General features: G+C 53.7%; 3 protein-coding genes across 3 annotated transcripts; 1 reads left to right on the top strand and 2 right to left on the bottom strand.

Moving 5' to 3' along the window:
- Positions 1 to 1,143: 1,143 nt before the first annotated feature.
- CFAP184 (cilia and flagella associated protein 184) lies at positions 1,144 to 3,695 on the bottom strand. Its single transcript, XM_019927980.3, has one exon. It carries the CDS (start codon positions 3,559 to 3,561, stop codon positions 1,927 to 1,929), a length of 1,635 nt encoding a protein of 544 aa, XP_019783539.1. The 5' UTR covers positions 3,562 to 3,695; the 3' UTR covers positions 1,144 to 1,926.
- A 27-nt stretch (positions 3,696 to 3,722) lies between these two features.
- On the top strand, positions 3,723 to 19,297 carry TADA2B (transcriptional adaptor 2B). The gene is made up of 2 exons (XM_033856665.2): positions 3,723 to 4,449; positions 15,967 to 19,297. Exons 1-2 carry the CDS (start codon positions 4,180 to 4,182, stop codon positions 16,957 to 16,959), a joined length of 1,263 nt encoding a protein of 420 aa, XP_033712556.1. The 5' UTR covers positions 3,723 to 4,179; the 3' UTR covers positions 16,960 to 19,297.
- Positions 19,298 to 19,848: 551 nt separating this feature from the next.
- Positions 19,849 to 32,437, bottom strand: GRPEL1 (GrpE like 1, mitochondrial). Its single transcript, XM_004322507.4, has 4 exons — positions 32,297 to 32,437; positions 30,144 to 30,306; positions 28,677 to 28,758; positions 19,849 to 21,926 (listed from the first exon to the last, which is right to left on the bottom strand). The coding sequence occupies exons 1-4, from the start codon at positions 32,389 to 32,391 to the stop codon at positions 21,580 to 21,582; spliced, it is 687 nt and encodes a 228-aa protein (XP_004322555.3). The 5' UTR covers positions 32,392 to 32,437; the 3' UTR covers positions 19,849 to 21,579.
- Between the last annotated feature and the right edge of the window lie 29,152 nt (positions 32,438 to 61,589).

Below are 61,589 nucleotides of genomic sequence, written 5' to 3'. Positions count from 1 at the left end.
GGTGGGTCAAAGGCTGGCATGGGGCTAAACGCAGGCTGCTGTGGGGTGCAGAGGGCTGTAAGACGGGGGAGAGGATGCTTTAGGGTCCTGGCTTCTATAATCAACAGATTATTTATCTAGTCAGTTGGAACATCTCCAGCACAGGTCATGTAATTTGAGAGACCATCGGCAGCTTTGCTGCTTAAAGCAAGGCCAGCCTCATCAGTCTGTTTTGTGTCTTTGTGCTCGCAGAGACCTGCTAGTCACTGGGTTGAAGGCTTATGAGGAAAGGTTTGGATCCACCTGGGTAACTGCCAGTGGTTCAGAGTCAGCTGAAAATACCTGTTCTCTCTAGTGAACCAAGGGGCTGGATACTGATAATGAAAGCTGCTCGCTTGGTGAAGGCACCGAGCCTGTTGCCAGTTTGACTTTCAAGCCTCCTCAGCCACAACAGAACCTAGTGCGCCTGTGTCGCTTTCAGTTTGAGACACCGGGAAAACCAAGTTCTATTTGTCAGTGATTCACTACTTCACTTTGGTCTTGATGAATAGGGTGGAGAGAAGACAGAAATTAGAGGTAGTAGAGGTTGAGGAGAAGGGAAGTAGGAAGGCAAAGCTTTTTACTCCCCTCCTTGTTACATTTGTGTGCTCTGATAAGTACAGTGTTGTAAAAAAGTGTGTAAGTGTGCTGAAGGAATTTTAATCAACCTTTATTGGCTTTAAAGGGAACACACTTCAGAAAACAAAATCATGTCATCAAAAGATGAAAGTTATTGTGATTTTCTCACGACCAACTGAGTCATCTGCCTAGAGAAGGGTTTCTAAAGGTGTTTAGCACCAAAAAAGAGGTCACCCTCCTTACGAGCTTTCTTATTCTTAAGTTTAGCGGTGGGAGAATACTGTTAATCCCAAATCCGCACATCTCAAAATCCAAGCTAAGGTTAAGAAGAAATAAAACCAAGCCCCTAGCTCCCCAAAGTGTCAAAGAAACCGGAAAATATTCATCACTGATTCCAGGTTAAGGAGATAGACCTATCAGGTGTTTCTTACATGAACTCAAGGAGTGAGAGACATTTTAATATTTGATACAGAGTGAAATCATGTGCACAGTGAGGGTCCAAGATCTGAAAATATCTCGCTGAAAACAAAAGGCTTACAGACAGTCGGCAGTCACCAGTCTATATATTTTGCACCTGGCAAAATACACAATACAGTCACCACTCTGTCTTCACTGGAAGACAAAATTTCATTTTTTGGTACAGATCAATGCATTTCTTTCGTGGATCCAAGAAAACGTTTCATTAGAATTGAAGACTCGTTGAGCCAGAAACAAACATTCACAGTTAAGCAGACAGACTGAGCCTCCTTTCATTGGAAAAGGAGAGACGAAGGAACGTCAGCTCCTTTCCCTGGTTCTCATTCCTCCTGTTCCTGGGTATTTTTTTATTACCCCAGAAGCTAGTGCTACTTACATGCAAAACAATTTTAGACTAAGGGAATTAGTGAGGTTCGAACCGAGCCGGGAGACTCAGGACCACACAGTTCAATGCATTCAAGGGGCATTTCACACAGCTTAATGCACAGGAATGTTGTTGGCACCCTGCCCCTTTGTCGAACCCTGTCACACATGGAGGAAGGAGTTCTCCTCAGTGTCAGGACACTGAAATTATGGAATTGCTCAGATAGAAAAGGGCTTTTGACAGCTTTTTATGAGGAGTAAGTCATCCCTGTTCGTTCCTCTGTACCTGTTTTACTTAACCCTGTATGAACTGAGTGCTAACTCAATTTTGTGTGCAGCACTAATTGGGAAGCTGAAAAATTAAGAAGACAAAACACAGTTCCATCCCAGACATCATAGGCTGCCTTAAGAATGGCAAGAAATGGAGCATAAGCGTTAACGAAGGATGAAGTTTGGTGAGATCGAAGACGCTCTGCCGACTCTTTCCCGTCAAGGAGGCAGAAAGGCTTTGGCTTCCCTTATCTTCTGCTTCACGCCTCTGCAGGACAGAATAAGCCCAGCGTGATGGTGCTTCAGGGCTTCCAAGTGCTGGCTGAGTTCTGCAGTCCTATCCACCTTCTCTTCCATGTCCCGAAGGAGTGCTTCCTTGCCCAGAAGCCCGCACTTCTGATTCAGCTTGATGTTGTCAGTCCGCAGGCTGTCCCGGGCTTGCTTAGTCTTGGTCAGGATGTCCCTCTTTAGGGCCACCTGAGCCTCAGTCTGCATAAGCTCTGACTTTTTACACGCATTTTCTATGTCCACAAAGTGTAACTTTTCCTTCACATGGGTTATGATTTGCACATGGTTGGTCACCTTGCTGCGCAGTTTCAAAAGCTCCTCATTTCTCTCCTCGACTTTCTCATGCAAGGTCTGGTTCTCAGTCTTAAGCTGTTCAAAATCTATCAGGAGCAGGCCCTCTGTCTGGTCCTCCTGGGCCCTCAGCTTGTTTTCAAAGTGCACCAAACTCTGCTTCAGCTGCACGTTCTCTAGCCTCACAGCGCTTATCGCCTTCTCCTTCTTATCCTCCAACGCCTGGATCCGCTCCACCTCTCGCAGAGCGGCCTGGCGACCACCCCTCATCCAGCAGCTGCCCATGGCCTGCATCACCACCTGCTTCTTGAGTGCCTGCAAGCGTCGCCATTCCTCCTCCACCCGGGAGAGCTTCTCTTCGCACTGCCGCTTCAGCTGGTCCAGCTCGCGGTGGTACCAGCGCAGGTCATCTGACTCCTGCTTCTTCAGATCCTCCAGCATGGCCAGATGGCGTAGGTACGCTTGCTGTTTCTCGGGGGCCTCAGGCTCCGCGCCCTTTTCGGGCACCTCGGCTGCATCCAGGCCCTTCTTGCGCAGCGCCTCGAGGATCCTTTGCTGCAGGTAGATGCTGTAACGCTGTTGGCGCTCTCGCTCCGCCGTCAGGGAGCGGAACTGTGCCAGGAGCTCGGCGCGCAGCTGCTGCTCCTGCTGCTTCTGCACCTCCTCAGTCCAGTCGCAGCTCTCAAGCTCGGGTCCCTCGTCCAAATCCCCCAGCTCGTCCTCGGTTTTGCCCAGGCCTCCTTGCACAAGCTTCTTCTGGCTCTCCTCGCTCTCTTCTCCTTCCTCCGCCAGCTGTCCTTCCCGCTCAGCCTCTCGGTCTGGCGCAGCCTCTTCCTTGCCGGCCGTGGCCTGCTGCAGACAGACCTGCGACGGGATTTCCTTCCTCCTCGGCTCCGCCGCCACCTCCGCCTCGTCCTCCTCCTTCCACTCCTCCTCTGGTTCCTCGGGGCCGCCTTCGGGCTCCGGCTTCGCTGGTTCCTCAGGCCCCGCCTCCGCCAGGTCCCGTGGCTCGGCCTCCGCCTCGGCCTCGGCCGGCCACTCCGGCTCTCCGGGCCCCTTCTCGCCAGCAACCTCGGTGGCCGCCGGCTGTTCCTGGGACTCGGCCGGCTCGGCGCCTTCCTCTGAAGCCTCTACTGCCTCCGCCTCCGGCTCCGCGGGTTCGGCCGCGGACTGGGGGCCAGAGCTGGTTTTGATCCCGGACAGCCGTGAGGCCAGGCTCTCCACAGCTCCAGCTTCCTTCTCGGGGTCCCCATTGTGGTCGGAGCGGTCGTCCATCTCCCTCCCGCCGGGCCGGCGCCGCGGTCCCCGGCTGCAGGCTGTTAAGTTTCCAGGGGCAACCAGGGGCGCGCGCGGTGGGCCCGGCGATTGGCTGGACGTCCTCCTGACGCCCTGCCCCTTTCCCCCGCCTCCTGGCAAGAGCAGGCCAATGGGAGGTCGCGAGCGGACGACGGGTAGCGTTGATTGGGGGAGGCCGTAGGCTCGCTCCACGAGGGGCGTGGCGCGTGTGCCGCGCTTCCTTTCCGCCCTTTTCCCCGCGCCCGGCCTGGGGCGGGGCGTCGGGGAGACTCTGGGAGCGGCGGGCGGCCGGCGCTAAGGACGCGCAGGCGCAGCGCGGCGGGCCGGGCCCCAGCGCGGTGGCGCGCGCGGGGCGCCTGCGCGGTGCAGCGGGGCGACGGCGGCGGCGGCGGCGGCGGCCGGGCCGGCCCGAGGGCGCCTGCGTGTTGAGGCGGGACGCGGCCCGGCAGGCCGGCTCCGGCGGCGCCTGGGCGGGGCGGCGCGGTGGCGGCGGCCGCGGCGGCGGGCGACGGTTGCTGGAGCGCGGCGGCGGGCCCGGGCGGCGGCGCGCTGACGGCGGGCGCGGCGGCGGCGGGCGCGGGCGGCGGGCGGGGGAAGATGGCGGAGCTCGGTAAGAAGTACTGCGTGTACTGCCTGGCCGAGGTGAGCCCGCTGCGCTTCCGCTGCACCGAGTGCCAGGACATCGAGCTGTGCCCCGAGTGCTTCTCAGCCGGCGCTGAGATCGGCCACCACCGCCGCTACCACGGCTACCAGCTGGTGGACGGCGGGCGCTTCACGCTGTGGGGGCCCGAGGCCGAGGGCGGCTGGACCAGCCGCGAGGAGCAGCTTTTGCTGGATGCCATCGAGCAGTTCGGCTTCGGAAACTGGGTGAGCAGCGGGCCGGGAGGCCGGCGCACCTGCGGGTTCGGCGCGGCCGCGGAGGGCCGGGGGGACAGGGCCAGTTCACGCCCCAGACCCGGCGCAGAGAGGTTAAGCCACCCGCCCAAGGTCACACAGCAGGAAGTAGCGGAGCGGGGATTCGGACCGTGGCTGTCTTGACACCAGGGCCGTTTTCCCCGCCTTTGGGATTCCTTCCGTAGGTGTCTGCCGAATGCACCCCTTGGGCGAGACACCGGACGGAGTGGGAGTCGGGGGACACAGGCAGGTCCGCAGACTTGACAGCAGTAGGCGCCCGAGGAAGGAGTTGGTTTTGCCTGGAGGACAGTGGTGGTGAAGGCCAGACGAGCTCCTCACGGGCCCGCGGCCTCTCCCACCGCCTCGCAGGCGCTCACCTTGCCTTCATGGCCCCGCTCGCTTTGTGGCCTGTGTCCCCTGCCAGGCACTTGTTCATCCTGGCGTCTCTTCGACACCAGGACCTCGTGTGAGGACTCAGTGGGTTCCGCCACAGGAACGTCCCGTCCTGGGTTTTGGTCTCTTCCTCTGTCAGGAGGTTTCTATAGGGACACTTACCTGAGAGGAAAAGGCGAGAGCTGGACTGGATTCGTTTACAGCGGGCTCCTTGAGAGAGAGAGACGTGGCGGTGCTTCTCTAGGTGGTCCCTGAGGAGCGCTCTTTTCACTCTGCAAGAGGAAGCTCTCATCCCTATTAGAAGGGAAAAAGCCTGGCTGTACTCTGGGCCGCAACCGCCAAGGATGTGCGGCCACCTCCAGGCATTGTGAGAAGTAGGGAGGAGAGACCCGACCCCAGCTCCCCATCTTTCCAGACCCTTCCACTTGATGGTCCCCTCGCTTCCCCGAACCAGTATTTCATCTTGCTGCCACTTCTCCAGCAGTACAGCCGGCCCTCAGTATCCATGGGGAATGCGTTTCAGAACCCTCCCAGGCCACCAGAGTCCTCCAGTACTCAGTCCCTTGTATAAAATGGCGAAGCGGGGTTGAACCCACGGGTACCAAGAGCCGACCGTACACCCCTCCTCCTGGGCTTACTGGAAGACATTCCACACTTCTCCCCACATTCCCAAACACACCGTGCCTTTATTTATGTTTGCTTTTCTTTCTGTAAAGTGAGCCAGTCTTCAGGGACCAGTACCCGTTCCACAGCCCTGGAATCTTTACTCTTCTCCCCAACTCCTTAGAGACACTGCTGTACAAAGTCTCACCTAGGCACCAGCGTCATGATTGCCACCCGCCAAAACCTTCCTTCTCACTTTGTCCTGAAATGCCGTTTATTGATGTGTGTGGAGCATCTGCTCTGAGCGTGTTACAGAAGGGCTTCACGCGGGTCTTCAGGGGCTTACAGTGCTGTGAGCAGCTGGCCCCGAGCCTGGAGTTCTGCCGGGAGCTCCGGCCTTCGATCGCGAACCCGTCCCAGACATCCTCGTGCTTGTCTCCCGGACACCTCGACGTTCCCTGACCCAGATCTCACACCTCGAGCAGTTGCTCGGGCTGCACATGAAGAGCCATCCTCAGGGCCTTCTGGGTCCAGTTCAGCAGCAGGCCTGTCTTCAGAATATTTCCAGAATCTAACCTCTTGTCACAGCCTTAGTCCGGGCTGATGTTTACCTCTCGCCCGAGCACTTCGGGAGCCTCCTTACTGGCCTCTCTGCTTCATGCTTGTGCCCTGCAGCCCATTCCAGGCAACAGGATCAGAGTGATCTTTGAGGACACGTCACGTCACACCAGCTTTCAGTGGCGTCCAGTTCTCTGCAGATGAAACTTCAGGGCCTGCAGGCCTTATATTTCCTGCCTACTCCTGGGATCCCCGCTGCTATCCTCCTTGATCATTTTTTAGTTCTTCTGCTTTAGAGAGTTCTTCCCCCAGATCATGGCTCGTGACTAGTCTTTCTTCCTGTATATCAGTGCCTTAGAGAGCCTTCCCTTCCCCACTTCATTCTTGCAGCTCTTATCTCTACAGTAGCAGCTCAGAATAGCTAGCGTGGACCGAGAGCCTAGCTGGGTGCCAGGCACCGTGCTGAGCTCTCCTGTGTTGCTTGTGAGATCTTCCCGGCAGCCCAGTGCAGCAGGTTTTAAACTGAATAGTTTGACTTCAGAGGCTGTGCTCTTAGCTGCACTGTCTACACTGCCTGCCCTGCAGCACTGTGGAAAATGCTCGAAAAACGAGCCGGGGACTAAAACGTTTGTAGTGTATCGGAGGAAGCTGGGAGGGCGTTCTGGAAAGCAGGACTTTTCAAACTTTAACTTGCACATGAATCACCTGGGGAGCTTGTTAAAAATGCAGATTCCGGCTCCCGGCCGGCAGCAGGCTCGGCTGTTACGAGAGACAAAGCCGGGTGCTTCTCCCTGCCGAACCGGGGGTGGGTTTCTGGGGTAGGCTGGCCAGGCCTGGAGGGCCACAGGCCACGCCGAGGCGCCGGCTCCAGTGTCTGTAGCTGTGCTCTCTGGGGCTGCTTTACCCTGAGCTTCACTGTGCGTCATCAGAAGCTCCTCTGCTGCTCTGAGATGTGTGTCGTTTCCAGGTGTGCGCTCGGTGTGCGCTCGTAAGCGGTGTGTCCCACGCTTGCCGTCGTTGGCAAGCACCGGTTCTGGGTGACGCTCCTCCCAGCGGCCCTGTGGGGTTGCTCTTAGTTTACAGCTGAAGAGCAGCGACTCTGAGAACTTAAAGTGCTCGTGCAGGATGCCCCAGCCTTCCACGCGGTGGAGCCAGGGTTTAGACACAGGCCTGACCCCGGAGCCTGGGCCTTAGCCTCCCCGGGGTAACGAGCGACGTGAGGAGCCAGGTCTGGACCCGGCTCGGTGGGAGGTGAGTGGGTGGGACGGGGCGGGGTGCAGGAACCGGCTTTCACGGGCTGAGTGCGAAGTGTGGAGAAAGGCAGTGGGGACGGTGGCGCGGAGGCAGGTGACAGCCTTCATTCCGATTTCTCCGATGGTTCGTGTGAGCGCGGGGTCGTGGGGACTTTGTGGGGACAGGCTGCCGTGAAGCCCGGGCCATCTGCTCACGCCGTGTCCCAGCGCTGCGGGCCCGGCCGAGGGGTACTGGCAGTAAGGCCGGGAGGGTTTGGGGACGAGCCTCGGGGGCCGGGGGGGACACACAGCTGTGATGGCGAGACCGGGGAAGGGCTGGCGGGTGGGCCCACAGGGTCTCATCACCGTGGGTATTGAGACCTCCTCCCCCAAGGGCAGCCGGTTGTGTTGTGGACGCTGTGCAGATTCAGAATGAGACACGGATCCTGCAGGAATGCAGATACAGATGTAAACACAAGGGTGAAATATTCTACGTTTGTTGATTGGTTGCTGGAGCATTGAACAGTTTGAGGGAGGCCCGGGCTCCTGCAGACGGTGGTCAGGAGGACTCTAGGGGGAGGTGGGGTTCAAGCTGGCCTTGAAGCTAGATTTCAAATTGAAAAAGGAGGCGAAGCTCTCTGTGGACTCTGCGGGGGCTTGTGCTTGTGCACATACATTCGGCCTGATTATTGGAGGCAGGCGGAATGTCCTGAACAAGGAGTTTTACGCTTGTAGATGACAGTAGGCGTCCGGCAGCCTGGGTGATGCCGGATATGTAGGTGATCGCTGTGCTGTGCAGTCGTTGGTTCATTTGTTCATCTGGCACTTACTTGGGGCCCGTTTTTTTTTTTTTTTTTTTGCGGTACGCGGGCCTCTCACTGTTGTGGCCCCTCCCGTTGCGGAGCACAGGCTCCGGACGCGCAGGCTCAGCAGCCATGGCTCATGGCCCAGCCGCTCCGCGGCATGTGGGATCTTCCCGGACCGGGGCACGAACCCGCGTCCCCTGCATCGGCAGGCGGACTCTCACCCACTGCGCCAGCAGGGAAGCCCTGGGGCCCGTTTTATGCCAGCCCCTGTGCTAGGTGCACAGAGTAGCCCCTGGCTGAGGTCTGGAAATAGGTGTTTACAGACGTTCTCTGGGAGTCCTAATGCAGTGGGTCAGCAGAGCCTCGTTTGGGGACCATGAGAACTGTCACCTTCTCAACCAGGCGCAAGTCCCTTCTGTGTTGGTGGGAGCGGGCAAGTCCATCCTGTGAGCCTCCCGACGGCGGGGTTCTCAGTCGCCATTGCAGATGGCGAGGAGGCGGCGGGGGGAAGAGCCTGGATGGAGAAACCAGCCAGGATGGGCACGGTTATGCAGAGCAGTGTGACTGAGAGCGCCTGGTCGGCTTGTTAAACGCGGGTCCTGCCCCCCTCCCCCTCCGGGTTCTGAAGTCACAGGTCTGAGTCTTGGTGTGAGAATCTGCATTTCTCACCACTTCACCGGTGAAGCTGCCGCTGGCCCAGGGGCCCTCCTTAAACACCACTGATGTGGAGCACGGCCTGTGACTTCTAAAACTTCTATTATTTTAAAAAAAGTATATATTTTTATTGTGGTGAAACATACATAATGTAAACGTTGCCATTTTAACCTGTTGTAAGTGTCCAGTTCGGAGGCATTAGTACGTCCACGTTGGGCAGCCATCACCACCATCGTCCCCAGAACATCTTCACAGACAGAAACTCCGTCCCCCGTCTCCACCTCCCCCAGCCCCTCGTAGTTGCTATTCTACTTTGTGTCCCTGTGGGTTTGCCTGTTCTGGGGACCTCACGTAAGTGGGTTCACGTAATAATGTTTGTGCTTTTGTGACTGGCTTGTTTCACTTAGGATAATGTTCCCCAGGTTCGTCAGGGTTGCAGCAGGTGTCAGGACGTCCTTCCTCCTTAAGGCAGAATAATACTCCATTATGTGGACCGACCACCTTTTGCTTATCCAGTCTTCCTCGATGGGCACTTGGGTTGCTTCCACTTTTGGCTGTTGGGAATGATGCTGCAGTGAATGTAGGTGTGCAGTTATCTTTTGGAGTCCTTATTTTGGGTAGATACCAGGAGATGGAATTGCTCGATCTGTGTAGTCTTTTTGAGGACCTGCCGTGCTCTGTTTTTGCAGTGGGGCACACAGCTTTATCAGGCTATTTCACAGGTGGCCTGATTTGACCCGAGAGGCTTTAGTCCCCTTGAGGGCCAGTCCCCTGTGTGAGCTGGTGAATCCTGAGTGAGTTTAGGGAGGCAGACAGGGAACCTGGAACTGGGGGGAGGCTTACAGAACTTTCCAGCTAAAAAACCTAGCAGACAGGATTAGTGGCCCCGGGAAACAGGGCCCGTGGAATGGCTGATGACCTGGAAGCACAGACGAGAGACCCGTGTTAGTCACCGACCTCTGCGGTCGGAGGCGGCCCTGACCTGGACAGCAGCGCATCCCGGAGGAGGGGTCGGGCTGGAAGGCAGGGGAAGGTCTGGGGCCTACGATGCGGGATGGGTGGCCCAGGGCGTCCTTCCAGCCCCCAGAGGCAGGCGGGCTGTTCTCTTCAGTGTGAAAGGTGACCGGCCGGGGCTGGAGGAGGCAATGGCCGCGTCCAGGGCCCTGTGTGAGCGCGCAGGGGGCTGGCCTGGCCCGGGGTCCTCGCAGCCGGTCCGAGGAGAAGGGCACACATGCACGCGGGGGCGCGGAGGTCCAGGCGGGGCTGCAGGTCCGGGTCCGGGTCCGAAGCCAGCCCCCGGGACTGCCGGGTTGCTTCTGTCCCCTTGAGGCTTCTTCCCTTAAAGAGAAAGGAAGCTGGAGCGGGGCCTCTCTGGGGAGATGCAGCGCACGTCCGCCCCGGGCCTGGCCCCTGAGCCTCCGGAGCAAAGGCAGACGCTGCCGCCGAGAAAGGATGTGCGCTCTCTAGGACGCTCTAGAGCAGAACCGCCAGCCTGCACAGGAAGGATGCTCTGTGACGCTAAAGATAGTCGTTCTGTTAAAGGCACTGGTTTGTGCACAGAGATTGGACTGAATTCTCTGCCCGGGAAGAAGTAGGTCATGCAGTGCCCTCACACATCCCGGAGGGGAGAGAGGGAGCCGCGGCCGCACTTCTGTGATGTGGTCCGTCTGGAAGGGAGAGCTGGAGCCCGGCGGCGGGGCCTTGCGCTGCCTTTTGAACGTCTCAGAAAGCAGTTGACTGCATGGCCTGCTCTTGCTGTGCCCTGCGCCACCGGGTGGGCGAGTGCTGGCCGGTGCCCTGGGGGTAGCTTCACCTAGGGTTATTCTCCCAGTCCGTAAAAGTCATGGTACCTCGTGGGAACTGCTAGGAGGATGAAACGAGGTGACAGATGTAAAGGGTCGTACGCTATTCATGATGATTTTTGTTTTATCCTGACCAAACCCTTTAAGAGGAGGAATTACAGATCAAGCAGCAGAAGTTGAGAGGATAAGGACCCCACGCTAGTGAGTAATTGAGCCAGAATCTGACCCTAGTTCTGGGGATCGTCAAAGCCTCCCTGGAGGAGATGATCTGGGTCTTGAGAATAAACACAGGTTGTGGAAGTGACGCTGACAGCTTCGCAGTAGTAACAATAGCCAACATCCCTGGGGGCACGCTGTGCCCGGCACTGGGCCAAGCACTGTGCGTGCATCACCTCATTAACTCCCTCTTCTGTGCTGTGAAGGGGGTGGTAGCATTACCTCCGTAATTCAGACAGGGAGACTGAGGCACAGAGAAGTGACTCGTCTGAGTTGCTGAGCAGTGAAGGGGTGGAGCCAGGAGTGGGTCGCGAGGCCTGGCCCCAGCCTGCGCACGTGGAGGATGGTCTGCACTTGTCTGGAGGATGTCGGCACGGCAGCCCGGCGAGCAGACCTTCAGGTCAGGAGGGGCCGAGGCTGCCTCTGGTGAGAGCGGCCAGCACGGAGGGCAGAGACCCCGAGGCGGCGCCACTGGCGGGAGCGGGCTGGCCCGCAGTGCTGGCGGCTCTCTGGACGGTTCTTTCTCCCTTTCCCTGCTCAGGTGCTGGAGGCTGGCATGCGTGCGCCTGGAAAGGCCGGAGGGCGTGCAGAGCAGCCAGAGAGCCCGGTGGAGCTGTTGCCCACTGGGGCCTCCTTCCTCTCCTGGAGAGGCCGCATCCTGGCCTGGGTCTAGTGACCTTGGAAAGTAGACTTCACGGGCCCAGTTCAGTGTCTGAGAGACACGTTTTCCTTTATTTTTCGGAGGACTTAAGGAAGCAGCATCCCTAACTCTCCTTACCTTTTTGCAAAGATGGGAGTCTCTTTTTTTCTAAGCGTTTAGCGTTAGACTTCGGGCTACTTGCGGTGTGTTACTGCGTGCTGCAGTGGGAGCGGAACCAACCGCAGGATACAGTTGTGTTCCTTGTTTAGTTCTAGTTGTACTTGAAGTGAACTTTCTCTTCAAATCTCTTTCCCCCAAACTCACTTTTGTTGCTCCTGCCTGCCCAGCCGTCTGTCTGTCCATCCATGCTTCTGTTCATCTGTCCTTCCATCCATCCATCTTCTGTCCATCTATCCGTCTATCCATCCATCCGGATTAAGCAACAACTTTGACCTTGAACGTGTGAGGGAAAGAACTTCCCTCCCATTCACCCCCCTGCTGTCACATGGGACGCTGTCACTTGGTGATGGGACACTTCTCTCACGTGTGTGGGCTGGCCTTGTGTGACCACTGACACGTGAAGCTTGAAGGGGGTGACGAGCAGGGTGCTGGGCCTGTGGCAGGAGTGCCGTTGCTGTTTTTAACCATCATCTTTCTATGGTTTCGCTTCCCTGAACCTGTCTGCCTTCTGTGGACTCCTTTTAGAATCAGAGCTGGGTCATCGCTGTCACTTAGACTGTTCCGTTATGACCCTCCCTGCTTGAGGGTCCTTGGAAACAAGGGTCTTGCGCGCTTTCCCGGGCCTTTCTCAGTGCTCGTTAAGCCCACGTGGTGGCCCCTGGGGGGGCGATTCTCTTCAGCAGCAGCTGGCGGCCAGTGTCTCCTGGCAGTGGCTGGCCTGATTGCTGGTGGGGGTTCCTGGGCTCCTAGTGACAGGGCGCTAGCCCCACAGCGCCCCACTGATCTGTGGCTTCATAAATAACCCCTCACCCGGGTCCGTCTGGAGCCAGAGACCCCCTTTGTTACCTGAAGAGGAGCTGGATAACTGAGGTGTCAGCGCAGGGCCCGCAGCTGTGTGGCCCTCTTGCCTGGCGAGGCCGGAAACTGCCTGGCCTCCACGCAGCGCGGGAGTGTCTGCAGATTTGCAGAGCGAGGCGTGCAGCCACGGAAGCGTTGGGGTGTCGCCCCCTGGAACACAAGAGCCGTGTCTTTTTTTTTTTTTTTTTGGCGGTACGCGGGCCTCTCACTGCTGCGGCCCCTCCCGTTGCGGAGCACAGGCTCTGGACGCGCAGGCGCAGCGGCCACGGCTCACGGGTCCAGCCACCCCGCGGCACGTGGGATCCTCCCAGACCGGGGCACGAACCCATGTCCCCTGCATCGGCAGGCGGACTCTCAACCACTGCGCCACCAGGGAAGCCCAAGAGCCGTGTCTTTTAAGGGCTCTGTATGTTTTTCCTTTACACATTTTGGATGAAAATCTTAGACCTGTGTAAACAGAGAATTGAGGCAGAATTTAACTTTACTTAAAAAATACTTGTAGTTTTACTCAAAAGAAGTGAAAAACCAGCACACAGAATCCCTCGCGAAGTGTGAGCATCGTGCATCTGCCCCGTGCAGGAAGCCAGCATTGGCCCAGAGCCATTAGCCTACGCACAGACAGGCCCGGGGTCCCACCAGCACCCCCGTTGAGGTAGCTGCCACGTCTCGTCCTCTCTGGGTCTGCACACTTCCTTCCGTGTCTCTGGGCCCGGGACGCCTGTGGGGAGTGCTGGCCCGGTGCTTGTGGGGCGTCTGTAGTTTGGGGTTGGCTGCCGGGCCCTGGCCTCACAGTGGTGAACAGAGCCGCTCAGGGTCCCCTTTCCTGATGCTTCCCTCTGCTTGGGACTTTTCCTTAGTTTTAAAAATGGGCAGTACGTTCATAACTTGAAAACGCTAAGTCGTGAGAAGGTGTGCAGTGAAGTGGCCCACTGCCAACCCCACCCGATGCCCCGGGGGACGGGGCTGGAGTCGTGTGTCCTTAGAAGGTGTCTGATGCACCACAGGCGGAGAGCTTTCTGTCTCCCAGCCGTTTTGGCACGAGGGCACGAGGGCAGCAGCGTGAACACATCCTTCTGCTGCATGCGTTTTCAGCTGCCCCATGTGGGAGCGAACGCGGGTGAGGCCCCGGGAGCCCTCGCCGGGAGGACGCGCCGTGCATCCCTGGCCTGCGGCCCCCAGGCTTCCTTGCTGCCTCCACAGCCTCTGCTCTCTGTTCCCAGAGTGTCGGGATTGATGGAGAGAACCTCAGATCAATAAAAATACCTTGGTTTGGTCAGATGCAGCTTTACTGCTGAGAATCCTTCTGTTTCTCAGGGTTTAAATTTTACCCTCAGTGTGGTGCTCTGAGCATCTGATGCTTTCTGGGAGGCAGGTCGCTGGGGTTCAGGGTGGACAGCGGACTTGCTGGAGGGCAGAGCTCTCACAGCAGGTCTGCACCGCACCAGGGACGGGGCCCAGATCTGGGGCCCAAGTTCCTACGCACGCAGCCTGGGTGGAAGCTGCGGTGAGGGGGAGAGGCTGAGGGGCACGGCTCCCCGAGCTGGCAGCTCAGACCAGGCGCAGGCGGGCAGTCCCGCTCCCGACACGCTCACCAGGGTGACATGCTCCCGAAAGGGCGTGGGTCAGGGACAATGTCTTCCCAGCGTGTCCCAGGGGCTCCCGGGCCCCAGGGTGGGGTGGAGGAAGACCGTTACCGTCCACGAGAGCCTCGCCGGCCGCTGAGGGGGGCTCTTGCTCCTTTACTGTGGGACTCAAGGCTCCGAGGAGGGCGGGGCCAGCCTGCGTCAGTGACAGTAGCTGTTGGGAATGGTTGTGACTTGCTTTTGTTTTGTTGTTTTTTGGACGAAATGCTTCCTGGGGAAGGATAATGACAGAGTTGATGCTAAGAGTGAGTGATTTTTTTGAGTGTCTTTTTTTTTTAATAAATTTATTTTATTTTATTTATTTTTGGCTGTGTTGGGTCTTCGTTGCTGCGCACGGGCTTTCTCTAGTTGCGGCAAGCGGGGGCTACTCTTTGTTGCCGTGTGCAGGCTTCTCATTGCAGTGGCTTCTCTTGTTGCGGAGCACGGGCTCTAGAGCGCAGGCTCAGTAGTTGTGGCGCACGGGCCTAGTTGCTCCGCGGCATGTAGGATCTTCCCGGACTAGGGCTCGAACCCATGTCCGCTGCACTGGCAGGCGGATTCCCAACCACTGTTCCACCAAGGAAGAAACCCGCTAAGAGTGATTTTTAAAGAAGAAAGCATGTAGTTTCTCCATGGGACAGAGTCTAGCTTTAGCTCTGGTCCTCCCTTTTCCCTGCATGGTGCTCAGAAAGAGGCCTTGCAGTTAGGTCCTGGTCCAGCCTTCTTTGTTCCGGTGCCTTTCAGCCCCGCCCTCTGCGCGGCACCTCCGGGAGGGCCGCTGGGTCTGGTCACTGTACCAGGGATCCTTCCTAATGCTTCCCTCCCCTCCCGTCCCCTCCCCTCCGTGCCCAGTTTGTCAGCAGCGTCAGCCCGAGGGGGCCGGCTGTTTTCTTGGGTTCCAGTTTGGCCTTTCGGGGTGCAGGGAGCATCCCGATCTCGGGGGGCGGGGGGCGCGAGTTTCTGGGGCGGAAGGCAGCCTGTGCGACGCCCCGGCGGCTGCCAGAGCCGGGAGGGCAGAGCGCGGGGTGAGCGAGGCCGGCGGGGTGCTGAGTGGCTGCCGGTGAATGAGTGCGCATTCTGGGCAGTTACTTTCTGAAGTGGCTTTAGCGGTTGACTTTGAGGAAGAGGCCTCTTGGCAGAAGGAAAAGATTGAGGGAGTTGTACGATTTCCTCCCATTAATAACCCTGTGTTCGCGGGCAGTTACCTTCTGTAGGAATGAACGCCTGCTTGCAGCCTGGGCGTTTCCAGCTGCCAGACCACGGGGGCTGTCAGAAGTGATGGCTCGCCTTCCCCTTTGAAAGGCTCTTTCCCACTCAACCCGACCGCCCCCTAGGAAAGGGACAGGCGGACCCTCGGGGCCGGGGTGTCAAAGACCGGGCCTCGGCCCTTTCTGTTGGGAGGCGGGCAGCGCGCTGGAGACCCGGGTGCGTCTGTTGTCCGGTGTGGGAATGGAGAGGTGGGCTGGGATGAGGCGGGCGCCCCAGAGCTCTGGCTGTGCGCCCGCGTCCTGTGAGCCCCTCAGCCAGACAGCCGCCCCGAGTGCGGGGCGCGCGGCGGGCAGATCGGCCCGTGCCAGGGGCCTCTGCTCGCCCTCTTAGGGAGCCCGGAGGAGAGTCGGGGTCTCAGACATGGGTTCCAGCCCCACTCTGCCGCCAGCTTGCACCGTGACCCCGTGCACGTTGGTGCCTCTCTGGGTCCTCACTTTCTCGCGGGCGGAATCCTCGAAGTTCCCTCTAGCGCTGACTTCCACGCGATCAGCCCAGCCCAAGAGAACGTGCAGGAGGAGTGTCTCCGGTGCGGGGGGACCATAATGATGCCATAGGAAGTAGTTCAGGTGAACCTTTGTGAAAGCGTTAAGGGAATCGCGCGAACGCTGAGTCTGACACTCTGACTTTGGAAATGACCTCTGACCTTTGCCCTTGTAGGAGGATATGGCTGCTCACGTTGGCGCTTCCCGGACTCCCCAGGAAGTGATGGAGCATTATGTAAGCATGTACATCCACGGAAACCTGGGGAAAGCCTGCATCCCCGACACCATCCCCAATCGGGTGACAGACCACACCTGCCCCAGTGGAGGCCCCCTGTCTCCCAGCCTCACCACCCCCTTGCCTCCCCTAGACATCTCGGTGGCCGAGCAGCAGCAGCTGGGCTACATGCCACTGCGGGACGACTACGAGATCGAGTACGACCAGGACGCCGAGACGCTCATCAGCGGGCTCTCGGTCAACTACGACGACGACGACGTGGAGATCGAGCTGAAGCGCGCGCACGTGGACATGTACGTGCGGAAGCTCAAGGAGCGGCAGCGGCGCAAGAACATCGCGCGCGACTACAACCTGGTGCCCGCCTTCCTGGGCAAGGACAAGAAGGAGAAGGAGAAGACGGCCAAGCGCAAGGTCACCAAGGAGGAGAAGGAGCTGCGGCTGAAGCTGCGGCCGCTCTACCAGTTCATGTCCTGCAAGGAGTTCGACGACCTCTTTGAAAACATGCACAAGGAGAAGATGCTGCGCGCCAAGATCCGGGAGCTGCAGCGGTACCGGCGCAACGGCATCACCAAGATGGAGGAATCGGCCGAGTACGAGGCGGCCCGGCACAAGCGGGAGAAGCGGAAGGAGAACAAGAACACGGCCGGCTCCAAGCGGGGGAAGGAGGACGGCAAGGACAGCGAATTCGCCGCCATCGAGAACCTGCCCGGCTTCGAGCTGCTGTCGGACCGCGAGAAGGTGCTCTGTAGCTCCGTGAACCTGAGCCCCGCTCGCTACGTGACCGTCAAGACCATCATCATCAAGGACCACCTCCAGAAGCGGCAGGGCATCCCCTCCAAAAGCCGCCTGCCCAGCTACCTGGACAAGGTCCTGAAGAAAAGGATTTTAAACTTCCTCACGGAGAGTGGTTGGATTTCCAGGGATGCTTCCTGAAGGCGAGTCCCTGTGAGACCTGGAGTGATGCTGAAAAGCTTGTGAGCCAAAATGACCCGGGGGGTGGGGGGGGGTAGGGGAGGGGCGAGGAAACGCTTTTTTTCCCGTTGCTCTTTTTTAAACAAATTGAGTTCTCTTTGGGGGATATAAATTCTTTTTATGGTCCTCTTCAGAAGCAATAGTAACACTTAGATCAGATCATGAGGGAGACAAGTATCTATTTTACCTTAGTCCTGAAAGTAATACTTTAAGATGACGATTTGCCTTTAAGTGTTCAGTTTGGAGAATTACGAGATTGGGTAATTTCCCTTTGTGAGTTTCTTCCCTTTGGTACGTGACTGTTGTGCTGTGGGCAGAGGGACGCCTTGCCCTGCCGGGCTGCCAGCTCTGCCCTGTGACCTGACACCCCGGCACAGCCCGGCACGTGGCACTTTAGATGGGGGCCGGGCAGGGCAGGTGGAAGAGAGGCCGGGGGAGGACAGGACAGGGCGTCCGTAGGGACTGGAGAGGAGGAATGTGGTGTGGAACAAGTTGGCCAAATGGAGCGTCCGTAGCTCCCGAATCCGACCGCCCCGGCTTGTTCCCGGGGGTGAGGGGGTCACCGTGGGAGGAGCAGCGGCCCTTGGCAGGCTCCCTTGGGTCTCGGGGGCACCGGGCCCAGTACGGACTGCCAGAATGCTGGGGCTGCTTTTTGCTGCTCTGAGAACTTGCATGCGTTTTACTTGGAAGAACTCGTTTTAGAAGGTTCAGGGTTGAGAGTTCTCTGGGTTCTGGCGTTAGCTCCCCCCAGGGTTTTCACCCCGGTTGCAGGTACCTCTTTCGCTGCGACTCTGGCCCTGCATCTTACTTGGGGTGGTGTCAGGCGCTCAGCTTGGCGAGGGCGAGGCCTGGGCACCGCTTCTCTGGGTCACCGTCTTGAACCACACTCAGAGGTGGCTTCTGCCTGGCCCTGTTTAGAGATGCTCCCAGGGGCGCTCTTTCATGGACCTGGACGGTACCTTCCTTCCGGAACCTGAGGAGTCCCTCGTCTTCCCGCTGCTCAGGGCTCCTGTGTCCAAGGCCCTGCTTTAGAGTTGGTGGAGTGGCCAGAGCCCAGCAGTCATTTCCTCCTGGGGCGCGTCCTGCCTCTCCTCCCTCATAGCTACCAAGACTGTTTACCTCCCGGAGTGTTTGGGCTTGAAGTTACATTAAAGTGAAGTCATTTGAAAGAAAAAGGAAGAAAACCTCATCATTTCCAAGAACGACTTAATTACGGTGCCTTTTCCTTTCTTTTTACGTTCTTCTGTCCTCTAGGGGTGAAATTTTCAGCATTAAGTAAGCCCTTCAGATACACTGTATATGGCTTTAGTTGTAAACTGCACGGCACGCTGGCAGAGAAGCGCTCCCTGTGGCCTAGCGAGGAGTCCAGGGCGTCTCTGTGAGCACGCGGTGGCGGGCCGTGCTGTTGCTCCCGGTGCCCCGCAGGACGACGGCTGGCGGAGAGCGGGTCCCGTCCGCCACCGAGCAGAGACGGAGGCAGTGCTGCGTTCCCGCAGGTGTTCAGCCAGTGGTTCTCACCTGGGGTTCCTGGACTGGCAGCATCAGCACCCCCTGGGAACCTGCTAGAAATTCAGGTACTCAGGCCCCGCCCCAGTCCTCAGAAACTCTAGGGGTGGGGCCCGTGGAGCTGTGTTCTTACTGGCCTTCCAGGTGACCGGGATGCAGGCTGAAGTTTGAGAACTACTGGCTTTAGCTACTCTGATGTCATTGATTTTCTACATCAGATTCCTAGTTTGATGAGGTTTTAACTTTAGTCTTATTTTTATATAAAATGATTGCCAGACTTTCATTAAGCTTGAGAAGCAAAAGCTCCCTGTAAATGTGCGTGGCCCTGGCTGAGAGCTGTCAAGTGAAAAACTTTTGTGTTTAAGCAGGTTTTCAGTATGTGTATCTCTTTGATGGTATGAAGAATTTATCTAGGCTTGACTGTTTTGAAACGAACACCATAATGAATGTATAATTTATGTTAGAGTATTAGCGCTTCGTTGCAAGGGAATGTAATTTTGTGATTGGTTGCCTCTTATCCCATCAACTCCAGCTGTTACTGCCACACAGCCCTGACCCTGCTGTCAGCTCGGAGCCTTTAAATTTCTATATTTAATTCTCATGATAAATTAGTCACCATAATCCCATGGAGTTAATTAGGTCTTTTCAGAATTTAAACTCTTTGAGTCACAAAAGATAATCAGCTATTCAGAATGATGCTCTGGGTGGCCAACATTCCGAGAATGTATTAAAACCGAAACTCTGCCTACTGTTCTTATTTCCCTTTTACATATTAAACAGGTTGAGAACCAAATAGTGTCACTGCTTGCTTTTTACCGCCTGCCCCTGGAGCCTTAGCTTTTCAGTCTCGTAGATGGTATGAGCCAGCCTTCAAAATCAGGATGGGGGACAGCCCGTGACGTCTTAGTGCGGCACTTCCGTGTCACGCCAGTCTTTTTCCTCCAGACTGTGGGGAGTTAAAATAGATTGCACTTAAGCAGAAACCCCTTTACGCCACTCTCCTTCCCTGAAAGAAGCAGAACAGCCAGAGCTCTCGTGGAGCCAGGCCGGGAGAACCGATGGTGAGTAGACAGCGCTGCCTCTGTCACCTACACGTGCTACGAATCCAGGCCACGACTGCGCAAACCCAGGAACTCGACGAGAGTGCAGCCCACGGGTCTTTAATTGCCAGTGTCAGTGTGTACAAAATTAAATGTTTTCCTGTTAGCGGTGATTGTGGATGAGTGAAACAGTAAACAAATAGCTGATCACCTTTAAGCGAGACCATCTCTAGGTTTAGCACCTTTTTGCAGGTGCAGCTCTAGGTGAAAAGGGATGGGATGGGACTGCACACGTTCCAAGAAATTAGTTTGAAAATTACTTCTTTATTCACCCTCATTTTACAGATGAGTCCAGGGAGGCGAAAGGCTGTGCTCACAGCCACGGTGTAAAGAGCAGGCGTAACTTTCGGCTGTTTCTCAATATGCTGTACTGTTGCCTTTAGTTCTGGGCTATGCTCTTGACCAAGTTATTTAAAGCAGCTTAAAAGAAAAGGGGGACGGGCTTCCCTGGTGGCGCAGTGGTTAAGAATCCGCCTGCCAATGTAGGGGACCAGGAAGATCCCACGTGCCGTGTACCAACTAAACCCGTGCGCCACAACTACTGAGCCCATGCGCCACAACTACTGAAGCCGGCGCGCCTAGAGCCTGAGCTCCACAACAGGAGAAGCCACCGCAATGAGAAGGCCGCGCACCACAATGAAGAGCAGCCCCCGCTCGCCACAACTAGAGAAAGCCCGTGCGCAGCAACGAAGACACAACGCATCCAAAAATAAATAAATTTATAAAAAGGGGGGGAAATTTCTTGAAATGGTATAAATTGGAATTTTAATTATGGGACTATCACCTACACCTTTCAAATCGACTACCCACCTTTCTTACGTAGTATTGACCTTTAATCCTAGAAGTACCTCTTAGAAGCAAAGCTAGTGGAAGGTTACTTTTTTCCCCCTCGTTTATAAGAATACCTCAGTCATTCAACTTTTCCCCTCAAGCGAGGAACGGAGGGTCCGGCGGCGAGTCACAGGGCCAGCGCTTGCCGGTCGTGTGTCCTTGCTGCTGCTTCCAAGTGTCCACGGTCCCCTTCCGGGACAGAAGCCAACACGTTTACGTGTGTCAGGCGCATAGCTGCAGGATTTGAGCAAAGACCCGGAAAGCTAAGCCACACTTCTCTGCTTAGTAAGGATCTCCTCCACCAAAGCACACAGCTAGCAGAGCGTAGGAAAATAAACAACAGGGCTTCAATCCTCTGAAATAAAATTTTAAATTTAACATTTAAAACATACCAAGCACACAGTCCCTCAGATTTCTAAGGAAGTCCATCTTACTAGGGGGAAAGTACCTTCTGGTCATTTGTAACTAGTTGGGTATAGATTTAAACCTTTCTATAAAGAGATGAACAAAACAGGACGAAAGTAACTGAGTGTGTCAAATTCAGTTACTGGCAAAATAAGGAGGTGAGGACGTTAGGGTGTGCCCGCTGGTCTCACACCTCCCAAAGCCAGAAGACGATCGCTCTTAGCAGCGAGACAGTAACTGATCATAAACGAACGCAAACACGTTCTTCACCAAGGGTGTCGTACAATTTCTGTTAGCAAGAAAAATGTTTAAACTCTTGCCTTGCCTTCACTGAGTGACGGGTGGTGGCTAAGCAGTCCAGGAACTCGCGTGCTACAGTGAGACGCAGAGGACGCAGTGCAGCCGGCGCAGCCAGCTAGCAAACAGCAGGACTCCTGAAGACCTTTTATTCATTTGAAATACTCTGACGTCACCAGAGTTTGAGCAGACACGGTGTTTTTCCTGATACCCTAGGGTCCGGTAGCATCCCGCCGGCCTGTCCTGTGAGCACGTGGAACTAGTAACTCCCGAATGTTCATTAACACAACTGTGCAACTGGCTTACTTCCTGTCCAGCCACTGGTCACTAAAGCCTGGCAACAAGGTTTAGGAAAAGGTCACGCGCACCCGCAGCTGAGGAAAGATGAAGTGGCCTGAGTCAGCGAGTGATGGTAACAAAGCCCCGGAGCCCGTGGGGGCCGCTAAGCCGCCTTCACCACCCCAACCAGGGCGGGTCTCAGGGTGCGCCCGTGCAGCTTGTACCCCACTTTGGTAACGAGCGCCACCGTGCCCGGCTCCTTGCCCTCAACCGGCGTGTGGAACAAGGCCTCGTGCTCGTAGGGGTCGAACTTGGCCCCCGCGGGGTTCAGCCGGAGTAAGCCGTGCTTCCTGAACACCTTCTGGATCTGGACCTCAGTCATCACGAGCCCCTCGTAGAGGTTCTTCAGGTGCGGGTTATCGTCTCTAATCTCCTCCTTCGGGACGCACTGTGTTGCCTTCTCCAGAATGTCCGCCACCTCCAGCAAGTCCTTGCAGAAGCCCTGAATGCCTACACGAAGTTAAAGAAGAACAGCGTTTGCATTCTGTACCAACTGCATGGGCAACTCAACACTGTAAGCCCCGTTTACGTCACACACGCTCTATTTAATGACACCGTCTCAAATCACTAGTTTGCCCTAGAATTTCAATGGCTGGATTAAAAAACAGACAAACTTTTCTGGGGTTTAGACAAAAGCCAATGAGGTATAAAGACCAGCAGCTGAAAACCTGCAGAACCACCATCAGTCCTGCTCCAGGCTAAGAGGACGTGCAACCCCCGCAGACGGCAGAGCCAGGAAGGGGCGCAGGTGGCTGCCTCAGCTAAAGAACACGGGGCCTGGGGCCACATCCCTGGCTGTCACGGAACTGCCCATGTGATCTGGTTAACCTCTCTGGGTCGCAGCTTCTTTGGTTATAAAACAGGGATAACAGTACCTAACACAGTGAGGTTATGAGGACAAAACCACACACACTCAGAGCACCTAGAACACTTAAGGACTCAACACACACGTTAGCAATTATTTGGCACTGTGGGGTAAAAGTTACCGGGACACACCCCAAGCCTTAACCTTTATCTAACAGAAGAAATAACGTGTTAAAAAACTTCGCAGATACAAACGTTTGTGGTTCCAAGACGATGCTTCAGCTGCTGAACGAAGGAGGGCAGGGCGGATGAGAGGCGCACACGGCTCAGCTCCCCCGGCCCGCCCCGCCCTGGCCCTGGCAGCGCAGCGACCGTGAGGCTCTAGCACGGCCCACTCAAGTCTTCGCGGGTCTTGAAGGCTGTGCGTCTCGAAGGAGGCAGCGCTCGTTTTAGGCTTTACTCTTTCACACAGGGTTTTCACCCCACTGCTTTAAAATGAAATTAAAATTCCACCTATCTGATAAAGATGGGAGCGTCTATTAAGGATTAACCCTGTGCTAGTTCCCGTATGGTCTCTGAGACAGGCAAGAAATGGTCACACAAGTGGCAAGTACAATCACAGTGATACTTACACAAGGCACACTCATGAGTGCTGAGAACAGATTAACCTAAGGGACGTGGTTCAGCAGGGTAGGCAGAGGAGGGTTCTGGGAACTGAGGCCTGGAGAGTCGGGAGGGAGCCACACGTTGGAGGAACTGAGGACGGCCAGCCTACCAGGAAGATGCAGACCCAGAGTAGCTGAAGGTTCCAGATGGTGCAGTGGAATGGGTAGAGGTCTGCTGTGGCCACTCTGCCTGGGGTGTGGAGCAGGGATGCAAGAGCTGAAGCTGGCCTGGACCACAGCGGAGGCAGCAGAGACAAGTGGATGAAGCAGAGTCCAAGCATCACCACTCACCGGATGGGAGGGGAGTGAGCTTGAGGGAGGAGAGGACAGTTCACATGCCTGACCTAGACACCTGGGCGGGCAACAGTATCATTTACTCAAATGAGGAAGACAGGAAGCACAGGCAGAGGGGAGAATCCAGTTTAAAACACCCCTGAGACGTCCAGGTAAAGACATACAGGGCTAGAACGCAGAAGAAATGTCTGAACTGGAAAGAGAACCTGTGCGTGGATGCCATTCAGACCCGTGGGAGGGCAAGTCAGTAGGGGGGACGGCGAGAGGAGGGGGGAGGCCTGCTCCGAGCCCTGAAGAACCCAGACACATGGAGGGCGACAGACACGCAGCCAGCGCAGGCCATGACCCGGAAGAGGAGGAGCAACAGGAGGTGAGGTGACCGCATCCAGGAACGAAGAGTTCCTAGAAGAGGTGAAGCGCCGCTGTTAAGGGGCCCGCAAGGGAAGGGTGGGGCCCGCCATGGCAGCCTCTTGCTGGGTGCCGCCTTTATGAGCTCTGGGAGCACCAGTGCCAGGGGGCTGCCCACACGCGGAGGTGAGACTGAAAACAGAGCCCCCTCCTCGCGGCTGTGGGATCCACGCCACTGCCGCCGACTCTGTCAACTCAGCAGCGCGTGCGGGACGTCCGAGTGGAAAGGGTGCTCCCGCGGCTGGGACAGGTCCGGCCTTCGCAGCTGTGGGCTCTGTGGGCACGCACAGAAGCAGGGCCAGGGTCTGGGCGGCTCCCACGGCAGGTCCAGGCGCACGACTACTCCGGTCCTGGTACCTGACCTCAGTGGATCTGTGCACACAGCACCTGAGGGACCCCAGGGCCAACTGCCTGCGTTCCCACGGTGCAGGCGGGGCCGAGGGCAGTTGACAGCAGCGCGCTTGTGAGCCCGCACACAGGTGACAGATGGCATCACAGAGCACACTCCCTGGTAGATGGCTCTGGTGGAGGGATACTGGGTGGCTCCCCTTCCAGCAGGAGCGCTCCAATCCTGCCTGCCCCACAAGGCAGCTCAGAAACGGATCTGGGGGCCTCTATTCCAACAACTAGGGAGCAGGACCTGCCCCCAACAGGGCTGTGACAACCACAGAGCAGAGAGGAGGCCCCGCTCAAATCCAGTGCAGACTCTGGTCACCACACCACCAGTCACACCTCCTATCAAGGGGATAATGGCCAGGATATGATGAGGAAAGAGGTGGCAGGCATCCACACTAAAAACAGGCCTTGGGCCTTCCCTGGTGGCGCAGTGGTTAAGAATCCGCCTGCCAATGCAGAGGACACGGGTTTGAGCCCTGGTCTGGGAAGATCCCACATGCCAAGGAGCAACTAAGCCCATGCGCCACAACTACTGAGCCCACGTGCCACAACTACTGAGCCCACACGCCTAGAGCCCGTGCTCCACAACAAGAGAAGCCACCACAATGAGAAGCCCGCGCACTGCAACGAAGAGTAGCCCCCACTCGCCACAACTAGAGAAAGCCCGTGCGCAGCAACAAAGACCCAATGCAGCCAAAAATAAATAAAATAAAATAAAATAAAAAACTCACTACAAACAAAAGTCCAGGACCAGATGGCTTCACAGACGAATTCTACCAAACACACAAAGAACCTATAGCAATTCTCAAACTCTTCCAAAAGACTGAAGAGGAAGGACACTATGAAGCCACCATCACCCTGACGCCAAAACCAGACAAAGACACCACCAAGGAAGAAAATTACAGGCCAGTATCTTTGATGAATACAGATGCAAAAATTCTCAACAAAATGTCAGCAAACCGAATCCAACAACACGGAAAAAATGATCATATACCACGACCAAGTTGGATTCACCCCAGGGTCATAAGAATGGTTCAACATATGCAAATCAATCAATGCGATACAGCACATCAACAAAAGAGAAGACAAAAACCACATGATCATCTCAGTAGATGCAGAAAAAGCATCTGATAAAATCCAACAACCATTCATGATAAAAACTCTTATGAAAGTAGGTACAGGGAAAACACCTCAACATTTAAAGCTATTTACGACAAACACACAGCCAACATAATACTCAATGGTGAAAAGCTGAAAGCCTTCCCGCTAAAATCTGGAACAAGACAAGGATGCTCACTCTCACCACTTCTATTCAACATAGTATTGGAAGTCCTAGCCACAGGAATCACACAAGAAGAAGAAATAAAAGGTATCCAAAATGGTAGGGAAGAGGTAGAATTGTCATTATATGCAGATGACATGATACTATATTTTGAAAACCCTCCACACAAAAACTACTAGAACTGATAAAGGAATTCAGCAAGGTAGCAGGATACAAGATTAACATACAGAAACTGGTTACATTTCTTTACACTAACAATGAAATATCAGAAAAGGAAAGTAAAAAAAACAATACCTCTTAAATCCCATCAAATAATACTTAGGAATAAACCTGACAAGGAGGTGAAAGACTTACATGCTGAGAACTATTAACCATTAGTAAAGGAAACTGAAGATGATTCAAAGAAATGGAAAGATACCCCGTGCTCTTGGACTGGAAGAGTTAACATTGTTAAAATGGCCACACTACCCAAAGCTATCTACAGATTCAATGTGATCCCTATCAAATTACCCATGACATTTTCCACAGAACTAGAACAAATAATCCTAAAATTTATATAGAACCACAAGCCTCAGAACTGCCAAAGCAATCCTGAGGAAGAACAACAAAGCTGGAGGCATAACCCTCCCAGACTTCAGACAATACTACAAAGCTACAGTAATCAAAACAGCATGGTACTGGCACAACGACAAACATATAGATCAATGGAACAGAATAGAGAGCCCAGCAATAAACCCACACACCTACAGTCAACTAATCTTTGACAAAGGAGGCAAGAATATTCAATGGAGAAAAGACAGTCTGTTTAGCAAGTGGTGTTAGGAGAGTTGGACAGCCACAGGTCAATCAATGAAGTTAGAACACACCCTCTCACCATACACACAAATAAACTCAAAATGGCTTAAATAAAGATCTAAATAGAAGACAAGACACTGTAAAACCCCTACAAGAGAACAAAGGCAAAACATCTTCTGACATAAATTCTACCAATGTTTTCTCATGTCAGTCTCCCAAGGCAACAGAGATAAAAGCAAAAATAAACAAATGGGTCCTATCAAACTTACAAGCTTTAGCACAGCAAACGAAACTAAAAACAAAACAAAAAGACAACATACAGACTGGGAGAAAATACTTGCAAATGATGCAACCTACAAGGGCTTAATTTCCAAAATATACAAACAGCTCATAAAACTCAATAACAAAAAACCAAACAACTCAATCAAAAAATGGGCAGAAGACCAAAATAGACATTTCTCCAAAGAAAACATACAGATGGCCAATAAGCAACACAAAAAGATGCTCAACATCGCTAATTATTAGAGAAATGCAAATCAAAACTCCAATGAGGTACCACCTCACACCAGTCAGAATGGCCACCATTAAAAAGTCTACAAATAACCAATGCTGGAGAGGGTGTGGAGAAAAGGGAACCCTCCTATACTGTTGGTGGGAATGTAAATTGGTACAGCTACTATGGAGAACAATATGGAGGTTCCTCAAAAAACTAAAACTAGAATTACCATATGACCCAGCAATCCCCCTCCTGGGCATACATCCAGGCAAAACCATAATTCAAAAAGATACATGCACTGCTATGTTCACAGCTGCACTACTTACAATAGCCAAGACATGGAAACATGGAAATGTTCAATGACAGATGAATGGATAAAGAAGATGTGGTATATATGTATATTCAATGGAATATGACTCGGCCATAAAAAAAAGAATGAAATTATGCCATTTGCAGCAACACAGATGCAACTGGAGATTATCATACCAAATGAAGTAAGTCAGAAAGAGGAAGACAAATACCATATGATATCACTTATATGTGGAATCTAAAGTATGGCAAAAATAAACCTATCTATGAAACAGAAACAGAATCAGACACAGAGAACAGACTTGTGGTGGACAAGGCAGGGGGGTGGGGAAGGGATGGAGTGGGAGTTTGGGATGAGCAGATGCAAACTATTATATATGGAATGGATAAACAACAAGATCCTACTGTAGAGAACAGGGAATTACATTCAATATCCTGTGATAAACCATAATGGAAAAGAATATAAAAAAGGGAGGGCTTCCCTGGTGGCGCAGTGGTTGAAGAGTCTGCCTGCCAATGCGGGGGACAGGTTCGAGTCCTGGTCTGGGAAGATCCCACATGCCGCGGAGCGACTGGGCCCGTGAGCCACAACTACTAAGCCTGCGCGTCTGGAGCCTGTGCTCCGCAACAAGAGAGGCCACGACAGTGAGGGGCCCGCACATCACAGTGAAGAGTAGCCCCCGCTTGCCGCAACTGGAGAAGGCCTTCGCACAGAAACGAGGACCCAACACAGCCAAAAATAAATAAATAAATCTATATATATATAAAAAAAAGAATATAAAAAAGGGAATATAGGGCTTCCCTGGTGGCGCAGTGGTTGAGAGTCCGCCTGCCGATGCAGGGGACACGGGTTCATGACCCAGTCCGGGAAGATCCCACATGCCGCGGAGCGGCTGGGCCCGTGAGCCATGGCCGCTGAGCCTGCGCGTCCGGAGCCTGTGCTCCGCAACAGGAGAGGCCACAACAATGAGGGGCCTGCGTACCGCAAAAAAAAAAAAAAAAAAAGGGAATATATACATGTATAACTGAATCACTTTGCTGTACAACAGAAATTAACACAACATTGTACATCAACTATACTTCAATAAAATTTAAAAAAAAAAGAGATTTGTTCTCTGTGTTGAACTCGGATCTTATCAAGTTTCCACTGTGAGCACCCAAGGTCTTGCTGTGAACCTGAGGTTCTGCATCTACAACAGGGGGACTGAAAGCTCCGTCCCCATAGGTACTCAAATGGTAGCCTTTTGGGTAATCAACACAACACATCTGGGGTTGGGAGACGGGCCTCAGTGCCAGCGCCATTACCAGGTTTGTGCTGAATGGCAAGTCATTTCAACCTCACTGATCTCAACCGTAAAAACGGGAAGGACGATAACAGAAACATACAAAGGTGACAATGCAAACAGAATCTGAGGAGGTCCTAAGTGAGACCAGTGTTAGGGCTGCTCCAGCTAAGGAGCCGAACCTCATAGAGCCGACCTGCTAGTTACCTGCAGGCTCACACCGAGGTCTCTGTGGAAGAGCAAAGCACACGCTCCTCATTGAAGGAATCACGCTCACCACTCCGAGTGCGAGTCCTAAGGGCAATTTTGCTCCTTCTAGACAACGGCTGACCCATCTCCAACACTGGAGGGAGTGAAGCAGCAGGCTCCCCACCTCCTCACGGGGCTGGCCCCCTTGCCTGGCACTCTGATACCCCCTCCCTTGCCCCGTGTTTCCCTCGGTCAATGTCATGTAACGTTGAAAGTTACCATATAGTTTCGCCTCCTCCACCAATTTTTGGCTCCTCTGCCGCAAGTTCTCCGTATCTGCTAAAGCTCGCTTATACTTTTCCTTAAAAAAAAAGAAAGGGAGAAAGAAAGACTGATTCGCGTGAATTAAATATGGAACAAATTCATAAGAAAGCATATCTGATGTAACAAACTCCAAGTCAAAACACAAACAACAGCTATCATCACGTTTGAAATTTTGGGTTACAGACAGCTGCTGCTTAATAAACACAAACACATTAACCCGTGTCACTGTTTCCAGCAAGTGGGGAACAGATGGCCCGGTGTCGCGTATTCAGATAGCCCCCAAGGGCATTCTCACTCAGTGTGCAGCTGGGGAAGGACAAGGAGAGGCTTCTCATTTCTCATGGTTCCGATGGCTCTCCTCCAGGGAGGACCATTCATTCATTCCTCAGCAGAATCTCCAACTTAAGGGAATCCTAGAAGCCCGGTTAGGGGCTGACCCGCTCAGTTCCCACACCCTGAAGAGACGTCTAGGAGAACAACGAACCTGAGTGGACAGCTTTGGCCTCTATGCCACAGAAGAGGAAAAACCCCATCAATGAACCTCTGGTATTGTTAACATTGCCCAGATATGATTCAGTTGAAACATTTATTGTGTACTAATCATCTGAATTCTGGTATCTTCCTCATTTTGCACCAACTTTTCCTGTAATCTCATCCGTCTCCTGGAATTTCTATTTTTCGTGTGCACCAGGTTACTGTGTTCAGCCTTCAGGCGATTCCAGAGCCGTGGTTAAGAGCAAGGGCTCCCAGGCTCAGGCCCTCGCCCTGCCACTCAGTGGCCAGGTGACCTTGGCAAGTTTACCAAACCGTCCTGGACCTCAGTTTCCTCATCTGTAAACAGGGATATTAATGGCTGACTCACAGGGTTGTTGTGAGAATTAATATAAATAAAGGGGTGAGAACGGCCCCAGCACACAGTATTTGATATTATCATTCTTAAATGCTCACAGAGCTCGATTTGTGCCACTCATGCTTTTCCACATGGGGTCATAATCCATATTACTAATCAGTTCACAGAACTCCTACCTCCCTAGGAGAGTGCCACGTGGCCGTACCTCTGCCCCCCACCCTTGTCCTTCCCTAAGACCAGCTTAAAGGGCCCTACTGAATAGTCCTCACCTGTAAAGACCATTTTAAGCCTCAATTCAATATAATCTAGGTAGCACATACAGATGACCCTCATGACAACCAGAGCCACACAGGCTTTCGGTTCTATCCCTTCTCCGGTAGTAACTTGTTATAGGACCCAGCCGTAGTCCTTGGACAACGATGGGATTTGTCTGGGCTCCGTCTCTATTGTCACGGAGGCTGGCCAGACGTCCTCGGAAAAGACTCACCTGGAGTTTGAACGACCACGCTCCCCCCAGAGCCCGCAATCTTACCATGGTCTCCTTTAGCTGCCCCCAGAGCCCGCAATCTTACCATGGTCTCCTTTAGCTGCTCTTCCAGCTTGACCTTCTCTTCCATCAGTGTCTTCTCTGCAGAGGGCAGATCTGTCTTCTGTTCATTCTGACCCATGTCCTCTTCCAAGTTCTGGCCATTGTTCTTCTGTTTTGTAGCTGTGCACAGCAGCCGAGGAGAGGACCTAAAGACAAGTCCACACGCTAGAAATTAAGATGTTTGTTTTGCTTCTTAAAGTCAGATGTATGACTTAAGAAATCAGAATTTAAAACTATGTGCTACTGACCCATGGGGGAGAAAAGATTTATTTCAGATCCAATAAAGGCATATGACGTATAGAAGCTATTTGTTGATATAAAGTCTTCTGCAACAAATGCCTAAACTAACATGTACCAAGGCTATGGTACTAACCTCCTCTTCTTCCCACTTTAAACATCTCCTTCTGAGATATGGTCACCCAGGCCCACCACACAGCAATGCAGTAGCTACTACTGGAGGTGAGGCCCAGTGCTGATGCTGATTACAAAGCTGGAGGGGCAGAGATCTTGCCCACACGGTACTTCGGGCATGCAAAAAAGATATCTACACACAAAGAACCGTAATGTGGGGTCTGAAAGTGATAAAAGAGGAACCATGCACTTTGGGAGGCTCAGAGTAGAATATTTCTAGCTTTGGGTAAATGGAAGGCAATGAAAGGGTTTGTGCAGCGAGGCTTTGAAGGATAAGTAAGAGTTCACATACAGAGTCAGGAATGGATGAGACAGACGCACTTCAGGAAGAGGGAAGGACTGGAGGTTGGAAAGCATGGGGATGGTATGTACAGGGGAAATACAAAGAGCTCTAAAACTAATGCTGCAAGGGACTTAAAGTATTACCCAATCTGATCCCCACATGAAAAAGGTTAAGTGATAAACTCAAGGCCGCAAAGCCATTAAGGAATGATACACATCTCTGCACCAGGTCCAGTGGAACTCTTAATTATGCCACAGTCCAACCTGAAAATAAACCACATGCGATTTCTTCCCAGATTAAAACGAACTGCCTCAATGAACAGGAAAGCTAGGAGTACACAGAGCATATGTACAAGGATGTTTACGGCAACTGGAAACAGATCGCTGTCAGAAGGAGACGGCTGAACAAGCTGTTTCTGCCGACCCCCTCCTGGAGCGCCAGAGGCTCCCGCAGCAGCCAGAGCGAGTCTCGCTTTGCTTTGCAGGGAGGGAGACGGAGGCTCCGGGGGCTCAGTTACCCCGAAAGCTACGCATACAATTCAGCTCTCTAAACTCCCCAACTTGAGCCTCTTGCCACAAACCCAGTTCTCAGAGCAGAAATTCACGCGTCTTGGCAATTAATTCCAGATACAAAAATCACAAATTACTCGAGCAAAAAGGCCTTTTCACTCGGGCTTTCCAGGGGGGCTTGTTCCCACACAGTTCTACACCACGTATCGGGCTGGAATCGCCGCTGCATCCCGCGCGCTACCGTAGTCCACGCTGCCCGGCCCGGTCTCCCCATCACTCCAGCAGCTCCTGCGGGGAAAGCCCAGCTCCTGCTCTGCGCAGCTTCTACCCAATCTGTCTTCTACCAGATAACCTGGTTCTGGGAGGCTCCTCCAACGCAGACGGTGCTAAGCACTCGCTAAACTAACTTATGAGGCTAGACTTTGAAAAAGCAGAAACCGCCGGTTTAAAAAAAAACACGAAAGAAGAAAAGCCAAGGTGAGGGCACTGCCTCGTGACCCCCGCCGCGGAGTCACCGCTCTTGTATAAATAAGCCGCTGTCCCCACCGTGGGGCAGGCACCGCTGCCCTTCTGACCTCAGGCTCCTGGGCACGCGGAGGTGGACGAGGACTCGGGCCGAGAGGAAGGAGCCAGCGCGCCGCCGCCCCGCGCCCCGGGGACCCGCACACGCGGCCGCCTCGCGCCGGCCTGGGCTCGCGGGAGGCTCGGCGCGGCCTCGGGCTCGCGCGGGGCGCCGTCCCACTCTCCCCGGGTCCGCCGCGCGGGCAGCACGGGCAGCGAGGCCGCGGGGCAACCCCGCGGTGTCCGCGCCCCGCGTGGGGGAACCGCCGCCCACAGCGCCCGGGCCGGAGCCGGGCAGGACTCGGGTCGGAGCGGACGGGGGCGGCACGCACACCGCGCCCTTCCTCAGCCCGGGCAGCCGGCGCCCCTTACCTGAGAGACAACGCCAAAGCCGGAAGGCTGTGCCGCGCCACCCTCACGCACCGAGCCGCCATCACTGCCGCGGGGTCTGCGCGCGCACGGGGCATGCGCGGAGGCGGCTGGCCCCTCCTCTCGGCCACCAGGACACTCGCGCAGACTCTGTGCTTCCTTCCCCTCCCAACTACTTCCCCTCAGCCAATCCACCACCGCTTCTCCTCTGATAGACAGATCATACTCACCACTAATTGCCGGTCTTGGAGTAGCACTCTCCCCTCCCCCGGTGGGCGGGGTCTGAGGCCTTCCAGAGCCCGAGAAGGTGAGGAGGTGAAAGGTGAAGGAAACCGTGGGAGGAGACTCTCCGCGGAGGGGCGTGGTCAAAGGAAGAACCAATAGGGAGGGAGCATGGGGGGTGGGACGCCGGAAGTACGGACTTGGGAGAGCAGAGAGGCGGCAGTCCGTTTTCCCGCGTGGTTGTACGTTGTGTGTCTCAGGCCGCCCTTTCCTCTGGGAGTCGGCGATGCGCCGGGGCTGGCATTTGTCCTGTTCTCCCTTGCAGCGCGAGCTCCTGGGACCGTGCCGGGCACCGGGCGCTCAGTGTGGACTAAATGCAAATAGGCCAAGGACAAAAGCACGTCCACGGGCAACCGCAGGACTTTAAAAAAGTCGGTTAAAACAGTGTTAGGGGGGCTTCCCTGCTGGCGCAGTGGCTGAGAGTCCGCCTGCCGATGCAGGGGACGCGGGTTCGTGCCCCGGTCCGGGAGGATCCCACACGCCGCGGAGCGGCTGGGCCCGTGAGCCGTGGCCGCTGAGCCTGCGCGTCCGGAGCCTGTGCTCCGCAACGGGAGAGGCCACAACAGTGAGAGGCCCACGTACTGCAAAAAAAAAAAAAAAAAAAAAAAACAGTGTTAGGGGAGCACCACCCGTCCTGCCTGCGGCTCCGCGGCGGCGGCGGAGGAGGGGGAAGGGGCGAGGGCTGGTGGCCGGAGGGGACTCCGTCGCTACCTGTCAGTTTTATTAAGGCGAAAACCAAAACCCAGGAAGCAGATGTGACACAGCACGGCGGCGTTGGTGCTGGGTGAGGGGAATTGGGTGTGTGGTGTTTTCTCTTTGCCCTCTTCTTTCACCTTCAGTTTTATCAGAGTAAAACACGAAGCATAACAAGAACAGCACCGAGGAAGGCTCAGGGGACACAGTCAAAGCTCATAAATACAAATGTTTTTGTTAATCTATCAAAGGTCAGTGCTACCGTATCACGTGCCACGAAGGAGCCGAGGTGCTGGAAGAGGAGGTGTCCTGGGCTGGAGCCCGTGGTGTCCCAAGTGTGGTGCTGCCTGCATGCCATATTTGGGTTTTTTTTTGGTTTTTCTGTAAATTAATTAATTTTTTGGCTGCCTTGGATCTTCATTGCTGCGCGCGGGTTTTCTGTAGTTGCGGCGAGCGGGGGCTACTCTTCGTTGCGATACGCAGTCTTCTCATTGGGGTGGCTTCTTTTGTTGCGGAGCACCGGCTCTAGGCGCGCGGGCTTCAGTAGTTGAGGCACGCCGGCTTCAGTAGTTGTGGCTCGTGGGCTCTAGAGCGCAGGCTCAGTAGTTGTGGCGCACGGGCTTAGTTGCACCACGGCGTGTGGGCTCTTCCCGGACCAGGGCTCAAACCCCTGTCCCCTGCATTGGCAGGCGGATTCTTAACCACTGCGCCACCAGGGAAGCCCCGAAGTTTTCTGTAACAAAATGTAAAACATGTCAGGGGGAGGGATAAATTAGGAGTTTGGGATTAACATACGGACACTACTATGTGTAAAACAGATAGCCTAAAAGGGCCTACTGTAGAGCACAGGGAACTCTGCTCAATATTCTGTAATAACCTATATGGGAAAAGACTCTGAAAAAGAATGAATATAGGTATATGTATAACTGAATCACGTTGCTGTACACCTGAAACTAACACAACATTGTAAATCAACTATACTCCAAAAAAATTTTTTTTTAATTTAAAACATGTCATGTTTCTCATTGGCGGTGACCTTGGGCAAGTCATTTAATTGCTCTCAGCATTGATTCCCTCCCTGTAGACCTGGGATTATATCATTTATTGTGAGGTTTAAAAGAGGTACAACTATTCATTTCCTAACTCTTAGGGCTCAAGGGAATCAGATGGGAATCCTGCCGTAAATAGCTCACAGTGCAGCATGGGGACGATCAACAGTGGTAGCCGCTGTGTCCTGAGACAGAGCCAGGCACTGGCTGTTGCAGTGGCGATGCTTCTGCGACACTGAATCCCTGGTCCCTGCAGGACAGCCGAGAGGCCAGGCCCCAGATCTATTACGTCCAAAACGGCAGATTTTCCGGAACAGAGGCCTGTCTGTGCTGCCACCTCGTGGCAGCATTGGGAACTACGCCCTTGGGAGCCTGCTCAGGTAGTTCCGTGAAGTCTGGAACTTCTTTGTCACCACATTGCAAGTCATCAGCACGCAGAGATGAAGCTGCCTGTGTGGGAAGACTCCTGCATCAGCCCTTGGAACGAATTTCTAGCCAAGAAAGTGGGTGGCCCAGACAGGGGGTGCAGGAAGAGCAAGCTAAACAGCCCATGGTGCCCCCAAAAAGGATGGGGCTGTGTTTAAAAGAAAATGTCTTCAGGAGAAGGTTGTGCAGAAGCAACAGCATGTGGGCTGTGGGTGTGATGCTCATGACAGCTGAGTGCCCACAAGTGCCAGGCTCCGCGCAGGTGTCCTCTCCTGGACCAGCCTGCCCTGCGGTGATGGGGAGACGGGGGATGGGCCAGGCTCGTCACACACTTGGAAAAAGGCAGAGCTCTTGCCTGTTTTTCCCGACTAATCCCAGCCCATGTGACCATCAGGGCCAGAACCCTCATCAGAACGTTGGCTGCTGCCATACGGTGCGTCGTCACCTTTTATTATTATTATTATTGTCCCTCGGCTGGAGCATGGAATTTCATCCTTTAACTCTGAAATAAGCAAATTAAAGAATATATATATGGCTATGATGGGTGTGGTGCACAGAAGTCTAAAGATGGGCCCAAGATACCCATCCTCTGGTTATTCAGTCAAACACTAATCTAGGTGCTGCTGTGAAGGCTTTGCAGATGTAGTTGGCGTGTCAAGTCAGTGACCTTCATGGAGAGTATCTGGTGGGCTTGACCTTGGTGAGCCCTTTCAAAGCAGAGAGTTTCCTCCAGGAGGCCAAGGCAGAGAGCTTCACAGCAAGAGGAAGACTCGAATCACTGCTGCTGGTGCGAAGACGGACGGGGGAGTGAGAAGGTGGCCTCAGGGAGCAGACGGCGGCCCCCCTCCAGCCACCAGCGAGGACGTGAGGGCCTCAGATCTGCTGTCTCAGGGCACTGGACTCCACAGGCCATCTGTGCGGGTCCCCAGACCACAGCCCAGCCCGGCCTTTTGAGGGGCATTACTTCTCTCCTCTCCACTTTATCTGTATTTGGGATATCAGTACACAGAATGGAGTAACCATAAACCTTGTTCCCATTCCCTTCATGGGGTCTTATTCGTGGCCCACTTTTGTCTGTGTGTTCATTTGTTTCCGTGCTACAGGAGACCCCCACCAAATAAAAACCTCCACCTGGAGGAAACAGGGGCTCCCCGGTTAAGAGACTTTGCTGGAAGAGGGACCTGAAACCGGCAGATTTCACCGACATTCCTCCCAAGCACATGGACACCAAACTGAAATGCATGTTCTTGGTAAGAAAATGCCACCAGAAGGGGCCACAGACGTTCAAGCTGAAATAGCTTTCTGCAGAAGGAGCCAAATCAGTTGCACGAGGAACGAGCAAACACGTTAACTGGCAGCCGCTTCCCCGAGAGCAGCTGAAGGCCAACGGCAGCCGCCTGGAACTAGCGGCCTCCAGGTAGGGCTCAGGCGCAGCCCTCGGCACCATCAGTTCCTCCCACAGAGAAGCTGGAAGGACAGGGAAGGAGAGAGCAGCGGCAAACTCCCCCATCCCGAGGAGAGTGTCTTAAAGAGCCCTTGGACGTCAGAGAGAGTCTGAATCCGAGGCTGACTAAATCGTTCATCACAAGCCCACTGTGATTGGAGCTCTCCTGCGTGTCGGTCGAATCAGCCATTGGCCAGAAGAAAGGTCAGAAGGGTGCAAAGCCTGCGGGTTGGCGGGAGGGACAGTTTCTCATTATAAAAATAATGGATGCCCATCCTAGAAATGTTACAAAATGTAAATGGGAGGAGAGTGTAGGACTATCAGCCTTTCCCTCCTGAGTTCCTCTTTCTCATCCCTGTTGGGACCTTGGGCACCTGCACTCTGTCTCCCCTTGACCCTGACCTTGGATTGATTACAAACCCAGAACTAGAGCCAGAGGCATCTTGAGGTGACAGCCATGACCCTGTGATGAGCAGAGACGATTGGGTCCCTTGCCTGTATCACGGGGCTAATGACACTTCTTGTGAAAAGCCCGGGCTTCCCACGAGCAGGGCTAGAGGGCAGAGGGGCTCCCAGGAGCTGTGGCTGAACCCGACTTGCCTAGGAACCTCCTTCCCCTGCCACCGGTGGCCTCGGGTGCCTGTCTGGAAACATGGACACGGATGCAGGGTGCACACAGGGCAGCCATGGAAGCAGCGGGCACACCTGCCCCTGCTCTTAACCCTAAGCCCTCCTGGATCAGGAACCAAAGCAAACCAGAAGCGTTTATGTCCCCCATCTGCAAAAGTCCAGGTGGCTCTGTGGCTTCAGGTCCTCAGGGGCCCAGGCTCCTTCCTGCTCGCAGCTCTGCCCTCCCCAGGGCAGGGCCTTCGCCCTCACGGTGAGGATGGATCTCTGGTCCTGACAGCAATATCTCAAACAGCAGGCCGGCAGAGATGAGGGGAGGGAAAGGCCGCGCTGCAGGAGTCTTCTAAGGAGGTTGCCAGGATGCCAGGTACCGTATCAGCTCCTTCCCTATTGGCCTTAGTCACATGGCCACACCTAGCTGCAAGGGAGTCTGGGAAGGAGGTCTTTGTTCCTAGTGATCCCTTCCCAGCTTAAAATTCTAGTCCCGCAGAGGACAAAGGATGCTTGGGGACACCAGCAACAGCTCCACCTGGGCTCTTCCATGACCCTCCACTCCCTCTGGGTATGGGGGACCCCCTCCCTGACATCCCAGGGATTGGAGCAAACCCCTCCTACGAGCCAGGGCCATGCTCTCGCCAGGCTGCGAGGGTGGGTTCTCCACCCACTCATTCAACACCCCCAAGTTCTAGGCTATGCACCCCACTGATGGATAAACTGAGGCCCAGAGAGGTGAAGTCCATAGCCAATGCGTGCTGGACCCAGGGTTTGAGCCCGGGTCTGTCCCGGGCCCACACCCCACCCCTAATCCTTCAACCCCGCTTGACCACAGCCCCCATCTCTGGCCCAAACCCCTGGGGTCCTCCCACTCTCACCCCCGACACCCCGTCTGTCAGCAGGTCCTGTTGCTCGGCCTTGGGGACAGGTTCACCTCCAGCCCCTGCCAACACCCGCCCCCGGTGGTGCCACCCAGTCTATTCTGTTCTGGTCCTCGCTGTACAGAGCACTCCCAGCCCACACAGTCCCGGCTACAAGGCCAGCCCCACGCTGGGACCCACCTGCCCTCTCCTCTGTGCCCTCTGACGTCCACTAGCTCATAGCAGGCATGGTGGCCACCATTAGCCCCTGGGGTGCCTTTGTGCCAGTTAGAAAGAGGTGCTCTCCGTGAGGACATGGCTTGCAGGGCTTGGCGGGGGAGCCCAGCCCCGAGCTCAGCCCCCTTTTGTCCTCAGCAGGCCATGGAAGGGGCTGCAGGCTGTGACACGGGGTCACTATGTGCCTGGCCAGCCAGCCTGGTTCTTCCAGCATTTGCTCCCCCTGTCCACATCCCCCTGCCCCACCAGTCCATCCGTTGCAGATCTGTCTTGCTTATTCGTCTCGTCCTCCGTGGGCCTCTCCTGACCAGAACGTAAGCTCCATGAGGGCAGGAGGGGTCTGTTTTATGTGCTGCGGATCTCAACAGCTCATGACAGCCCCTGGGGCTCAGTGCAAGCGCCCGTAGGTGAATGGATGTATGAATTAGGGCTTCATGAAGTCTGGGGAGAAAACCTCCCTTTCATGACCACGTGAGAATTGTTTCCCTCTCCATGATATGATTAAAGTTATAGCTGCTTCACGGACTTGACTGCGTTTCCCTGAGGTGTGAAGCCCCGGAAAACACTTTCTCTAAGGTGAGTTTTCAAAACTGAAGATTTTCCTTTCAACAGAGACAAGGCCAGCGTTCCAAGGCAGTAGAAAAGCCGATCGGAGCCTGGCTGGGGCTGGGACCCCAGGGAGAAGCCCGTCCACTCCCGCCGGCTTCCCTGCCCTCCTGCTGGGCCTCGGCCCATCTGCCCAGCTTCATATTCTACAGATGGCCGGTTCTGAGTTTCATTTCTGAACAAGAAGCGTCTTGAGTACAAAGCAAACATGCTTCGGTCCAGATACTGTTGCTCAAAAATTGGGTTCAAAAAACATGCACAATGCTTTAAAGTGTTTTTTGAGGAGGATTTTCTGCTGGTGGGGGGTGGCGGTGACAGCTGGGGGAAGGGAACCTCATTTGCATGTTCTCTGTCCCATGTTGAGGACCTACTGTGTGCCAGGGCCTCTTCCAGTGCATCAGAAACCTTCACTCATTGAATCCTGTGGCCCCTGTGGTTGTTTTCTCTTGTTTTGTAATAAACAATTACAACTGGCTTTTTTTGTTTTGTTTGAACTTCCCAGCATGTGTTTCAATTCCCTTCTTTTTGTGACAGACTGGGCAGAAGGCTGTGCCTGAGACTCAGGCTTTTATAGATGCCCATCCTTTTGGCAACTGTGGTTGGTCCAAGGACTGGCCATGTGACCCAGGCAGGGCCAATCAGATCCTTCCCTGGCAATGCTATATGGAAACTGGAGGAAGCTCTCTCACTGCCAGGGTTCTCATGCTGGGAGACAGATCTGGACCCTGTGATCCCTGCCCCCCACCCCAGAGGGAACCAGCAGAGACAAGTAGAGAGGGGAGGTGGGGAGACTGAAGTCTGAGGGCCTGAGTCCCTGTTCCAGTGTCCAAATCTTCACTTCTGGCAGCCTTTTCCTCACTCCTGAGGTATTTCAGCATCCGTCCCAGCCTTGAGAACCAACTACGAATGAGCCCCGTTTGCTTAAGCTGGTTTGAGTTGGTCTTCTGTCCCTTAGAACCCATGGTCCTCACTAACATTCATGTTGACAATCACTTCCAAGGCTGTAACCCCAATGGACAGAGCAGGGGGTGCATCCAGGATCCAGATGCCAATCTCGCTCGCTCTGGACCTCGTGCTCTTTCCAGCACACACTGTCTCTCGTGTCTCGTGTAATTACATCATGACAACCTCAGTGTGACAGCTCCATCATAGCCCTGCGAGGGTTTTCTAGGTGAAGAACCCGAGGCTTGGAGCCAGACGACGCACAGTTGTGGGGCAGAGGCTGGGCTGCCCCCCCGCACGGTGCCACCCCCTGCCCCATGCTACACATAACGCCAGCAGGAGGACCTCAGCAGGCGTGTGAGTGGCCAAGCGTGATGTGCAGTGACAGAGATCAGGACACCCACAAACCTGCGCCGAGTGATGGCACTGCCTGCGATCTACTTCCACTGAAATTCTCACCATCGTCTTATTGGTGTGATGATGGTAACTTCAGCAACAACAATGGCACTCATGAGAAGAGGGGCCTCTGTGCCCCCTCCTGCTTACATCACCTACCAGCCACGTGCTGGGCCCTGGGCAGGGAATCCTTGGGCTCAGCCCGAAGCAGCTCCGCAAGGCGGGGCTTCATCCGTCCTGCAGACGAGGGATGGAGTGTCAGAGGGATGGGTGGGAAGAGGTGGCGGGGAGAACCACGTCCCTCTGACCCAGTGCTCAGGGCAGGAGAAGGACCCACCACATCAGGGGCAGGGTAAAATCCTCTGCATTATCAAAGACACTTTCTTTTTTGATTACACAAGTGGTCAATGAATACTTTCTTGTGAAAATCCAAACAACGCAGAATGAAAGTCTGCATGCCTGAAATGTTCAACTACTTTTAAAGGTCGTCATGTATTCTTCCAGATACATTCCTAGCCATGTACATATGTGTGTATGTGGGTAGGTGATAGGTAGATAGATATATAGGTAAACGCATAGAATTTTTTTTTCCGTCCTCACTGCGTCTCTTTGTTTTATTTATTTATTTATTTTAACATCTTTATTGGAGTATAATTGCTTTACAATATTGTGTTAGTTTCTGCTGTATAACAAAGTGAATCAGCTATATGTATACATACATCCCCATATCTCCTCCCTCTTGTGTCTCCCTCCCTCCCACCCTCCCTATCCCACCCCTCTAGGTGGTCACAAAGCACCGAGCTGATCTCCCTGTGCTATGCGGCTGCTTCCCACTAGCTAATAGATTTGGTTTTATAAAGATGGGTTCCTCATGTTATTTCTATGTTCTCCACTTGCCCTTTTTTTTTTTTTTTTAATAAAAAGACTGATTTCCATGCCGGTAAATATATTCTTTACTGGTAACTGCTGATCATGTAACCATTTCCCTAATGATGAATATATTGTATTTAGGTTGTTTCTTTTTTTTTTCATCATCAAAGCCACATGTTTTGGTTATACTTACTCTTTCTCTCTTTCAGGTGAACTTTAGGGTCAGCTTCTTAGTCCGGTGAACTGGAATATTTAGGTTGAAATGTATAGATCAATTGCGGGAGAACTGGCATCTTTATAATATTAAATTGCCTCTTCCAGAAAAATGATACAATCATGTTGTTCAGATCCCCTTAAATTTTTCTTTAGGAAGGGTTTTGTTGTTTTCTCGCGCATATATTGTGGGAGAGTTTTCCTTTTGCTGCTTGTGTGAAAGGGCTGTTCTGTGCAAATGGGCCACTGGTGTGTAGGGAGCCTATGGTGTTCCTATGTTGACCTCATGTTATGTAAATGGATTGAAGAGGGCCCCATATTGGCCCTGGGTTACTTACTTCCTCACGGCAGCCTGGACCGTTAGCTCAAAGCCTGCTGGCCCCAAGCTCAAATTTTACACATCCAGTTACTTAAAATATACGCCAGATAAACATATTTTTGCCATTTGGTGCCTGCCTCCTTTGCACATGTGAAATTTGCCAGCAAAGGGGCCTGTGAAAGATTCCAGGTGGCTGTGTCTCTTCAGAGCCCTCTGGCCCAGAGACGCCCCACACGATGCTGAGTGACGCCAGTGATTCCCCCAGGAGGTCCCGTGCCCTCCTCCCTCTCTGGCTGGTGGCCCTGGGCTGCAGTCTCCGGAAGGTTTCACACTGTGAGGGACTCCCCTGCCCCCCCCATCCAGCCATGACGAAAGGCAGCCCAAATGATTCTCATCCCACTCCCCTGCCACCTTGAGGTCAGATCATTTTCCTCGCACTGAGATCCTCACTCACTACAACTTACTGAATGGTTATTTAAAGTTGTTTTCAGTTGATTAGCGTTATTTTTCAAGTAACTGTATAGTCAGCTATGACTTCTCTATATCTTTCTTTCTGTCATTTACGTCTCATTTTGTTACCAGGGCCAAACTTGTATTGCTTGCCGTGAGACAGGCCAATAGATGGAGTTGTTGGGACAAAGAATATTAAGAAGCCAGCTGACCGAGAAGACGGTGGGCTCGTGCCCCAGAGAACCATCTTGTGTGAATTAGAGTTCAGGCTCCTTTTATACTAAAAGAAGAGGGAGCAAAGTCAAACACTTCCTGGTTCCCGTCAGCCTCTGGAGGGGATGTGTTCATTTCTTCCCCCTGCAGTCATTCACAGGTGGGCCCGGTCAGGATGTTTCCTGTGAGCCGAACAAAGGTATTTTAGCTTAATGCTCATTATCTGGGAAGCAGGATTCCCAGAAATGGACAATTATGTGTAATTTAAGCTTATTGGCGACATCCCTTTATTGATTAACATGTAATAGAGTACAGAAAGGTTCTTCCCTATTACAGAAGGAGGACCAGTGTTGGCGTCCCAGGAACAGAGGCATTTAACCTTTATTTTTAAGGTGGACATTCTTTACATCTGGTCAATGTGCCCTTTTCCTCAGTAATTAAACAGATGGACAATGTATGTTTGACAGGCCACAAACAGGCTGAGTTAGCATGAAATCCAAGGTGACCCACGGATAAGCCAGAATGACATCCCCAGACCTCACCATGTGAATATTTCTTTTATCACGACCATGCGGCGGTGAGGGGGATTCGGTGCTCACGGCCTGTGTCTAGGGGCGGGGGCTCCAGGAGCCCAGGGGCAAGGGCCTGCCATCGGGCAGTGGCACCATCTGGGCCGTGTGGCCTCCCTGGCGGCTTTGCACAGTCTTCCCACCAGACCGGCTGCGGCCCCGCTGACTGCCTCGGGGCCCCCAGGCGTGGCCTCTGGGCCAGGTGGTTCCCCTGTGGGCACCCTCAGCCCTCCCGCCAGCACCCAGACTGGGGCCAGCCGGTGGTGGCGCTCAGGGGCAGGCTCAGGGGTGACCGGAAGGAGCAGAAGAGCAGGTGGGTGAAGGCGGTGATGGGGCCTTTGGTTTGTGCAGCCGTGTTTGCTGCTCCCGCCTCTGGGCACCTTGGCCTCTCCCTTGTCTCTGCTCGGTCACACCTGTCACCACCCGCCCACCTGGTCCCTCCCAGGCTGCAGAGGAGCCTCTGGTTTCTCTCACTCGCCTCGACGGCTCTGATGCTCACTTCGCACTGGGCGCTCCACACAGGGGCCCCTCCTGAGTGTGTGTGTGTGTGTGTGTGTGTGTATTTGTGTGTGTGTGTGTATCTGTGTGTACCTCTGTGTGTCTTGTCTGTGTGCGTCTTGTCTGTGTCTGTGTGTCCTGGCTCTGGTAGCCTTAATCCTGATGTTATCTTACTTTTCAAATATAACAGACGTCTGACTTCCCCTGTGATTTTTGCTGCCCGTTATTCAACCCAGGATCCTTTACCTAACAGCACTCCCGCTGGCTTTTATCCCAACTGAATTCAATCTGTGCTCATTGTAAACAGATTGTGTGGAAATCCTCAAGTCCACCCCAAGCCAGTCTGGAGTCACCCAGGTGGTTACCACGTTACCCCCACCTCCTTGAAGGATCAAAGCTGCGTCAAGCTGAGCAGAGATGCCAGGAGGAGCGTCAGAGGTCAGTCCTCACATCCTTCCCTCCAGGGGACACGGTGAGTTTCCCAGAGTTTCAGAGTAGAAATCCCCGGGGAACTGTTTGGTTCCTACTAATGTATTAGACAATCAGGTAAGACCCAAGTGCACAGACCTGAAGATTTTTGACAGTTAAACATCTGGGATGAGCAATTCCACTCCTAGGTATTCACCCGAAAGAACTGAAAGCTGGAACTCAAAGAGATATTTGCACAGTCATGTTAATAACAGCGTTACTCCCAATAGCCAAAAGGTGGAAACAGCCCAAATGTTCATTGGCAAATAAATGGCTGAACAAAATGTGTTATGTATATACAATGGAAAGTTATTCAGCCTTGAAAAGGAAGAAAATTCTGACACATGCTACAACAGGGATGAAACTTGAAAACATTATGCTAAGTGAAATAAGCCAGACACAAAAGGACAAATACTGTGTGATTCCACTTACAGGAAATATCCGGGATAGACAAATCCATAGAGACAGAAATAGAATAGTGGTTCCCAGGGGCTGAGAGGGGAGAGAGAATGGAGAGTGGTTATCTAACAGGGACAGAGTTTCTGTTTCAAAAAGTTCTGGAGGTGGACAGTGGTGATGGTTACACAACAAAGTGAATTCACTTAATGCCACTGAACTGTGTACTTGAAAATGGTTAAAATGGAAAATTTTGTTATCTATATTTTACCACAATCAAAAACAATTAATAATGTAAGAAAAAAAAAAACCTAGGATGGGTTTGGAAAAATTTTACTAGACATGGGCATGGACATGCTTGGGAAAATCCTGGCAGAGTATGGGGAGGAATGGAAGCAAATTAAACCCCTTTGAGACCTCCTGCTTAGTCAATTTCAATTTCTTCTAAGTAGCAAAACATACAAGACCAACAACCTAAATGCTTTTCACAAAAACAGGATTGATAAATTTTATGGCCCATTTACATTGTAAATCTTCAATTAAGATGAGAAATAAACCAGCCTCGAACAGGTGTTATGAATTAAATTGTCTCTCTCTCTCTCTCCCCCCCCCACCTCAAAATTAATATGTTGAAGTCTTAATCCTCAGTGCTTCAGGATGTGACCTTATTTGGAAACAGGGTCTTAACAGAGTAATCAAGTTAAAACGAGGTCATCGGGGTGGGCTGTAATCCAATATGACTGATGTTCTTATAAAAAGGGGAAATTTGGACACAGACACACAGGGAGATGTCATGTGAAGACGAAAGCAGAAATTGGGGGGATGCTTCTGCAAGCCAAGGAACACCAAACATTGCCAGCAAACCCCAGAAGCTGGGAGAGGGAGGCAGAGAACAGATTTTCCCTCGAGCTTGGAAGGCACCACCCTGATGACACCTTGACCTTGGATTTCTGGCCTCCAGAACTGTGAAGCACTCAATTTCTATTGTTTAAGCCAGCCCGTCTGTTATGATACTTTGTTATGGCAGCCCTGGGGAGCTAATACAGGTGGCTTAAAACAACAGAAATGTATTCTTCCCTCCGTGACTGTGTTCAAATTTCCCTCTTCTTAAAGGACACCAGTCAAATGGGATCAGGGCCCACCTCGCTCCATCTTAACTAATTCGTCTGCAAAGACCTCATTCCCAAGTAAGGTCACATTGACGGGCATGGGGTGGGGGCAGGGTTAGGACTTCAACGTATCTTTGGAGGGGACAGAATTCAACCCATGACAGTCTGCCCTCTGGCTGCCCAAAATTCACGTCCTTCCCACATGCAAAATGCGTTCACACTATCCCAATATCCCCCCAAGTCTAAACCATTCCTGCATCAATTCTAAGTCCAAAATCTCATCTAAATACCATCAAGTCAAAGTCCCAGGGCTTCCCTGGTGGTGCAGTGGTTGACAGTCCGCCTGCCGATGCAGGGGACACGGGTTCGTGCCCCGGTCTGGGAAGATCCCACATGCCGCGGAGCGGCTGCGCCCGTGAGCCATGGCCACTGAGCCTGCACATCCGGAGCCTGCGCTGCGCAACGGGAGAGGCCACAACAGAGAGAAGTCCGCGTACCGCAAAAAACAAAACAAAACAAAAAGTCCCAAATCTGTGCTCCTCTCTGTGTCCCAGACCTGGCACGGAGGTGGTGCTCAGGGACTGGGTACCTCCACACCCATTCATTCACTCACTCACTGTTCACTGCACACCTACTGTGGGCTGCTCCTGGGGATCCCGAGATAAATCAGACAGAATCCCTGAGTCTGATGGGGAAAATAAACACATGAATACATAATCTGAATAAAATGTGATACTCGGCTTCTTCTATCACAATGCTTATCACACTGTTTTATAACTGTTTACCTGAAACAATCTAAAAAATGCCCACGGTTGCATTTTGTAAAACAAAGCAAAATGGTTTCCACTGAGTTTCTGTTTCTTCTTCCTGAGATTTTACATCTCTTAGAACTGGAAAGTGTTTTTCATTAAAAGCTTGTGGTTTGGGCACAAACTGAGCAAAAAATTTTTTTAAAGTGTCTGTAGGATCTGTAATGATGTTACCTCTCGTTCCTGATATTGGTCATTTATGTCGTCTTTTTTTTTTTTCTTTCTTTTACTGATTAATTTAACTAGAGGTTATAAAATTTATCAACCTTTTCAAAGAACCAACTTTTGATTTTCTCTATTGCTTTCTGTTTTCTATTTCATTGATTTCTACTCTGATTTTTATTTTTATTATTATTCCTTTTCTTCTGTTTATTTTGGGTTTCAGTTTTCCTATATTTCTCATTTCTTATGGTAGAAGCTGAGGTCAATATTTCACTTTCCTTCCTTTCTTTAAAAGATTAAAAAACAGCTTTCTTGAATATAATTCACATACCATACAATTCACTCTTTTAAAGTATACGATTCAGTGGTTTTAGTATATTCATAGATACGTATACAACCATCACCGCAATTAGTTTTCAGACATTTTCATCGCTGCGAAGAGAAACCTGTGCCCATCAGCTGTCATTCTGCATTTCCTCCTCTTTCCGCTCCCGGCAAATGATAATCTACTTTCTGTCTCTGTAAAGTTTCCTATTCGGGACATTGCCTAAAATGGAATCATATAATATGAAGTCTTTTGTGACTGGTTTCTTTCACTTAGCAGGATGTTTTAAAGGTTCATCTGTATTGTAGCATGTATCTGTATTGCATTCTTTTATTTAAAACAATTTTTTAAAGCCCCTTTTTTTAAAAAAATGTTTATTTTATTTTATTATTATTTATTTATTTACTTTCGGCTGTACTGTGTGTCATGTGGGATCTTAGTTCCCCGACCAGGGATCGAACTCCTGCCGTGGAAGTGCAGAGTCTTACCCACTGGACCGCCAGGGAAGTCCCAGTATTGCATTCTTTTATATGGCTGAATAGTATTCCAGAATATTCCAAACAAAAGGTGGAGGAAGGAGGAATTCGATCTCTGTGCTTGAGCTGAGACGTCCATCTTCTCCTGCCCTCAGGCACCCGCTCCTGGGTCTCCAGCTCTTGGATTCAGACCGGGACTTACACCTGACACCCGCCTGGCTCTCAGACCTTTGGCCTTGGACTGAATTACAGCATCGGCTTTCCTGGGTCTCCAGCTTGCAGACTGCAGACTGTGGGTCTTCTCAGCCTCCATAACCCCGTGAGCTCAGTCCTATAATAAACCTTCTCTTATGTAAATCTCTCTCTATCCCCGGTTCTGTTCCTTTGGAGAGCCCTGACGAGCAGCAACGCAGACCTCTGCTTCTGGGCTCTGAGCCAGTGACAGGTGGCTGTCCTAGTCCATGAAGTCCGGCAGCAGAGACCGAGCACACTTCTCCTGGCCCGATGAAGGATGCCTGCCCACACTGGGGAGGCCTGGGGCCCGCTGTCAGGAGACCCACTGGCCCGCAGATAGAAGCCACATTCTCCAAAATCAACTTCCCCAGCAACAGAGGTTTCCCATGTTGGTTTCCTGTCTGCCATGTCATTTTCCTGACACCTTTTCTTGTTGAAAACATAGGAGAGGAGCCATTGGCTGGGTCCCTGGGAACATCTGATCCCGTGGTTCCTTTTTGCTGCCCACAGGTGGGTCCCTGCTGCCACTGGGATGAAGCTCACATCCCTAGGATGGCCGTCCTCAACTCCCTGCGTGCCCCTCCAGACCCCATCAGCACAGTGAACTGACTGGTCTCTAGAGCCTCGGCCCGGAGCATTCCTTCCTCTCCTGAACACCCCACCCCAAGTTCCCTTTGCCTGGCTGATAGCTATCTTTTGATTCAGGTCCCAACCGGGCCGTCACCTCCTCCAGGAAGCCTTGCCCAGATTGCCCAGGCTGCTTTAGGTTTCTCCTCTGTGTCTTCCTCCGTCGGGGCCCTGGCCACACAGAGGTGTGTGCGTGTGTGGGCGTCTTTGCTCTTGTCTTGACTGAGGCTGTGGGTCCAGCTTGACTCCTCTCAGGGCGTTGAGCTGAACAGAAGGAGCTGTCTTTCCTCCCGTCCTTCTCCCATCACTGCCCCCTACTGGTCCCTTCCTTCCTCCGGGATAATGACAGAGCTGCAAGCGGCCTCCTTCCGTGCCGCTGACACGCCGTCTTGGAGTCCAGCCTTCTCTCCTGGCTGCCCCCACCTTCAGTTCCACACCAGCTGTGATTTACCGGATAGGTCTGGCCATTTGCCGGGTCCTGTCTAGAAGCAAGCGGTTTGCTTCGAGGTGATAAACGTGGCTCAGTGGGCAGGTGATAAATGTGGCCCAATGGGCCTCGGCCCAGCTGTGGTTCCCGGGTCAGTCCCGAGCCTCCTGGCTGCCTCCCCCACTACCACTCCCAACTCTGCCAAGAGTTCAGCCCAGAGGGATGATTTAAATAAGTGGCCCCCAATTTTTCTTTGTTCCCGGAAATATCTTACACACGCTATTTATGTTTTGAAAAATCCATGCAACAAGTGATGTTAAGCACACTCCTTAGCTGGGAAAGGTGGACTTCCTTCTGCCGGTGCATTTCTATTCCTGCCAGCAGGGGAGGCATCTGGGCTGACGAACGACCGCCACGAGAATGACTGCAGGCGTTTGGAATTTGTCTTCAGAGAGCGGAGGGGGGAGCAGGCATTCTCGTTGCTTTGTGCAGCCGGGGAAGTATTAGTTGTACCTCTGGGCTCATGAGGGTCTTGAGTGAACAACGTGACAATATGCCCTCAGAACGGCCCTCCCTGCAGGATCCCGAGCCTGGGCAGAGGACGTGCCCCTGGGTCACGAAGCCACCTCAGCAGGAATGCCTATGGCAGGAGCAGGACACCTGATCGCCAGGCAGAGAAAAGCAGCTAAGTGCCTCCTGCAGCTCTGAGAGGGAATATTCTGTATTCGATCGCAACGCAGGTTATGATTTTCACAAAGGCAACATACAGGGTAATTTACGTGGCAGAATTCTAACTTGCAGAAAATCGTGGAGTACAGTGGAGGGCCTTTGTTTTGGGAGCTGCTTGGGGCGTGGAGCAGTGGGCGGCGCCTGTAAGCCCTGGGCCGGGCTGTGGCCCGTGCGCCGGCCTGACTTGGAGCTCCCGGTACCCGCTTCTCTTTGCCGGGTCCGTTTTGGGCTTCCGGTACCAACCGTCCACGTACACCAGCGCCTGGGAACCGGCCCATCCCAGGGCCGACGCCTGTTCAACAAACACGACGGGTATCCGCCCTGTGCCGGGCACGGCTGTGGGTATCAGCACTGGAGGAGGTGGTGAGATGCCCCGCACCTGCTCTCAAAGTGCCCCAGGTGAGACAGTCAGAAAAGCACTGTATAAGTCAGAACCCTTCCCTAGGACCTTCTCTGCGGAGTCACCTGCCACGCGCAGTGCCAGCCCTTTTTGTGGGTTCATTCCCCCCCACACACCCTGGCCCCTGGACTACAAGCTCCTTGAGGCCAAGGACTCTGTCTTGTGCTCTGTGTATCCCCAACATCCAGCACGGGGCCAGGCACCTGGAAGGTATAGGTGCACGAGTGTCACGTTGAACTAACTTAATAAAAGCTGGCTTCCACGCAGTCAGGGGCGGGACGCGGTGGGCTGCCCACTGCAGCCAGTGCAGAATTCCGCTGGCTGCGTGTGTGCCCAGTGGAGGTGCTGAAAAGTCTTGAGGAAACGGCAGGGAGGGGAGCTGGGGCAGGGGCCGCCCTGCGCCTCCCCTCTGCCCTCTCGGTGACCCAGACGGGTTCCTTCCCCTCGCTGCCACTGTAGGGTGCACCCCGGGCTCCGTTACCTGCAGGAACTTCTCTGGGGATGTCTGAGGTAGGGCGAGGGTGTGAGTGTTGGAGTTTGATGGACTCAAGTTTTAGCTCACCCCCACCCCTCCCTGGCTAGTAATCCCCCGCCGCTGAGCGTCCACTTCTTCCCCTAGAAACACAGGGGAAGCAGAACCAGCCCCACAGGATGCTGTGCAGGTTCAGGGGGATGAAAGGTCTCAGCACTGCACGGGGCTCAGAGCAAGTGCTCGAGACAGAACAGCAGTCACTGTTATTGATATTGGCCCTGAAGGGCAGTGTACTGGGGTGAAGACGTGGCCACATGCTCCAGAAATGTGCACCCCCTGAGAAGCCCAGGGGCTGGCTTCTGATCCGGACCCTGCAGCTGGCCTCTCTGGGGAGGCAGTAGAGGGAGAGAAGGCTGGCTTGGTTAGTTTATTTGAAACAGGCTCTGTCCCTTCCTGTGTGGCCTTGGACAAGTTGCTGAATCACTCTGAGCCTCAGGGTCCTCATCTGTAAGAGGGCGTGGCCTTGAGGTTAGATAGAGGAGGGCGGATGGTGGGCGGTGATGTGTGAGGGACACTGCTCCCCGTGGTGGAGGGAGATGGGGCTTTTCTAAAGGCTGGGTCTCTTCTTTGGGAAGTTCACTTCCCTGATCTTCCCAGGGCTGAGGCTGAGTGGCCCCCAGAAAGCGAGAACGTTGGGCTTTCTGCCTCGGTAGGCACTGGGTCTGGGCAGGCCCTTCGCAGGTCAGTTAGGAATGAGTTTAGCTGCAAGTCTGAAAACCTGACCAGCAGGGACTTGAACAGATAGGAGTTTATGTTCCTCCTGTAAGGACCAGAACAAGAAGTCTGGAGGGAGTGGCCCCGGCATGATTTCGGCTGCTGCCTCGTGCTGCCAGGGATGAGGCTGCTGTGGCTCCAGACATCACATCCACATCCCAGGCAGGAAGATGGAGGACAGGAAGACCTTTTCCCTCCATGGTCTTTGCTTTTGGGGTCAAGAAGGGAAGCTCCTCCATGAGAGTCCCCTTATATCTCATTGGTCACCACCGGGTCATACATGCCCACCCTTTAAGCAATTGCAGGCCGGAGGAATGTGATGCCAGGACTGGTGTGGACCGATCATGACTCACCCCTTTCTCGGGTGGACCTGCCTTTTCTGAGATCCTGAAGGCTCCAGGTGCTGCCTGCAGCCTGGTGGTGGCCGGGGTGGAGAGGCAGTGCCAAGTCTGGGCACACGTGGCCTTACCCAGGCAGGAGCCGCCCCTGTCCCTTGTAAAGATGGAGAAAAGAGGATAGGTGACACAGTCCCGTGTGCAAGGTCACACCTGGTGGGGACTTGCCCCAAGCCACCAGTGTCCACACCTGATCACGTTCCCCTGGCAGATGCTGGAGCCGAGACTCCGGCAGGGAGCGCCCCCCGTGAGAAGTTACTTGGGCAGGGTTACATCCAGCTGGGTGCCTGGGAGCCGTCTCCATCGGAGGCATCCCTGGCTTGCATGCCTCCAGCAACGGGGAGCTCTCCACCAGTCCAGGCCAGGTGGCTCTGGCCAGGCACTGTGAGAACAGGGAGAACCTCTCAGTCCCTGAGGAGGCCGGAAAACAAACAATGGAAACTCATCCAGGAAAGTTTTATGCACATCTGCACTCCGGCCACGGTGTCTAGAGAAAGAGCCTATAAAAATGTAGCCTTCAAGCCAGGCCCAGGGGTCAGGGGGTGGACTTGTCCAGCCCCTGGCTTTCAAGTTGTTAAGCAGATCTCTGCAGCCCTCCCCCCAGCCTCAGGTTTGCCCTTGTGCCCATGGCTGTGAGAGATGAACCAGATCCAAGTGGGTCTTCAGATGTCTCCCGCTCTGTCTCTCTGTCTCTGTGTCTCGCCCCTCTTCTCTCTCCTCTCTCACTAAAGCTAAAAGAGTACTTAACAAAAAACACCTTGAGAATTTCCAGAGCCAGCACGGAGCTGCCAAAAAAACTGCAGAGTCTGGAAAACAAAGAGTTGGCAATGATCCTTTGGCCCGACCAAGGAGGGTCTGAAGAAAGATTCACCCTCAACCTCCTTCCAAACTCCCCGCCAAAGACAGAAACCCGTCCCCAGGAGGGTCCAAAGTAGGGGCACCAGGGCCGATCTCAGTGGGGTGCCTCTGTGTAGAGGCTGGTGGGCGTTCCCCCAGGTGGATGAGAAAGGGGATACTGCTCCGTTGCGGGGGAGAATATGAACACCAGAGGAGACTGTCATCTTTTCCAGACCCCGGGCCAGCGTGTGTGCTGGTCTGCAAGGTCTGGTTGAAGAGCAGAAACGGCCTCTGGTGGGGAGGACAGCAGCGGCCACAGGATGCAGGATTGCATGGACCAGTGGCAGAGCCCTGGCTGCTCACAGTGAAGCCAGGAGCCCTGGGCCCTGTGGGTCCTGCAGGCTGGGAGGAGTCACCTCCCTCCCCCCCCACCTCCTGCACCGGTAGGTGGGCTAAGGGCGCCTGCCCTGGAGTGGGACACCGCTGTGAGCCGATCCTCCCCTGCCACTCGCGCCCTGAGCCCTGCGTCTGCATCTCCAACCTGGCTCATGGTTCCCGGCTCGCCTGAGTTTTGCTGCCGTAACAAGCAGCTCCCCCATCCCAGGGGCTTGAAGCAAAGGCTTGTCTCCTGCTCAAATCCCACGGCCCTCAGGGGCCAGATGAGGGCCCTGCAAGACCCTCATCTCTCACCTATAAGCCAATTGCCGTTAACTGTGAACATACCCATTTTTAAGCGGTTTTGGGTTCAAAGCCAATTTGGAGACCCAAACATTCAGCTCACTGCTTAATTCAACATTAAATTTTATGATTCTGTTTCGCCCTATGTGTTCACCATTGTATTTAAGTACCTTTTATTTTTTAATTGCAACAATAAAAGGGTCAGGATGAAAAAAAAAAAAAGATGTCTTTCTCATCCCTTGTCTGAGGTTGGGGTCCTCAAAAGCCGTCCTTGAGATAAAGCTTTGCGTGCAGGCAGTTTACCTGGGAGATGACAGCAGGAAGTGTCAGTGGGGGAAGGCGAGAGGGAGGGAAGGAGCCATACGAGGCTGCTTTATTTGGGGGCAGACGACCCCTGTGGACAGTGGACTCAATCCCACAGGGCCCTGGGAGAAGGTGTAGAACCGCCCACCCAAAGGCAAGGTTACTGTCGGTAGTCTTGTCCATCATGGGCCCCGGAGGTGGGTTACCCAGCACTTTCACCCACCTGCAAAGAAACCCAGGCCAAGCACTCAGAGACAGAGCCGGGGTCCTGGAAGGAAGCCCAAGCACCAGTGACACCGAGGATGGGCACCAACCCCGTCTGCTCTGCTCCGGAACCCAGGCCGACTGGGACCCCGCTCCCTGAAGAGCTGCCGGTGGTTCTGCAGGACAAGGGGATGAGATGTCCTGTACTGGTGCTGAAGCTTCCGCCAGAGGTGATGGGGGCTACTGCTGCTCAGATTCTATTGGCTGAAGACTGGGACCTGCCCCCGAGTTCTCCTGGGTGGGGATGACAGTCCTCACCTGGGGGTGGGGGGAGGATGCTATCAAGTGTGATAGCAAGTGAGCAAAGCATGTAGCTTAAGGGACTATGCCACGTAGGCGCCAGGTAAATGTGAATTTCTTTATTTTGCATTAATTCAGCAAACCTTTCTGAGCCCCTCTGGGGGATCAGGCACGGAGCTGGTGCCAGTCCCTGCCCTCCATGAGTTCGGACTGGCGAGGACAGCTACATTGGCACGTCATCGCAGCGCTGGGGGAAAGCTGGGTCTGGGGTCTGTACCCTGGAGTCCCGCAGGGTAGAGTCACGATAAACATCCTAGAGGGGGGGATGTTGGGGAGGGGCTTTGAAGGAGGGTAAGAGCTCTTCCAGTGGAGAAGACATCTAAATAAAAACGTCATCCTTCCTCAGGAAGTAAAATGCATCCCAACTCATGGAGGCCCAGAACTTTGCGGTTTACAACAGTATTTCTTATACGTCATTTCATTTATATGTTGAAATGATTCTTTGTGGTTAATATTATTATGCCCATTTTATGGATGAGTAAAACTGAGGCTCAAGGTTAAGTCAATTTCCCAGGGTGACGCCATTAGAGGGTGACTCAGGATTTGAGCCTGGGTCTCGTATTCTATGACAAGTATCTCCTAGAGGGGTGTCTCTGCCCCTCAGTAAATGTGTGACTTTGCACAGGTCACTTTTCTCTTCTCAGTTCCTTATCTGCAAATGGGGACAGGCCCCCAGGGTTGTGCATCTCAAGATGAGAAGGTGAGCCTGGACCAGAAGGCCCTCTGCAGACATCCCAGGCTGCTGTGGTCATGCCTGTTTTTGCTCAGCTGCCCTAACAAAATACCACAGACGGGGGGGCTCAGACAGCACAGGCTTATTTCTCACAGTTCTGGAGACAACAAGTCCAAGATCAGGGTGCCAGCATGGTCAGGCTCCTGGTGGGTTTCTCTTCCTGACCCGAGGATGGTCACCTCCTCCCTGTGTCCTCACAAAGAGAGTGCTGGTGTCTCCTCCTCTTAGGAGGGCACTAACCCCATCAGGGGCTCCACCCTTATGACCTCGTGACCTAATCACCCCAAAGGCCCACCTCCAAATACCATCTCATGCTCGGGGGGAGTGGGGAAGGGAGGGGGTTAGGGCTTCATCATATGAATTTTGGGGGGACACATTCAGTCCACAGGAGACCCCCCTTCTTTCCAGGCTCAGTACCAAGTGCCAAGCAAGCCCTCTCTTGCTTTTGTTCGTTTACCGGAAACACATGCTATTTTTGTTTTTCCTGCTGGTGGGAAGCAATGGGTGATCTTTTCTTTACCGATGATGGCTTAAGGGGCAGAGACAAGGCTGGAGCCTGCTGTGGGCTTGTGCAGTGCAGCTTCTATGGTCACCAGGAAGTCTCCAGAATGGTCCACCTGAGTGTGTCCACTTCTGTCCAGCCTCACGGCCACTGTCCTGGTGGTCTAGGTGGCTTCTACCGGCCTCAGCCTCACCTCTCTCCTCGAACCCACCTTCCGTGCGGTATCCAGAGGCATCTTTCTAAAAGGCAGATCTGACCCTGGCAACCAGCTGCCTCAACCCTGCCATGCCGCCTCACTGCCTTTAGGGTAAAATACCTCCGCTTCACACAGTCTCAGGGGCCCAGCGTCTGGTCCTCATTTTCCTCTGTGAGATCACCTCTCCTCTGCCCAATTCCCTAAACACCAGGCCAATGGAATGGATTTTGGCTCGGGCCCCTGGCTGCACTCCAGCTGAGAGCTTGTCTCCTCCCTCCCCCCTCTGCTTCTCTGACTCAGGCCCCAGCCACCTGGCAGCCTCCCCAGCCCCTCCCACCCAGGCTGGGTCAGGGCCCTCCATGCTGGGGCTCCTGAGTGTCCTGGGCTCCCACCCGCCCGGCCCCGGGAGAGGCAGGTCAGCACCACGCGGGCATCTGGAGCTGGGCTGCCTCCGTTCACATCCCAACTCCTCCGCAGCCTGGAGACCTGGCAGGTTTCTCCCATGCCCATCCTCTGCTTCTGCTTCCTTCCAGCGCCACCCCCACACCCAATGGGGAGCTTGTGAGGATTAAGTGATCCTCGGACGTCCCCCGTGGTAGCTCCAGGCGTGTCCGCAGTATGAGCTGGGCTGGCTCTGTGGGCAATCGAGGAAGCTCGCAGGCAGTCTGTCCTCTGATCGTACAGACACGGGCTCCCTGAAGGCAAAGCTGTGATTCGTCCACCCAGTGGGTTGGCCAGAGCCAGGGCTCGGACTGCATGTGCTGAAGGGTCAGAAACCATGCTGTCCGCTTGCTGTCTGGTCCTTGGAGTGTGGAATTCCTGTAAAGGTGTCAAGACACCTTGGCTCCTTTCCACGCTCCCGTGACTCAGATTTGATGACTACTTTATTTTGCCTAAAAGACTGGCAATTAGAGATTTATGTGCAAAGCCCCTGCTGGGTCAATACCAGGCTGGCAACTGCCCCCTTAATCTTCCCCCCCTCCCCCTCTTCATCCCTCCTTCCCTTTCCTCCCCCCCATCTGCTCTCCTCCTCTCCCCTCTTCCCTCCCCACTCCCTCCCTCCCATCCTTCCGTATTTATTTAAGTCCCTGATTTTGGTGTGAGGTACTCAGGGTTCAGGGGTGAACGAGCTGCCCGCCTGCCCTTCTGTTACGGTCTTTACGGGTTATTCCAATTCTCTCCAAAGCAGGCACCGAAGGTGCTGTGATGACACAGGCGTGAAAGGAGCACAGAGGTCAGGAGTTCGGGAAGGTGAGAGGCAGCCAGGTGACAGGAAAAGGTCTGGCTCCTGGAATTGTGAAGTGCAGGTGCTGGGCTGCCCCTGGGCTCACATTCCTTTCTAGCTGGACGATGACTGAAATCTTATCACCACCCCTCCCCCATCTCTAACATGGGCTAATCCTTCCTCCCAGGTCGTTTTGGAGACCAAATAAAACAGTGGCTGTATCAGGTCTCTATAAATAACAAAGGCTGCACCCATTTTTGATTTATGGAATTCTACCTTCCCAAGTCAATGAGATTTTCTTGTTTAAACTTTCTTTTTTTAATTGCAAAACTAAAACATGTGGATTGAAAAAAGTTGCGCCACATGCAAGCTGGTAAACAAAGTGGAAAAGGTTTCTCTCCACATCCCAAGATTCACCATCGTTAACGTTGTTTGTTCATGCGGTAAACGCAGAAACATCTAGAAAGTATGAAGGCTCAGCCACAGAAGTCGTGTTGGCCTCACTGCTGCATGTTCCTGGCGTGTTCCAGACGCTCTCCGGGCCTCGGCTTTGCCAAGTTTACACTGGGGAGGAGAACCGTCTCTACCTTTTGTGCGGGGATTGAATGATCCTTACTAGGCACAGCTTTGTCACAGGCAGTGTCAGCTTGTTCCACAACTGTGGTTTCAAAGCGCTGAGACGCATTTACCGAGCAGACGTGATTCTCGACTAGCGTTTTGCAAAGGCCCAAAACATCGCGAATCCTGTTATGATTCCAAGAGCGATTTTCATGGCAAACAAGTTGCGCTGGGATTCCCTATTTTGTTTGCTGAAGTTACTTAATGCCTCCCACTCAGTGTGTTTCAAGTCCTGCTTTCCAGGTTTTTAAAAAAGTTGTGATCAAATACATATAACATAAACCCATCTCAACCATTAAGTGTGCATTTCAGTGACATCAAGCGCGTTCACGTGACACAGGCGTGAAAGAGCACGGAGGTCAGAGGTCGGGGAGGTGAGAGGCAGCCAGGTGACAAGAAAAGGTCCTGCTCCCGGAATTGTGAAGTGCAGCTGCTGGGCTGCCCCTGGGCTCACATTCCTTTCTGGCTGGACGATGACGGCTCAGCCGCAGAAGCCGTGCTGGCCTCACTGCTGCGTGTTCTTGGCGTGATGGTGCGGCCATCACCACCATCCGTCCCCAGAATGTTTCCATCTTCCCAAACTCTGTCCCCATGAAACTCCCCATCCCCCCGCCCCCAGCCCCTGGCCCCCAACATTCTACTTTCTGTCTCCAGGAATTTGACTGCTCTGGGAATTTATATAAGCGGAATCATATAAGTGAATTTATCTTTTGTGATTGACATTTCACTGGGAATAATGACCTCAATGTTCATCCATGTTGTAGCCTGTGTCAGAACGTCCTTCCTTTTTAAGATTGAATGTTATTCTGCTGTGTGGACGGACCACATTTTGCTTATCCATTCATCCATCCAGGGACACCAGGGCTGCTTCCACCTCTTGGCTGTTGTGAACAACGCTGCTGTGGACACGGGTGTGCAAGCATCTGTCCTAGTCCCTGCTTTCGGTTCTTCGGGCTGTAAACCCACCCAGGCGTGTAGCACTTTCCAGGTCTGGCGCCAGGTGTCGGGGGCAAAGAGCTGAGGAGATTGAGGTTTCTGTTGTCAGGGAGCCGTGGTCCGGAGGAGGGAAGCGGAAGTGGACAGGTAATGCCACTGGGTGGGAGACGCCAACCAGTCCTCTGAACAGCACTTTGACTTTCCAGCGTCCTCTCACCTCTGTTGTTTCATCACTTACTCACGGGTGCCGAGAAGCAGCTATGAACATCGGCTCCATTTTATAGCTGGGAAACCGAGTCGTGGGAAGATACAATGCCTTGGCTGGGATCACCTGGTTAGGCGCGAAGCTAGCGCCAGAAATCAGGTAAATGGAGCCCAATTCACCAAGCTGTTCTCGAAAACAGTGTCCCCCACGCAGCTAGTTGTAGAATTTTTGCCTGCACTTGCAGGTGACAGAAACCCAGCTCACGCTGGCTCCAGCGAGGGAGTTGATGGCTCATGTAATTAGCAAGGCCAGGCGTTGGGCTGGCCCGGGCTCTGCTGAACCCGGGGGCGGCAGGGCTGTGTGCGCTTCTCTCTCCACCTCCTGGGTCTGCCTTCCACTGGGCCTCGACTTTATTGAGCAGTTCTTCCGGGCAGCTGGGGAAGCTGACTGCCCGCAATCCAGGTTTCCGTGGTTCCCAGAACTCAGATCCCACAGTAAGAGAGAGCTTCCCCAGCCCTCCTGGCCCAGGGGGCCAATCTTTGGAGACCTTCCAGGGCTAGTTTGGTTCCCAGGCCTGGGCTCGAGCTAGGCATGTGTCAGGAAGATAGATTTTGGATTGGCAGGTCCGGCAGACCTCACGCGTAAGGGAGGAGAGGCAGGCAGGCTGGCAAGGCACGGAGTCCTCACAGGACGGGGAGGGCTTTTTTTGTTTTTTTTTTTTGCGGTACGCGGGCCTCTCACTGTTGTGGCCTCTCCCATTGCAGAGCACAGGCTCCGGATGCGCAGGCTCAGCAGCCATGGCTCACAGATCCAGCCGCTCCGCAGCATGTGGGATCTTCCCGGACCGGGGCACGAACCCGTGTCCCCTGCATCGGCAGGCGGACTCTCAACCACTGCGCCACCAGGGAAGCCCTATTTAATTTCTTTTAATGTGTATTTTTTTCAAAGTAGGATTTTTATTTTGATGGTTTCTAGCTTCTTTCAATGACTACTTTACTGAGTTGTAGATTCTTTTTTTTGGCTGCACTTGTGGGATATTAGTTCCCTGACCAGGGATTGAACCCAGGTCCCTGGCAGTGGAAGCGTGGAGTCCTAACCACTGGACTGCCAGGGAATTCCCAGGGGATCGTTTTTAGTATAAATATATCCCAAACAATGTATGGGACATACTTACTACTAAAAATCATGCGTTGCTTAATCTGAAATTCAAATCTCGCTGAAGGTCCTGTATTTTTATTTGCTAAAACTGAAAGCCTGCCAAGGAGACAAAGAGGCCCATGAGAGAGAGAGATTCAGTGTGGGGAATAAAACAAGGGCTGGGGGGGGATCAGCTACTTCTGGGCCACAGCTGTGTTCCTGATGATTTATGTTTGGGTTACTTTATTCCTATCTAGCAAATTGGTCCTACAGATCTCATTTTATTTTCCGTTTGTTTATTCATTCATTCAACCAAGACACCTACTGCATGAGGGCCGTAGCGTAGTAAAGGCAGATGCCGAGCCCCACAGCTGCTAAGAGAACAGCTACAGTAACAGCATCCTCCCCTGACATGTCCTTCACTGGTTTCCTCTAAAACACCAGCCCCATGAGACCAGGGGTCCTGCGTGTCTCGGTCACTGCCGTATCACCAGTGCCCAGAGCAGGGCCTAAGGACAGAGCAAAGCTTTCAATCAGTATATCTGTTAGGTGAATGACTCTGAAAATGGGCCCCAAGCATTAACAATCATGTGAAACGCAGCATGGCGATGGGGGCATGTCTTTAAATTCAAAGCACCCCTTTCCTGGGTCATTTCATAGGAAATACTTGCAGGAAAATGGGTTTCTGCTAGATTTGCACCTTGCAACAACTGCCCAGGAAAACAGCTCACTTTCATTGCTGTGCCTGGGCATTCCGGAATCTCTTCCAGGCAAGTGTGTTATCCTGGGGACCCCTGTAAGCTTTATATCTCCCGGGTTCTCCCCACCTTCCTTTCCCTCCCCTGCTTCCCTGGTCTCCATGTGGCCTCCACCTGCGAGCTGGGGGCTGGGATGCTGAGGGCAAGCCCTCGCCGCAACTTTGGGTGGTGCCTCCCCATGTGTACGGTGCATTCAGCATAGAAAAGGTAACAGGGACCAAGGTCCCGGCCCTGACGGGGCACATGAGGACAACACAAGACTGCCTGATTCTCCTGGCAACGCAAACGTCACCTTGAAGTGCGTGCGTGCGTGTGTGCGTGCGTGTGTGTGTGTATGCACACATGAGAGGGACCGTTTGTGGGGAAGTGAGAATTTGGCAGTAACTCAGCCAAGTGGGATTTTTATGGTGTGTCTCCTGCTTTGGGGCCCTGCCTGCACCTTCTGCAGACCAGCAAGTTTCCGTCCAGGCCCATTTCCCTCCATCTGGTCCACACCTCCTTCCAGACCCAAGTCTAGAAAACAGACCTTCTGGAGACTAAGTTAAAACCAAGAGGTTTCCAGCCAGCAGCCAGCCTGGGGCCACGGGAAGAGCTTTTATTTGGGAGGGGTGGCTGTTTATCTCAGAAAAGTGGACGAGCTAAATCTCCCTTTAGAGGAACCAAAAGATCCTCACAACCCCCATGCCGGACAGACAGAGGCACGTCCGTCTGTCCAGCACCCCTGAGTTTTGGGAACTCCCCCACGCTTCCGGGTGGCTCCAGTGGGACTGTCAGGGCGGGGCCGTGACCTCCCTGCCACAGGGTGGGCACAAGACCTCAACAGGCAGGTCAGATGATTGGGCCAAAGCTGAACGCAGGACTGAAGCAGAGTCCAGTATCCCTGTCCTAAGATTGAGGTTCAGAGAGGTTAAGTGACCTGCCTTAAGACACACAGCTGGACCAGAACCAGAGAGGCCCCCAAGGCTGTGGCACCTACAAGGGAGGGGCAGGAGGCTGAACCCTGACACCACCAGCAGGGAGGGAGTGATGGTGGAGTTCTGACTCTGACCTGAGAAGGGCCCTGGGGTGGGAGATGGGTGGGCCACAGTGGGACCCCCAAACACAACCAGAGCTTTCTGACAGAGACAGAGGCAGCCAGACAGCTCCTCCACCGGCCCGTGGAGGGTCTTGGCTGTGTTGGGACGGCTGGAACAGAGTTACTGCCTGGGGAGTCTGCTGGAGTCACGGGCCAGGACCACGGCGCCTGCACGAGGAAAGGAGCCCAGGGAGGCGGCGCAGCTGGAGGAGGCATGAGGGCCCCTGCGCTGCCCTGAGGGAGGGGGAAGGAGAGAAGGCCGGCTGTGTGTCGGGGCCGCAGCAGGGCCACTGGGCCAGAGCCGGGATGGTCCTGGCAGGGTGGGTGTGGGCTGTGGTGGGCGTGCCAGCATGTGGAGAAGAGGGTGTGTATGAATATGCGAGTATGCACATGTGTGTGCGTACACACGTGTGGGAATGTGTGGTGTGTGTACACAAGTGCACATGTGAGCACGTACCTGTGCGTATGTGTGTACACGTGCACGTGAATGTGTACGTGTGCACACACATGTGTGGGAATGTCTGCAGTGTGTACACATGCATATGTGAGAGTGTGTGTACACGTGCACATGTGAGCGTGTACCTGTGTGTGTACACGTGCACTTGAGCGTGTATGACTGCATGCACGCACACACGTGTGTGCACATGCACATGTGAGTGTGCACACGTGCACGTGTGAGCACGTACCTGTGCGTATACGTGTACACATACACACGTATGCATAGTGTATGTGTACACATGCACGTGTGTGCAAGTTGTGTGTAAACGTGTGTCCTCTCAGGGCTGGGGCACGTGGAGGCGGCAGAGGTAGAGGCACCGCTGGTGGGGCTGCAGGGCAGATGCCAGGGAAGGGATGACGGCAGATGAGGGAAACTGAGGCAGGTTGACTTGGGGGTGGTGAGGGGGGTCGGAACAGGGCCCTGCAGGGAGAAGGCCGGGCTCAGGTCCCCGGGCCAGGCCTCTCCGCTCCCTCTGCTGGTGGTCGGTGGTCACGGGCGGTCCCACCGGGGCCGGGAAGAAAGCTGAGCTGCCCCCTGCA

The sequence above is a fragment of the Tursiops truncatus genome, chromosome 5 (genome assembly GCF_011762595.2).
Source record: "Tursiops truncatus isolate mTurTru1 chromosome 5, mTurTru1.mat.Y, whole genome shotgun sequence".
NCBI lineage: Eukaryota > Metazoa > Chordata > Mammalia > Artiodactyla > Delphinidae > Tursiops > Tursiops truncatus.
Note: the sequence above shows the minus strand (reverse complement) of the source record. Positions and strands in the feature narration are given on the sequence as shown.

What these genes read in the sequence shown, in the direction of transcription:
- GRPEL1 (XM_004322507.4), bottom strand. Translation starts at nt 32,391, where the DNA reads ATGCCCCGTGCGCGCGCAGACCCCGCGGCAGTGATGGCGGCTCGGTGC. An exon ending in AGCAGCTAAAGGAGACCATG is followed by an intron (nt 28,759 to 30,143) that starts GTAAGATTGCGG and finishes TTTTTTTTTAAG; the next exon opens with GAAAAGTATAAGCGAGCTTT. An exon ending in GGAGGAGGCGAAACTATATG is followed by an intron (nt 21,927 to 28,676) that starts GTAACTTTCAAC and finishes AACTTCGTGTAG; the next exon opens with GCATTCAGGGCTTCTGCAAG.
- TADA2B (XM_033856665.2), top strand. Translation starts at nt 4,180, where the DNA reads ATGGCGGAGCTCGGTAAGAAGTACTGCGTGTACTGCCTGGCCGAGGTG. An exon ending in AGTTCGGCTTCGGAAACTGG is followed by an intron (nt 4,450 to 15,966) that starts GTGAGCAGCGGG and finishes TTGCCCTTGTAG; the next exon opens with GAGGATATGGCTGCTCACGT.
- CFAP184 (XM_019927980.3), bottom strand. Translation starts at nt 3,561, where the DNA reads ATGGACGACCGCTCCGACCACAATGGGGACCCCGAGAAGGAAGCTGGA.